Source organism: Equus caballus, chromosome 4, assembly GCF_041296265.1.
Source record: "Equus caballus isolate H_3958 breed thoroughbred chromosome 4, TB-T2T, whole genome shotgun sequence".
In the NCBI taxonomy this organism is placed as follows: Eukaryota; Metazoa; Chordata; class Mammalia; order Perissodactyla; family Equidae; genus Equus; species Equus caballus.
Window position 1 is genome coordinate 925,731 of NC_091687.1, and position 72,089 is coordinate 997,819.

At 40.7% G+C, this 72,089-nt stretch overlaps 1 long non-coding RNA gene across 1 annotated transcript; it reads left to right on the top strand.

Moving 5' to 3' along the window:
- The first annotated feature begins 349 nt into the window (after positions 1-349).
- LOC138923866 (uncharacterized) lies at positions 350-30,768 on the top strand. The gene is made up of 3 exons (XR_011438071.1): positions 350-592; positions 26,040-26,339; positions 27,770-30,768. It is a non-coding gene; the product is annotated as an uncharacterized lncRNA (long non-coding RNA).
- The last annotated feature ends 41,321 nt before the right edge of the window (positions 30,769-72,089 follow it).

The following is a 72,089-nucleotide window of genomic DNA, read 5'->3' on the forward strand; positions in this document are numbered from 1 at the left end:
CAAATCCATACGAATTAGCTACAAATTTTTAAACTGACCAACTTTCTGTATGCAATTGTTTGGCATAAATAAATGGATAGAATATTGGAAATTGTCTAAGAGAATAATTTAAGAATAACTAATATTAAGCCCTTCTCATTGATGCTTTGATGATAATTAGGCCACGCAGCCAACTGTCAGTTGAGACTCTCCAAGTTAAATTATTAACAGCAACTTTCCTATTCACAGTAGCCAGGGAATATTTGCCGAATTATTCTAAAAGTAGAGTCATATCACTCACATCCTTTTTACAGGAAAATTAAAACAATTTTCACATTGTCCAGGACCATCCCTGCCAACCCTGGTTCTTACTGGATTTTTAGAAGTGGATCACACATCCCTGGTAACTGGGAGATGCTGGCATGAGCATCTGCACAGACACAGGCCAATGGAAAATCCGAGCTGCCTTATCCTTGACTCACAGGGCAGCAGAGCAGTGGAACGGCTGTGTCAGAAGCCTACTTTTTCTTCATGTGAAACATTGGCGGAAGAGATTCCGATTTAAGGCTTGTTAAAAACAAAGAAGGCAACAAGATTTGAAAGAATAAAACCAGTAAGTCTTTGCTTTTGTAGTTTTCCTTGCCGATTTTCTTGTTGTTCTCCCTAAAATTTTAATGACATGTTTTATAACATTTAGTTATAATTTAATTTATGCTTATTTAATTACTCTCTAAGTATCGTGTAGAAGAGAATGGGTATTGTCCGGGACTACGATTTAGCCGAGAAGTGGTACCTCCAGGACCTGGCGTGTGGTGGCAGCAGCAGTGACCGTGAGAGACGTTGAAGGGACGGTGACACTGAACGAAGATGTCAGACCAGGTCACTTTTCTGGAGATTCTCAGTGTTGCGCTAAAACCTGGGAAATTCTGTGTTTTGCTTTGTTTCAACAAAAAACCGAGTCATTCTTTAGGCAATAGTTCTTCTAAGAAGGGAGAAAAACTACCAGAAAGCTTCAGCAGAGAAGTTAAAAATAAAGGCAATAGGGAAGGAAACAGAATGCTCTGGCTGGCTTGAGTTTTCGAAAGGTCACCCTGGAGGCAGTGTGAAGAATTGGAGAAGAGCGAGAATTGAAGGGCAGAGACTATGTGACTAAGTTGACTCTTGCACTAAATCAGTGATGGTGGGAGTGGAAAGGACAGGCTGGAGGGGTGTGAAGGAGGTTTCAGCCATTGCTAAACCAAATATATTTGGGGTAGAAAAGAGTTTCCTAAGCGTCTAGCTTGGGACAACGAATAGATGGTGGTGCGATTGACCAAGAGAAAAATACTGGAGAAGCAGGAGAAGGGGATTTTGGTGAGGTGATCAATTTGTGTTAAAGCCAAGTTTGAACTGCGTGTAGCACATCCTGGTGGCAATATTCAACGGTCAGTTTCATATGTGGTCAATTAGTAGATAGAGAGAGAGAAATAGAGCTATTTAGATCCAGATATTTATATAGCTATAGATCTCTGTGTGTGTGTGTGTGTGTATGTGTGTATCTGTGAGGGAGATCTGGGTTGGAAACAGGTTTGAGGAGGAAAAGAATGAAATATGAGGTAGTATCCAAGAAAAGATAGGAAGGGAGGGCATTCGAACTCTGAAGAATACAGGAGGAAAGAGCTCTTTCAGTGAGTTAGAGCTAAAAAAAGACAAGGGTAGAAAACCAAGGATGTCAGGAAATTTATTTGGAGATGCAGAGAGAGAGAGAAAGTTTCAAGTATTACAAAGGTCATCATTCTTTTTAAATAAAATTCTAATTTGAATTATTAAAATAATACACATTCATAGTAAGAATTTTGTAAAATATTAAGCATTTTTAAATATTAATATGGCATTCTTATGAACATAGGTAAAACTGTCCTTTCTCTTTCTCTCCTACTGCAAGTAGGCCCATGCTAGTCCATTCCATCATCCTTCCTGCAGAGATGTTCACAAATATTAACTATGCCTTAGGTTTCACCTCAGTCATTTCTTCATTCTTTTCATCCTGAGCTGTTTCTTCTAACTCTCCAACGTTTTTCAAATAGTCATCATCTGCATCACTGATTTTTTACATTTTCCAAACACCTCCCCAAAATATTTTATTTCTTTCATTAGACTTAAGTTCCTTAAAGGCAAGAGCCCCATTCCTGTCATCTTTAGAATTCCACAGCAAAATTCAGAGCTTTAAACAATGTAGATCAGCAGAGTCTGACAGAACCTTCTGTGATGGTGGAAATACTCCTTTGTGCTAATTCAGTAGCTACTTGCTAATGTGGCTATCAAGCAACTGAAAGGTGAAACTAAAGACCTGGACTCTTAATTTTAACTAAAATTAACACGTGGGTAGTGGCTACTGTGTGGAACAGCGCAGCTATAGACCATTAGCATAGCGATTAAATGAATTATCTTTTAGTTAGCTTTTGTTTCATTGATTATTTTTTATTCTTTTCTTTTTAAATTTGTTTTCCAAGGCTCAGAGTAGATTAGAGGCAGCAAATTGAAGAAGGAGAGATGACAGACGAATGAGAAAAAGTTAAATCAGACAAAGGAACTCAAAAATGTCCTAGTCTTAATTAGTATATGGTCAAGTAATCCTAACCTCGCAACTGATGTCCACAGTAATGATGCTGAATCATCTAACGAGTGGATGGGTGCCAGGAACCTTGTATAAACTCAAGCAATTTTTAGAACAACTCCAGGAGATATAACATTATTCCTATATCTCAATTAAAAAATTCGTAAATTTAAGCAACTTTCTAACAAAAGCTGCTAAATGGTAAAAGTAGAATTCTAACACCAGTCAGCACCAAAGCCCATCATCTTTGCTCTCAATATGATGCCTAATACATAAATTATATTCATCTGTACTCTAAGAAAACATACACACAATAATTTCAAACAATTTCTCCATAAAATGGTTAAAACTTGAAGCAAGTCATTGTGGTATGTAAAGGGATAAATCTTCAGCTAATTAAAAAATATTCATTCTCCAAATGACTCATGCTAGACAAGATAATACCATATTCATTTTAGTAAGTAAGTACAGATGTAGTAAAACATTCAAACCCTAAAAATTCTTTCTGGCATACATTAAATTCCTCTAGAATATATCATTTTCTCAAATTTTCTACATTTTGGGAGAAAATAATCTCAGTAGATTGCAGAGATAATAATTTTCCATTACTTCTAAGGAATAAAATTATAAAACTCACTCTTACCTTTTTGTTTGTTGTAAATGTGTGGTATATTCCTGTTGTCCTGCACGACAGACTTCTCCACAATTTCTCCAGTTGTTTAGGTCCTAAATGATATATTAAAAAAATATATGTTTCATATTTTCAAAGCTTTGTAAGTATTTAAGAAATACATTAAACCTCTATTTTCAACAGCTTCTAAGACTCACAGAAATGTGATGCTTCTAAGACGTGGTGCCCATGGTCAAAAGGGTACACTTACTGCCCCAACATCTATAAATAAGCTATGGTTTCTTAAAAGGCCCATGAAATAAAACGTCATTTGTTGTTATTAGTTATCTAATTTCTTAATTAAAGGTTATCTGTGTTAGGAATGGATTCTATTTAATGATTTGTTTTTTTCAAATATTATCTTATGATAATGTATTTTTATACTAGAATTCTTATTTGCCTTCAATAGCCTCTGTCATTCTTTTTACTTTCATTCCATATTTTCTTTCTGGATTATAATCATGTATTCTATTCCGGATGAAATACCCATTTTCCTCTGAAATGCGGCTGGTAAACAAAAGCCTGTAAGACTGTACACGAGGAGGAAGCTGGATTCCTTTCATCTGTGACTTTTCTTCTAAAGTTAGCCTTGGCTTTGTGAAGCTGTGGGTTGTTGGGTCTGTTATTGTCTCAGCTAAACATAGACCCGAATTTAGATAATCATAGGATAAAACCCAAAGTGACGTGCTGTTTCAAATAAAACACTGATACCCCCTCATATAGACAAGGGCGGCAGAGACACGTGCATTTAAGCTTCAACCAGGCGTAACACTGTCGGACTCTGTTATTTCAGTTGTCAGTGTAAACCTAACCAGAGAGAGCAAATCAGGAGGAAAACAGCAAAAACTTCTGCTTTGTGTGCTTCCCCAAGCTAAAAGGCCTTATTAGGGAAATAAATCCTTTTAACAAATGCGTCAGTGTAATCAAGAATGTGTGACGTGTTTTATCTAAGAGATTCATTTTGTAGAATTTAGCATTCTTTATTCCGACCCAGCAGGTTTGATTCAATTCACGTTTATTGAATGTTTTCTTCAGATAAAATGTTTGTGTAAATGATTATAAGGAAACGTGCTCTCGACTCGGCCTCCTTCTTGCTTCAATGACAAACAACATAAAACAGCAAAAGAATCTAAAATATCATGGGGTTTTTCAGGTGGAAAAACCCCTAGATGATTGAGAACACTACCTGAAACGCCATCCCTCCAAACCACACGACAATTAGGAGTAAACAAGTAAAAAAATATGGTTTGCGTAGGTTTTATAATTGCAATTATATATGCAGAATATTTATCATAGGTTTGCACTAAAGAATTAGAAAGTTAGGCGTTAAATGTAATTCCAAATAAGACATTGACCAATGAGGCAAAAACTAACCTTTATCTTTCTACAAAATAACTTTCCCGGTTCAGTAGTTGTCTGAGTCTCTAGGTGATCTTGCACTGAGTCATTCGCAATCACTACATGCTCATAATGGCCCTGGAGAATACACGAATGGGAATTCAAGGAACTCAGCTGATGGCATTCAGCACAGCATTGTGGACTGCGCATCTTCTGAAATACACGGGTGCAGGGGGTGGGGTGGGTGCCCTGTCCAGAGCCCCCTTGCCTGCTGGTACACCCACCTCCCAGCTGCTTTGAGAACTGGCTCACGGCTTGCCGTTTCCTCAGAAAACTGCCCTCCAACAAAGATTGATTAGCACAGGGGTATAAAATACTGCCCCTCTGCTTCAAGGATGGGCCAACTATGGTGCCACTGTCCTCCAGAGGGTCCCCTGCAATCACGGTGAAGGAAGATGCCCGTTGGGACTTGATCCCTGCCCAGCCTTTCTCCGTTCCCCTTTCTTGCTTTTCTCTCTCCTGTGGACTTGAGATCACTTTCCCCAAATCCCCATCTCTCGTTCTGCTTCCGAGGAACTCTCACCTAAGACTCGGAGGCATCATTGAACTGTAAACTGGCTATATAAAAAAAATGGTAAACTGAAGAGATGGTATGAAGGGAGAATGGGGAAAGAAACTTTTATTAGCAAGATTTTTGAATGAACATAATCCACAATTACAATTCAACCCTTATTTTCTATGTATTTCAGAACCCGTTTCTTTATCTTTAAAATGGAAATTATATTTCAAAATCCAACATATAGTTGCCATGTTTTATTTAGATAGAAGAGTTGAAAAAAAAATGTTATTTCCCCTGCCCTCTCTAACTCTGAATTTTCTAAAAGAAAACTTTGTAAACAGGTCTACCAATTTGTCGCTAATTTTTCCCTTTCCTTTTCTTTTTTTCCTTCCCAGCATTGAAATGTAGGAAGAATTTGTGGAGTTTTGTTTTTTTTTTTTCACGTAAATGAATTTCAAAATTATAATTGCCAGCATTTTAAATCAATATTTTACTCAAAACACTTTTCTTATTAGGACATTCCATGACTGTTTGTGTTTAGGTTGAACATTCCAAAGGCAGGTCGTCCCCAGGGACTGGCACATAGTCAGCGTGTAATAAATGTCTGTTGGTTCTTTGGAGAGCCCCGTCTAAACATCAGAACCATTTGGGGTGGCGCTGTTCAAAATGGTTAAGCTTGTGGGCTCTGAAGTCTGACAAAAGCTTCGGTCTTACCTCCATCTCCTAGTAGCTATGCAAATTTTTCACTTTCTTTCTTGAAGTCTCATTTTTCTAATCTTTAAAAATGCGTGATAGTGTGCATCCCATAGGTTCTGTGGGAATCTAATGAGACAATGTATTTAGCATGGCAAGTGCTAGAGAAATATTAGCTAGTTAGCAGGAAGAGAGGTATTATAGTCTGAAATTTAGACTCCGTATATAAATTGATTGACAACAGTTTCTAATAATGAAGTCATGGTCAGTCAAATAATACATTTGCAACAGCATATGTATTATTGCTGTTGCTATTATCATTATCATAATAATAGTTTTCAAAGTTATAAAGATAGGGAAAATTTTTATAAGAATTGCCAGAAAAAAATCCCTGGTAAATTGATGGTCAGTGAAAGGAAAGCGCATGGCCAGCATTACTATCATCTTCTCTGCTTATCAAAGAGACATAACGAGATTCAATATAAGAAGAGAACTAGTTCCTAAGCCAAGGACTTGATCAAAGGACAGACTGTAAACTTGGCCGATATGGAAATAAATATGTCAGTTTTAGCCATTATTCTCTGTATAGCTATTTAACCATATTAGCAACCATATTAGCTAACCATATTAGCAACATGTTCTTTTCAATGAAAATTATACCTCATGTCCTTCAGGCAAATGAGAAACTGTCATTATTCCAAGGCCTCATGTTTTTAAAAATGACAATTCCTCAAATATATCTAAAGAGAACTTACACGGGAGGGTTGAGTTTAGCACTTGGATATAAAAAACTGACCATTCATGTTTTAAAGTACAAAGCATATAGTTGAGGTTGAAACAGCAATGGCAACAAGAGGATAACAAAAACTGTAGTGAACTAATGACGTGAAATAATCAGGAAAAAGAAAAACAAAACAAACAAACAAACCCACACGTAAAACACCAGGACCTGAAAAGCTGTACCAGACCACTGAAAATAGAAGCTGTTATTGCCATTGCAAAAGAATCAGGTATAATTCTGGTCATTCTTCATAAACTTTCTTGGCCATTTTTAAGCAGACATTACACAGCAACCCCTTTGGATTTTCTGTTCCATTTTTGTATAAACTTAACCCAAAAGCTACATTCATACTCATCTGCTTAACTCCCTGAATAAAGGTCTTCATTTAGACATATTTTAATGTCATAGTTTATTAAAGTTAAAATTTTAAGAAATGAAGAAATGTTCTGTATCTTATGTAAAATCATTGTTAAGTATCTTCTTAATGATGCTCAACATTCTTCATAAAAAAGTTTCCTTCTAGATGTTATTATCCACAAAATATCTTACTCGCCTGATGAATATGTTCTCTTTTATTAAAGAATATACTACATAATCCATCATACCAAAAAAGTACTATGATAAAAAGAAACATATTGACTTTATAATGAGCTGGACTCATGTCCCTGTTTACATAGCAATGTGACATCTCTGAATCTCAGTTCCCTCAAAATTTAACTGGGAAAACTCCACTAGGTTTCAAGATCTGTGAATAATCCTCCGTGGCTTATAGACCCTCTGGGCCTGAGGTTCTGAATAGGATGGAGAGAAAATTAATACAAAATGAAAGAAAAGTTGTTGGATTCCCCAAATTCTAAGGTAGAAAACAGGTTGATAAAGATACTCAGCTGCAAACACGTTTCAAAGTATAAAGTGTGTATAGGTGAGGTTGACACATAGCAATGGCAAAAAAAAAAAAGATACTACAGTAGACAATACTCAGCAAGAAACAGTAATACACATGACATCGGTGAATCTCTAAAGCATTAAGTCAAGTGAAAGAAGCCATTCATAAGGGAATATACCCTCTATGAATCCATTTTATGAAGTCTAGAAAAGGCAAACCTGTTATGATCGACAGAGAAATCAGTACTTGCCAGGGGTCAGGAGCTGGAGTAAGGGGACTGAAGGCAAAGGGAGCCAATGAACTTTTAGGAGTGATAGAAAATTTCTATATCATGATTGTGATGGTGATTATATGACTGTATACATTGATGTAACTCATGAAATCGTAATCCTTAAAATTGGTGAATTTTGTTGTATATAAATCATACTTCAATGATTGAAATACTCAAATTAACATAAAAAAATTTAGTGTAATAATCTGGATTGTAACACACTCACCAGCTTGAATTCTGATTCTCTTTTTCGAGAAAGGGAAAGGAATGAATTGCAGCTAGAATGTTCATAATTGCCCTTCAAAATCTGGATATGTCCATGGTAGCATCTTCTTCACCTGAGTTTTATCCGTTTAGTGTCTCCTCTATGAAAAGTGAGGTTTGCAGCAGAGAGGAAGATAAGTCACAGAGTTATGGTAACAGCCCAAATGAGAGATTATGAGGGTCTTACACAGGCCAGTAGTTGGACTGGAAAGACATATTTTGAGTAAAAAAATATTAATGAGGTAAAATTGGCAGATATTTTAGTATTCTTGGTTGGAAGTGTGGTATGGTAAGAAGTTTGATACATGCCAAATTTCTGCCTTCATTCAATTGGTATATGGTGACGATGTTCACCACGTTAGAGGGGGAAAAAGAATGTGCTTATCTGAAGAGTTAGATGAGTTTGATTTTCGTCTGTCTTTCAGAAATTAAGAGGTATCTACTTGGAAGTTTCCAGTAACAACTTTCTTGTACCCACGGCAAAGGTCAAGGATAAGGACAGAAATTTCAGATTATATGAGTAAAGATTTGACCTTGAGAGTTATGTAGCCACTCAAAAAATATGTAGAGTGAAAAGAACCAGGTGCTGAAGATGGATCTCTGGGTAAGACCAATGTGTAAGAGGCAGAAAGAGAAAGTGGGCTCCATAAAAGAACAGAGAAAAAGGAAATGGTTGGCGAGGTAAGAACAGACAAGGAGAGGTTGATATCCAGGGAGTAGAGATTTTAAGAGTGTCTTAGGAAGGTTAACTCCTATAACAAACACACATTCCCTAATCCCAGTGGCTTAACTGTATCCAGATCACAGTCAGTTTTGGGGCATGGAAGGGCATGGGAAGAGCCTGGTGGTCTGTAAGTCATTCAAGGATCAAGGCTTCTTCCATCTTATGGTTCTATGTTCCTCTTGGAAACTCAGAAGATGGCACAGAAGCAAGACTATGAAAAATTTCATACCTGTTTTAACAACCTTTCTTGGGAAGTGACGCATATACCTTCTACCCCATTTATGGGGGTGAGCTAGTCAATGTAGCCTCATCGAGAAGTAAGGGAGCTGGGAAACACAGTCTAGCCATATTCCAGATAAGGGTGAGCACTAAGGTTTCTGCCTAAAGAAAACACAGTCCAACAATGTCAGTGTAGCAGACATACCCAGCAAGGAGAAGAGCCGACAGAGAAATTATAGGAGAGAGACAGAGAGGCATCATTTATAGAGCATCACATGAAGACACAGGTGGAAGTGAGATCCAGTGTAAAAATGGAGAAAGCGCCACTGAGACAAGTCTACCAAAGTAATAAAAACATCCTTTTTTTTTTTTTTTAGAAGATTGGCCCTGAGCTAACATCTGTGGCCAATCTTCCTCTTTTTTTTTCTCCCCAAAGCCTCAGTACATAGTTGTATATCCTAGTTGCAGGCCATTCGAATTCTTCCATGTGGGTGCCAATCTTTAAAAACAAAAAAATAATATTTTTATATCACTCCCAGTGGACGACTGATGGGGGGATAGGTTTTCTGCTTTTATCATTCTGGTTTCTTTTTCCAAGAATGTTGGGAAAATTAATCATCCCGCCTCATGATTTGGGAAAATAAACAGTTTCTATGACAGGGCCCAGTGGAAACCACAGATCCATTCCCTATAGACTTTTGACATTTTCCTCTCAAAAACATGTTCTCTTCTACCCAGTTGTAGGATTTATGAGATTAGGCACAAGACAGTTATGCTCAAAATGCAAAAGAAGAAATTTGTATTTAACTGTTGCTGTCCTGTCCCACCGGAAGTTATTTATATCGATTATTTATATAAGCTGATAAAAACAGCAGGGTTAACAAGCTATTAGAAAGAGGCAAATCTCTTTGCAGATTTCCTGTAGCATTTCCAAAGATGAGAAAATTTACTGAAGCCTTATGAACCCCATTAAAGTGTTGTTTTGTAGGTAAAAATGGTCAAATGTCAGTCCTTTTATATGATACAAAAGAAGAACCACAAGGAAGAAGCTGTTTGGTACGTGAAGCTCTGATAAAACTGGATGGACCCTGGATGGGAGTGGGGGGCACGTACATCTCCCCAAGACGTTCCTGTGCTGGTTTATGCTACGCCTCAAGCTAAACCAAGGTCGAATGGACCACTAGACCTCAACCAAACAACAAGAGAAGCACCTAATGGATGGGCTTCATCTTTATCTCCCAAGACACCTTGGGGTGAGCTACACTGAGATCAAACTCCTTTCTATTCCCAGGGAAAGTATTTTTGTACAAGCATCAAGTTTGTTATAATTAAAATTTTCTTCTTTTTAAAAGTATCCCCTTAGTCAATCTAAACCAACTTTAACATAATTAAAATTTTGAGGATATGGTATTAATATTTTTAAAATGTTTAATATATTACATATTTTCTCTGCCAGAATCCCTTTCACGATTATTTACTTGCCTTCCTATGCAGGCAAGTCTATTCGCCCTTGGCATATATCCTGCAAAGTCATTCTTTCCTAAATCATGTGGCCCAGATGACGTATTTTAAGACATTTATAACAGTTATATTAAATTTTAAAATGCTCTTTTGAGTCCGAGTGACACAAGCAGCCAAATATTACCCACGGTTGGTGAAATCTAACAGATTTTTGTCACCTTGCCCTGTATTGTTCTATTTCTGTTCCCTTCACTTTGTTTAAAAATAATTAAAAATATATTTCTTTAGAGTAACAGAACCTACATTTCAGGTCAAAATGACATATAATCAGCTCCCAACGTTCCATTCTCCTCCCCAGAGCAGGTAATAATGATCTGAAGAAGGAAATCAGAATGAAGGGAGCAACTTTAGAGGAGTTCTGGTAGAAGGTGTCCAGAAAAGATCCAAGCAATTGAATTGAAGAATTTTTAAAAATGGCCTCTTTCCTGTCATCACAGGGTAGCTTTATGGTTTTCCAAAGCCTACCAAGATTTACTCTATTCCAATTCAAATAACGTTCGTTCTTTACCTAAGAAAAGCAAAGAGTAACACAAAATGCTGAGTAAATTTGCGTGCAATCTGTTTGGTGCTCTGAAAGAAACGTAAATATTTGCAGCGTTAGGAAGCACGCTACAGAATCCTGCTGAAAGAAGAGACTCTGAATGGCATCTTTTTCCAGCTGCATAAACAGCTGGCACTGGGATGGGAGTTTGGCTGAAGCATTTTACCTCCCTGGACGCCATGTTTACCTTGAATGATTCAAGGAATGTACACAGTGGGAGGTGACAACATCTGTGACCAAGGTGTGTGGAGCCATCCACTCCAATTTCTCTTCCAATAAGGGAAACGGGCACTTTTCAAGAACAGTAGAAAAACGTTATTTTGAAAAATTGCATGATGTAATGATATCCTGCATAAGATTAGCTGAAGGCTAGTGAACTAATTGCTGACTTATTGTGGTTGCCGGTTGGAAAGCTAAGAGTTAGTGATTTAGTTAAAAGAGTTTTTGAATATCAGGAATTAAGCAGGAAATACTTTAAGTCAAAATTAATAATTTTTTGTCTTATTAACAATTTTTTTTTAAAGATTGGCACCTGACTTAACAACTGTTGCAATCTTTTTTTTTTTCTACTTTTTCTCCCCAAATCTCCCCAGTACATAGTTGTATATTTTTAGTTGTGGGTCCTTCTAGTTGTGGCATGTGGGAGGCCACCTCAGCATGGCCTGACGAGTGGTGCCATATCTGCGCCCAGGATCCAAACCAGTGAAACCCTGGGCCACCGTGGTAGAGTGCAGGAACCCAACCACTAGGCCATAAGTGGTTATTAACATATATTAAAGCTAACACTATAAAATGTTTATTCTAGTGAGCCAGAATGAATGCAATTTGGGTCTTTGGGCTTCTTCAAGTCCTACATAGAGATTTGATGAGATTTGAGCTCAAATTGTAGTTACTTCACAAAGCATTTCTCTTTTTCCAGCATCTGTCTCTCTTTTTAGGCCGCATGCCTCAAGTTTTCGTGTTCTGTACTTGCTCCCTAGAACTAGAACAGCACTGCTGGGGGTTCTGATCCAGCCAACAATTTCTGAATGTGTTCAGATCCTTCACACATGGCTGTTAGCTTTCCACTCAACAACTGTATCTGACCAAGAAATTCATATGCCTTAGTCAAGTCAGGGATTGGATGAGGAGAGGTAAGTTAACTAGAAGAGCATGGCCGGAGTAGAGGACACAAGGGTTCATCAAGGTAATAACAGTGAGAAAGGGCTGGGGGGGTGAAGGGTAAGATGAAGGAGATTATGGAGAAATTGAACAGGATACCATAAAGTGTTTGAAGCAGGGGGATATCACAATCCGACCTTCAAGTTAGAAAGATCGTTTTGGTAGCTATGGGGAAAATTGGTGTGGATTGAAACAAAACTGAAAGGAAGGAAAAGAAGATTTCATAGCAGTGATTCATGTGAGAAACGCTAGGACCTAAAAAAATGGTATCGACAATGGTGATGAATAAAACTAGAAGGATTAAGAGACATTTATGAGACAACAGTTCATGTCATTAATTTATAAATAATGATGTTAAAATTGTAGATGTGGACAAAATTCTCTGTATGCAAGAAAATTGAATGAGATTATTTCCTTCACCTAAATAATTTCCAAAGGGTTAGGAAACTGATTTCTTAAAAGTTGAGAAAGATTTCCTTAACTTTGTTTGTATGGGGATCCAAATTTGAATATTTTTCTAATTATAAAAAATTCTTAAAGAAAATGTATTTCCTTACAAAGAAATTTAAGCTCAGAGATAGGACTTTTGGTCATCTTCCAGTTTACTTATTTTCTCTTCACTTGCGTCAAATATGCTGTTAAACCCTTCCTCTGATTTCTTCATTTCAGCCACTGTATTTTTTAATTCTTGAATTTCCATTTGGTTCTTTTTTAACAGAATCAAAGAAATATAGCAACTTAATTTTATCTTATTACATTTGGTCACCATTTTAGGCATTTACACAGGTCAGGTTTTTACTGTGATTTGTATAGGTTCATGGGGAATCCACTAAGACCTCTGGAACTCAGGGCCAGTGGCAATGTAGGGTGAGTCAGGACCAAGAGGAGACTCCCTTTCAGGTGAAAAGTCTTCATCAGGTGTAGTTTGGGATCAAAGAGACTGCAAGTTTAATCAAAAAGTCCAAGTCTAAATGTAGACTGCCTACCACTATGAAAAATTGGAAGGCATTTGTAGGCAGAAGTTACAGAGGCTGAAAAGTTGACCTTGGCAAGGGCAACTAGAAAGTTCAGGTCCAAATATCTTCATAAATTGCCCCATGGAGTTAAATACAGCGAGTAAGGAGCAGAATCCAGGATTCCAAGATGCTATTGTTTCATAAGTGAATTACAATTCGGGTCATTCATTACACTCTAACTGAGACACCAATACTTCTCTCCTTGACTGTGGCAATTGCCTTTTAGGTAACTGTTCTCTTGTCCTGCTACAGCTTATCGTCCATAAAGAAGGAAGATCCTTTAGAACGTTGGTAAGATCATGTCATATCTTGGCTCAAAACCATTCAATAGCTTCCCATCGCAATTATGTTACAATCTGAACTCTTCATCACAGCCCTTCAGGATCCGCCATAGTATGACCTCACTGCTTCCACCATTCCGCATCTCATTCAGTCTGCTGTGGCCACACTGGCCTTCTCTCTTTTCCGTGAGCATTTATTTCTGTCTTAGAGCCTTGGTCGTGCTGGTCCCTCAGCCTGGAAAGCTCTTTTGCCAGATGGAGTTGTGATTCCATCCCTGGGACAGGCCTTCCCTGACCATGTCATTTAGAATAACTTCCATCCATATCCCTGCTCCCCCAATCACTCTCTAACCTTTACCCTTATTTTTCTCCATAGCACTTATCTCCACCAGAACTTAGGTTACATCTGTTTTATTTCTTTCTCCCCCACTAAGATCTAAATGAGCAGGAAATTTGTTGAATCTATCACTGTCTCCAGGGGCATAAAAGATTGCCTAGAAAACAGGAAGTGCTCAGTATGTGTTGGTTGAAGTAGTAAATGAATGCGAAAATGAGAGAGACGTGAGTTTGATCCATGTCGGGGAAGGAGAGATGCAGGACCCGGCCAGAGACTTCCAGTTCCAACTCTGTTTCAGCCAAGCACAGAGACCCAGAGGGAACAAGAGCGAAAGCGAGTCCACAGCCTCACTGAGCCCTAGAATCTTGACTTCATTCCAACACCTAGCAAGGTGTTGGGGCCCAGGCTGTAGACGCTCTTCCTTTATGTCCTAGCTCCTCAGTTCTCGGGGCGGCTGGGCCTCCAGGCTGCCAGGGTGAGCTGGGGGTCAGCATAGGGGGAAATATTAATACATTTCTCTGTGAGGAGTTGCTGGCGTCAGAAACAGATGAGCAAGGAGAAGCCCAAAGGTTGTGAAAGAAGCAGATTCCTGCTGATTTCCCCAGTTTTATCCCTTCTCATCAGTATTCCAGAAGTTTCTAGAACTTCTTTAATGACAAAGAAGCCCTTCCAATAGCCCCCTCACTCCTGGAAAATAACAGCACGTCCGAGGGAGAATAGACTATTGTGTTCTGGAAACACTCGAGCAGCAGAGTGAATCGGCGAAACCACAGGCTGGGGCTGCGCCGTGGACCCAATTAGCTGAAGAGAAGTCCAGTTCTTTATTCACATTAATAGGGGAAATGGTTGAAAACTGTTGTCACTACTGAAAACATACACATAATTAATATTTCAGCCTAAATTTACCTCCAGTTTGGGGGGTTTGTTTTTTTTCTTCTAGTCTCAAGAGATGAGAATAATTACTTATTATATAAGGGTATGATTTCCATCTTCATGAAATAATCCCAGTTGTGAGACTATTGGGAATGATCCAAGTCAGGAGACGCTGTCATATGCAAAACCAGTTTCACAAAAAAGGGTTGGAACCTGCCTGCAAATCACATCTAACGGAAAGCTATGCCATAAAACTAGTCAAGCCTGACTTGCCCGAGTGCGTGTCCATTAATGAAGGTGATGGAGCTTGAGAGTTTTTTTCCCTCTTGTCAAAATCATGATTTATAATCTGACTCTGTTCACAATGTTGACAAGAAAAATGTGTTTTATACGCAGTGCTCTAGATATTATTTCTATAGAGGTGAAGATACAAGAAATATAGGGTCTCATGGTAACAAGCAAGTTGCCCTCCATAAAAAACAGAAAATTAAAACACAGATGCAGGCAGCTTGTTAAAAATTGGAGAGATAAGGGGCCAGCCCAGTGGTGTAGCAGTTAGGTTTGCGTGCTCCACTTTGGTGTCGGGGTTCATGGGTTCAGATCCTGGGTGGGGACCCACACACAGATCATCAAGCCATGCTGTGGTGGTGTGTCATATACAAAATAGAGGAAGATGGTCACAGATGTTAGCTCAGGGACAATCTTACTCACCAAAAAAAGGGGGGGGGGCGGTGAGAAATGGAAGGTGGAAAATAGGTTTAATATATGGGCCAAATAAATAAATACTGTGGACTCAACTGTATTTCTATGAACATTTTTCAGAAGTGACAAATTACTGGGGATTTCTCATAGTTTAGAAACGCAGGTGAGGAAGAAAGGTGAGAAGTGGGAAACGCAGAACTAGAAAGAGCAGGGGACCCACTGAAGACCATGCAGCCCAGAGACCCAGCTTTCCTGTCCCACAGCTTCCCCAAGGTTGTCTCGGAGACGTTTTCAGAGACTAGTTTTGGGTTTTGTCTCACTTCTCTATTTCTGGCTGCTTCTCTATATTTTCTTCATCTCTTTATTTTTATTATATAATTTTTATTGTTATTTTTTATATCATTTCCTTCTTTCTTACTTCTATATTCTATTGAACTTTTTCCAGCTTCTTATATTGACTTCTTGGTTTCTTATTAATAGTAAAAACGTATTTAAAACCAAGAAGTTCCCTCTGAGTACTACTTTAGCTTGTCTCTCAAACTTTCGTAAGTGGTGGCTTAGGTATTATAAATAAGTTAAACTGGATAATTTTCTAATAACTCAAGCTTTTAATTGGACAGATTCCCAGCATCTCCACTTACATTTTTGTCTATTTTGTCACTTTCAGAGGAGCATATGTTGACAGCTTCAGTCTTAATTATTGATTTGTATATATCTCTTGGCAGTTATGTCAGCTGCTTTTCTATAACCAAGTGCAAATATGTTCACATTGATTATATATGCTTGTCCATTTTTTTCCTCTCTTTAGCATTGTATAACACCTTTTTTTGGAAAATTAATATAGAATATTAAATAAAAGCACAAACTTTAAAACTAGACACCATGAGTTCAAATCCTGCTTCTATAACCATCTTTTCAACTAGTACACTTTTTTAAGAGTGATTTGTTTTTTCTGTCCATAGTTATTCTTACTTAATTTTTCATATATAAGTTGTTATGTGATCTTGGCAACTTGTTTAACTTCTGAGTTTCTGTTTCCTTTATCTGTAACATGGAATACCAATGTCGCAAAAGTTAAATGAGGTATCATAGATAGGTTTATCATGGTGGTTATTAACTACCACTGTTTGCTCACCTAATCCATTTACCTGAGACACCTGACCCATTGTGACTTATTATTCATTTTCCAAACTCATTTTCAGGGAAACTCCTTTTTCCCAGGACAACTCACCACTCTTGGCTTTGAAATCTATACCTGAACAAGCTTTTGTAATAATTCCGTGTCTATATTTATGCATCATTTCTTCCTTCTCCATAGTTTTGTCTCTTAAACCCTAACAAAACGCTTATCCAATTCTTTTGGGGTGAACATTTTTTTAGAATTAATGAATAAATGATACGATTGATCTGGAATAACATTATCCAAGAACTCTCTGCAATAGTGGAAATGTTCTGTGTCTATGCTGCGCAGTATGATGGTCAACAGCCAGTTGTGGCTGTTCAGCACTTGAAAGGTGATTACTAAAGAATTAAATGTACATTATATTTTTAATTAATTTCCATTTAAATCACCACACATGGCTAGAGGCTGCTGTTACTGGACAGCTCACGTCTTCAGGAGTTATGTTGTAAACTGTAGGTTAGTAAACTCTGTGACAGCATGTCATCTCACTCTGAGTAAAAGCCGGAGTCCTTACAGTAACCTACGAGGACTACACAACAGGGCTCCCCACCCACATGCCTCTCACCTCCTCTCCCTGCTTCCTCCACTGCGGCCACATTATCGAGCCATGCTGTGGCAGGCATCCCACATATAGAGGAAGATGGGCACAGATCTTAGCTCAGGGCCAATCTTCCTCAGCAAAAAAAGAGGAGGATTGGCAGCAGATGTTAGCTCAGGGCTAATCTTCCTCAAAAAATAAAAATAAATAAATAAAACAGAAAAGTCACTGAGTGCCTTCTCCACCTTGAAGCCATTACTTTATTGTCAGGAATGCAGGGAGCAGAGCTGGAAGAGGACAGAGCAGGCGTCCTCTCTGAAACCTCCAAGTACTGAATGCCATGCAGCATTACAGAGAAAGAAGGTCTCAGGCGCCAGGACTCCAAGTTCCTGTCCTGTCTCTGCCTCTGTGAACTGCCCCCATTTAGGTAAATTTGTTTACACCCTTCTAGTTCTCAGCTGCGCCTTCTTGAAAAGAAAGGAATTCAAAATCTCTATACTTTTGAATGCTGAATACATTTACACAGCATAAAAAAAACTCAGATACTCCAACAGGATAGCAATGGAAATATTAGAACTGGTTGATTAATAAAATACATGAAGAGAAAAAAGGATTCGTAATGCTGTTGATGGTATTTTTATTTTATTTATCACAGCACAACAGCATACAGTTGCATTACACACGTGTGTGTGCACTGAAGATATGCCGTCGCAAAATAGGCCACTTCGGCATATCGATTATTTTGAGCCAATACAGGGAGAGGCTTTCTCTGAACTCCTCTCATCTGCCTAAAGACAGATCCTCGAAAAGGAGCTCAATTCTCACAGATCCCCTCCCTGGGAGGTTCATCACCAGGGAAGATTAATTCTTAGCATGGGAGAGGAGACTGAAAGTCAACACCACACCCAGACGGTCTTCGTCACAAACTCCCATACTTCCCATCTGTTCTTCCAAGGGCCCACTCATCTTTGCTAAAATTCATTTACTCTCCCCTAAGAGGCCAACATCTCCCCCCACCTTCCCCTCTTGCGATGGTATTAAGAAGCCTGAGTTATAAGCCACCTCTGGGAGTTACTCATTTTTCCCTGGGTATCACGGGAGTTACTGTGTGCAGGTATGAAAGCTGGACACTGAAGGCTGACAGGGAAAAATGGATGCATTTGAAATATGGATTCCATTCAAGAAGAGCTCAAGGGATATGCCGGGATGCCAGAAAGACAAACGAGCGGGCCCTGGAGCAAATAACCCTGAACCATCGTTGGAGGGAAAAATGCTAGAACGGAGGCTGTCCTACTTTGGGCACATCATGGGAAGGCAGGATTCAGGATTCTTGGGAAAAGACGATGATGCTGGGAAAAGAAGAAGGCAGCTGATAAAGAGGAAGACCAAATAGGAGATGGAAAGACTCCATCAAGTAAGCCATAAGCCTGAGTCCACAGGAGCCGAGGACGGCTGCTGAGGACAGGACATTGTGGACATCGCTCATTCAGGATCGCCAGGACTCGGGGTTGACTTGACAGCACGTAACAACAAATTATCCAAGTGTACATGAGGTCTGCATGTTGATAAACTTCTGTTTGTTTTTCTCTTGCTAATCTTTAATTACGGGGGTGTCAGTGAAAAACTCATAAAGGAGAGGAGAAATGATTTTTCCTCCCCTATGGTACACACACACACACACACCATATATATAGGTTTCCAGGAATGGCTTTTTCTTCAATGCCCACATCTCTAGGTAAACCTGTTGGGCTCCTTTTCAATACCTGTTCCCTCTTAGAAGGTACTGTGGCCCTAAGTTACAAACACCTGTGCTCGGTGAACTTTAAAACCACTTCTGATCTACTGGGTCTGCCCATCATTGACAAGGAATAACCCCTAGCTGCTCCGTTTCTCCACTTTTCAAAGTGAGCGGGCACATATTAATTTCTACCTCTGCTGGATCAAATTACCACAAACGTGGTGGCTTAATCAATGCTAATTTATTATCGGCTCTGAGGGCAGAAGTCCGACACAAATCTCACTGGGCTGGAGTCAGTGTGTCTGCAGGACTAGGTTCCTTTCTTGAAGTTCCAGGACGGAATCCATTTCCTTACCTTTTCCAGCTTCTAGAGGCCCACGTGCCTTGGCGCTTGACTCTTTCTCCATCTTCAAAGCCAGCAACGTTGGGCTGCGTCCCTCTCACGCCGCCATCCCTCTGGTTCTCTCTACTCTCTCTCCTCCCCTTTTAAGTGAATGGCTGGTGGTTATGGTAAGGCTGTGGCATGGAGTGGGGCGGGGCAGGGGAGCTGGGCTTGTCCAAAGAGGAAGAAAAAGCATAGAAACTACTAGGAGAGAGAGTCAGAGAAGTAGAGAAAACAAAGACAAGGAGGAAATACTGTTCGCCTGGAGAAGGGAAAGACAAGAGAAATCTCTATTGGAAAAACTCAACCGAAACAGGAGGCTTTAAAGCAAATTCAACTAGTGACCCAGGACTGGATTTATGGGGTTCCAATGAATTCCTAATAATGACAAGTGATTTCAACCTTTTTTTTCTTTTTTACATCTTCTTCCTTTACTCTGTCCATAAGAAATAGTTGTATTCTAACATTTTATGACATAAACGGGAAGAGAAGTTTCAGCTGGGCTGAGCTGTTCACAGGTTCTTCTCCCATGACCACAACCAAATTGCTTCCTATGGTGGTTCCTCCCAGTGGCTGGTTTCGTGAGGGCAGGGGCTGTGTTTCATCAACCACCAGACACCAGCAGCTGACGTGGTTCCTGGAAACATTGTCAACACCTCAAAATATTAATAAATAAAATGAATAAAGTAATCAGCTACCTTCCTCAAATTTTCTGGCCTCTCACCTAAGCTTCCCAACCCATCAATAAAACTAAACACGAGCACAACTCCATTCAGATCGAAAACACAAAGGAGGAGAGGAGAGATGAAGACAATGGAAGGCACGATACCTACCATTTTCCACCAGATTTAAGATGGTTTTTTATATTAACTCACAATTTACTACAGGAAAACTGGACGTTTTCTTTTTTGTTTCCAAATAGTTCAGCCTGGAAATGTGATTTTAGCTATATATTTATTTTAACAAATCACACTGCAGCAAAACGGAGTGGGTAGTCTATGCAGCTTGTAACAAGAGGATTTTGGGTGTCAGTGGCAAATAGACGCATGGCTCAGAACCCCGCTCCCTTCTGTTTCAACAGAATGATAGCATTTGGAGGAAATGTCCTTTTTCCAGGTCTGATGCTCTTCACGTCCTGCATCCTGCTTGAGGAAGTCTTCCTGGCAAGACTAATCTAAAGCAGAGGGAGGAGAAAAAGAGAATAAGCCTCCTCCACTTCTCCCCTCTCATTCATCTCTTTGCTCTCAGCCTCCCTGGGCCTCATGCTGTCCCAGAGGGACCACACCCCACGCTACTGCCTCTCCTGATGGACATTCCCCACCTCGCCTCCCCACACGAACACATGCTCGCACACGCAGAGGCACACACACACCTTCAGGTATGAGATCTGAGGGTGATCTTAACGTCTAACTTTTTACCAGAGTTAATTTACACCATTATTTTTAACCAAGGCATATATGCAGATGGTTAAAAATCAAGTATTTTAGAAGAACTTAGAATGAAAATCATCAGTCTGCTATTTGAATTCCTCTTTTGTAAAACAAAAAAAAAAATGTTCCTGTTTTTAGAAGCAGACGTTTAAATTTTTCTGGCTTTTAGCTGCTTATATTGTGATTTCTTTTTATTTTTTAGATTATTTCTATGCATTATCAATTTATGTCATCCTTTAATCTCTAAGAATTCACCTTGTACTACTTCTCACCGCTTTCCTTTCTCTTTCCCCTACAGTTGTGCCACATTTCTAGTTACTCTATAATTTAAATTACACACGTTATGAAAGGTGAAGGCTCAAAATACTCTACAGCTGTGATGATTGAAAACCATATTTCGCAGACGAGGCATGGGAAAAGAGTCGCCACTTAAAATACACATTTTTAAATATGACGTGATTCAAATTCTATAAAATATATAGATTCTATATAATAAAATTGTGGAAAGAAAATATACAATAGAGTTAATGTGTATCACAGAGGAACAGGATTATAGATGATTTTTATTCTTTCTATTTTACTGAAATTTCTATAATACATATTTTATAATAAAAAAATATTCAGAGGGGAAAATATCCCGTTGTTAAGTGGAAGGAATGAGTATCTAATAGTGGAATCCTAGGCCAGTCGTACAGCTAATTTCAGGTCGTGCCCTTCCAATTGTATGAGCTTTGGGATGCTTGTCCCACCCAAGCCCTCCTTTTCTACTTAAAATATGCAAACTGGGGGCAGTCCAGAGATCCAAATCATTCTAAAAATGCAGGACATCACCAGAACTTTTTTTAATGAAAATTTAACAATTTCAATTAAGTGCATAATACATATGTATGAATGCATTGTCTTTTGTGATAGAAAACACAGCTGCTTGCCATGGGTTTGAAATTCCATTTAAAAATTTTAATCCTATGCTAATGATCTAAGGAGAAAAGTAGCAGGCGGTAACATTTACTTTAGATTAAATGTTCTCAATGCTGGTGGCGTCCTCACTATTTCAGTATTAATTAAAAACATTTTCTCTTATGGGAGCATCTCTAATTGCAGTAATGTCTCCCGTCTTAAAAAGTGTAACAAATTACTTTGAATGAAGAACTCCGTACTTTGCTGGATTTAAGAAATTCTGTCTGCTCAGTACTGGGGATTATACAATCTACTGAACACAGTTGGGGATATTTTGCACAACGTAGAGAGAGAGTGTGACCAGCCCCCAGGACGTAACAGCTGAACCGGCCGCACCCTTTTCTGCCCACAAGTGCCTCCTCCTGGATCTGGGCACAGACGGCTTAGACAGCGTTTCTCAGATCTACTTCCAGCGGCCCACGTCTTTCCGTTTAGCTTCTGGCAGTCTGGACGGCTGCCCCAAGGTCGGCCGGTTCCTTCCTCTCACAGCCAGCTGACCCAGGGTAAAACGCCCACCTGTGTCTGCTGGAGACCCTGAGTGCGTGGCTGCACGAGCCTGCCTAGGGGTTGACACCTGCTTCCCCGGATGAGGAATTGGTGACTTGCTCTTTATTTTGCCAGCGTGTCCCCCTGTTTCTCTGCTCCCCTTGCCTGTCAGTCAGAGAAGACAGGAGGAATGCCGGCTGGCTCTCCTTGTCTCTCTACCCTGTCAGCTTTAGGTCACTGCGAGCCCTTGAGATGCTCTCCTCCCTCGGCCCTAACAAGAGATCTCTGCTCTCAGGGTTTCTGCTGCCTCGCTCCCTCGTTCCTCCACGGAAGCCAGGTGCACATCACTATCCACTAATCTCCTGTTACAACACAAACCAGCATCTCTCCCGCCTGGTTCCAATCAAGTTTTGACTCCTCCTTTTTAGCTTCATGGCTTTGATCAAGGCACTTAACATTTCGGTGCCTCAGTTTCCTTGTGTGTAAAACAAATAACAGTACCTAAGTCATGGTTATAGTAAGAACTAAATTAGATCATATATATAAGATGCTACAAACGATGCCTGTACGTTATCAGTGCTCTATAAATGTAGCTGTTATTATTACTATAGAAGGCACAGAAAAATTTGGCACACATACAGATATGCTTTTAAAACTTCTGGTCTGGGGGCCGACCCTGTGGCCAAGTGGTTAAGTTCATGCGCTCGCTTCGGCCGCCCAGGGTTTTGCCAGCTCAGATCCTGGATGCGGACATGGCACCGCTCATTTAACCCATGTTGAGCTGGGTCCCACGTGCCACAACTAGAAGGACCTACAACTAGAATACACAACTATGTACTGGGGGGATTTGGGGAGAGGAAGAAAAAAAAGAAAAGATTGGCAACAGATTTTAGCTCAGGTGCCAATCTTAAAAAAAAACAACTCCTGGCCCAATTCAGACAGGAAATGGGAAGATTTGTTTAGTGGGAAAGCAAGCCTGAGCAAGAGGGAACTGCTCCTCAGTGAGCTGTCTCCAAGCCACGGCAGATCTTAGTGACAAGCAACTTGTTACCAGATAAGAGCAACAATATGAAGACGCATTTCTCAGCTCATCCCGAGTCAAAAGGAACTTAAGACTGACGACGCTTAGGCTGGCTTGGACCTAGACACTCTTGGCTGGGAAGTCAAGTCAGCACCCAGGAGAAGAGGGAGAGATTCCTTAGGACCTGTCCTCACATGCGAGGACACGCAGGATCAAAGTCCAGGACGGACTCAGAACACACTCTTTGTGCAGCGGTTGGTTTGTTTGGCAGAACGCCTGTTATCTCCAGGACTCCAGGGCAGCCCACAGGCAAGGGTCTGGCTCCAACAGGGCTCATTTCAAAAGGGATAGCCAGATGAAGCATTTTAGTTGGAGACCTGATGATTCATGAGGCTTCGCCCATCCCTCTGACGCAGTTCTGATGGCGTGTACTGGAAGGTGGCGATGCAAATACTGGAAATGGCTGGGCTCTTGGCTATGTTCCGGTAGCACAACTATAATTTCATGCCTACAGCAAACCTTTCTCCAATTACACCCACACTACTCTCAGCTGCAGAGGCCTTTTGTGACTATTTATAAAGGGTACCCTTTTATTCACCCTTATAATTTAGCTGGTGGCATTTGCTGACAGTTTTAACAGCTACACAGTACAAAGCCACTTCTATTAAGTGTATGGTCTCCTTTCTAAGTGCAGAGGACACCACACAGCCATGAAATGGTGATCCATACAGCTGCCACCAAATTCTGATGTGAGGGTGTAACATTCCTCACTTTGGGACCACTGCAAACGTTATAAAGTGCCATAGAGAGAGTCTGGATTGTGTCGGTCTGTGCCTGCCTCCAACACAAAAAGCTTAAAGAAATTGGCAGCCTTCAAGGTATCCTCAGAGATGCCTCATGGACCAGTCCAACTTCTCATCAGAGGGTGCATGAGGTTCATCAAAGATGCTCTAGAGCAACTCTCATGTGCATGCTGGGGACCTGGAGATCTTGTTAAAATGCAGCTTTGGAGTAAGCAGGACTGAAACGGGCTGCAGTTTCTGCCTTCCAAGGAGCTCTCAGGTCATGCCAGAGCAAACTATGCTTTGAGTAGTAACAGAGCTGGTGGCAGGGGTAGGAAGACATGGAGAGAACTGTGGGTCTAATTGACACGTGTGAAGATTGTGTCATTGAATCTTTTGGGTGATTATGAGATCCTAATCTATTGAAAGCAGAAAACCTGATCCTTATATTGTCAGTCTTTACCGGCTTCTCATTATTTTTACTGTCATCATCATCATGGTTGTCACAAATAGAGAAATAATAACCATAAATAGATTCTTAAAAATAGATTCATGACTAGGGAGAGGGTTTGAAGTTGCACAGATGACATAAATGGGCATATTTTTGGAGCTCATGACTATATTAAGAACCAGAAAACTACTCCTCACTCAGATTTAAAATAAAGGAAATCAGCCATTGGTCTTTGAGAAAGTCAATCTTTTATGCCTAAGTTTCTCATTAATAAAGTAAAAGAATTTGATTAAGTGATCTGTAAGTTTCTTTCTAGGTCTAAATATTATGATTCAATAAATCTGATTTTTTAAATCCATGTGTGATATCTGTCACATTTGAAACTGAGTAATACATGTTGTAATGCATGCAAAATAGTCCCTTTTAGCATTCAAAAAAATTGCAACAAATAATGACAGAAACATCTTCTCATCACCCTTACTGATATGTTATTCAATCATAATAACAACATTATGAAGTGAGCAATCTCAAGTGTTTAAAGAGGAAAAATGCTTGGAATCAAAAACAAATTACTTGTCTGCTAATAGATCTATTGATTTATTTTGAATAGTTATTTAGAATTTTTCACATGGAAGCTCTATTTTCAAAATAGATTTATTGCATATAAACAATATCATGTGACTGAAAGGATCATTGACCTTTTTTTATAACGCAAAACCATTTTCATGAAAGTTTCACTAACTTTCAGCAGAAGTAATTCAGTATATTTATGGTAAAACATCAATTTAGTGAGCATAACACCCAAAATTCATAGCACCTACCAAACAAATATCCTTTTCAGACTGCCTATGAATAAAACTATGTTCTAATAGTTTTTTTTATTTGCTAAGAAAGCTTCTGGCTTGGGGGCTTCTAGTTGATACAGAGAAGACAAATTGATCATCGTAAAAGACTCTGTGTAACCAACTTTCGGTTATTTCATGCAATCTCATTTACATATTTTCAAGGACTCTGACTTCACTCATTTTGCCTGTCTGAGTTAATGGCATATTTCTTTCCAAGGCTGGAAAAGACAGGAAGAAAAAAGGATGAAACTGCACCTAAATATCAACAGCTCTTTTGTCTTTATAATGTAGGAGAGCATGTTAGGAATGTTAAACGTGACCATTAAGGACTATAATATTTACTTGCACAAATTTTGCTTATTTTGTTTTTTTCCTAGTCATATTTTCACCTTGGCAAAGCAGTATATTTATCATAATAATAGTAATCTAGAATGGCTATAATAATGAGCGTTTAGAGGCCATTTTAATCTCTGAAATGTCATTATTTTATAGAAGAAAAAAGTAAATCTCCAAGTGGTTTAGTAACTTGCCCATGGTCACACAGCTAACAAGTGACAAACTTGAGATAAAAACTCTGATCTAAATATCTGACTCTAAAACCCATAGTTTTTCAATGTTTCATATGCACCCCTCAAACTTTCTGTCCAAAAGTCAGATGGCCTTTTAGAGCATCGAATAAAATGTCAAAGGTCCCACTTAGCAGAAACTAAGGGAGAGAATGCTTAAGCCTTAGGTCTATTCTGTGAGAGAAAATTACAAAACAATCCTCTTTCCCGCTTATTTAGTTATTTGTTTATGTGTTTTATTTTTAAAGAGAGAAAATATATACTTTAGAAGGGAAGAGAAAGGAAGAATGTGAAATTCCATAGATTTTCTTAAAAAAAACTACCTGATATTTCCAAGACACTCTGCAGGAGATGAAGTTCAGACGGATCTGGACAGAGTGAGGCAAGCAGATCCGTCCAATTCCAGGACCCAGCAAGGCATCCAGGAAGCAACAGAGGCTCAAGAACAATTTACTGTTGATGATGGAAGCGCCCATGCTGTTCACACACCAAAATATGGCTTCTCCCATCTCCATAGCAGGGAGAACTCCTGAGTCACCACACGCAAGGTATTTGTGTCGACTATTTCATCATCAATGCAATTCAGGAATGCCCGCAGCACTATCCGTTTGATGTCAGTACGATACCTTCAGTGCCTGCTTGTCTCGTTTTGGTCCAGAAGCTCCTTTCTTCTTCACCATGAATGTGCTTCATTGTATTTATGGACACCCAGCAGGCTGGGGAGGTACAATGTTGACCACTCAAGCACACATTACACTTTCTACAGTTTTTGCAGAGGGTCTGGTGCTCCTTTCACTGTAAGAACTTCATTCTGAGCCTTTCTGATACCACACAGATGCGACGTGTGATTTGGTCAACCAAGCTATTCTATCAATAAGCCGGTGCTGTGTACGTTGGCCACTTTGTATTACGTCACTCTGTTCCCTCAACACTTAATCCAGGGTTCAGATCTGCAGTGTCTCAGGTCACAATGCAAAGACATAGCTCAAACTAGTCAAATCAAAATTTTAACTTTACATAATTGAAGCCTTCGTAATTAACTTACATGATGCTTTCTTGAGGGCAGAAACAAAAAAAAAAATAGAAAGGTAACATTGTCAGACGCAAAAGGAACAATAAATACACTGTTTGTGTAATATAACTCCATGACGTGTCCATTTCTCCCAAATTGTATTCATCTGAAATTTTCCACCCGAAGCAGTGACCATTGATCAATAGTGGCGTGCAGAAGCAACTCTTTAGTTCATTTTTAACAATTTGCCTTAGGATCCGGTTTCAAGGAACATAGTGGATTGCAATAGGGGGAACCCTTGAGTGTTCTCCACATTACAATGGCTCTAGTTGTTTGATATATTTTTACCATCTAAGAATCCTCTTTGGAGTTTTGATGGAGGAAGGTTTTCAGCAAATTTCACATCACTCACACACACACACACACAAACACACACACACACACACTGGAGCTACAGTCATACAGCGTTCCAAAAATTGGTATCAGTACCCTGAGACTGTGAGAGCAGCACCAGACACACCCACCTGGGAGTCAATAATTTTGCTCTTACCTACCGTGATATGTTTACAGGAAACCATTAACTGGTCATCTTTTTGGCATCAGAAGTGATAAATAATGTTCCTGGAAGAGCACAACATTGGGAAAATTGGTTTCAGATGCGTCCCCGACAATGGCAGAAGCCACTCTCATCTAGTTGACCTGAAATCAAATGTAAAAGGATATATGAAAATAGAGAGAATATGGAGACTATTATCTCCATTAAGCTATAACCTACATTTTATATAGATTACTCATTTATGTACAAATTAATTAGCCTTATTGATGTAAATAGCTGTTGCAAGGAACGATGCATTCCAGTTGAACCAATGATTCATTGAGGCGGGGGTATCCACACCACCTTTACTACACACTGAGCCAGAAAATGTTTTCGTTTTCTAATCATAAATATGTTGTTTTTTCTTTCAGAATGCTTACAAAAAATCTGCTGCTGGAGCTGAATTGCAGTTGAAAACTATGACTGCATGCATCTCTGATTCGTTTCTCACTCTCATGATATATTTGGAAATTGTTCCTTTAGGATTTCCAGAACCTTGTCAACCACTCTGCTCTTCAACTTGCCATTTCTACAAAGTAGTTCTTAGTGGAGTTTTGAAGTGGTGTGTTTTCTCACCACTGTGTTCCTTAAAGAGAGCTGAAACTGACATTTTGAAAGCAAAATGAAACACACAGTTATATTTTAAAATTTGACAAAGAGCATCTTTTTACTCATATGATTAATTGAGTTAGGTTTTAAATGCGTAGTCATTTATGCACCTGTAATGAAACTTTCTTGTACGTGACAATTCTCCTTTCATTTCAAGATGACGTAGAGGGATCGGAGGTGACAATGGTAGCTCAAAACTCTGTGTTTCTAAGCAACAAACAGAGTTTAACAGCCAAGAGAACAATTCAACTGCAAAAGCCAGCATTCTCCAATATTTGGCTAAAGCTACTTTGAGATGAAGAATCTCCCAGATTTTCCTCACAGATGCTAAATAATGGCAAGAGAAGTTTGATATTCCGGGAAGAATGCTTGCCATTCTTGACTCCTTCCATTCTTTCACCTTCGTAAGCATTCAGTCACCAAATGCTTCTAAATAGCTTGTGAATCTACTCGCTTCTCTCCATCTCTACAACCACCATCTTGGTCCAAGCCACCAAAACATCTGAACTGAAATATTTTAACAACTGGTCTCCTTGCATGACATCAGGTCCACCTCCAAACCATTCTCCACACCACAGCACAGCATCCCTTTGAAATGCATGTCAGAAAAAAGTCCAGCAACTCCCTATTGGCCTCAGTGTGAGATGCAAGCACCCAGCAATGAGACCCAGGTCTAAAGTCTCATTATCGCCACTCACTACCACATACTCACTCTCAAAAAACAAAATTCAGCTTGAAGGGCCTGCGTGCACCATCATGTCTAGTCTCCAAGTCTTTCCTTATCCTATTGCTCGTGTCTAGAATGCACTGTGGGTGTGCATGCACACACACACTTTTCTTCAGGACACAATGTAGACGTCACCAATACCAGGAATCTATCTTTGATTTCTTAGCCCGTTCAGTTTTGGTTGCACATTAGAATCCCCAGGGATTTTTTAAAGACCTCACTGCCTGGGCCACATCCTGGATCAATTAAGTCAGCGTAGGATCCACGTATCAGTATTTCTTAAAGCTCCCCAGATGATTCTCCGTACATCCTGGGTTGAAAACCACTGCAGCAAGGGTTTTAGCTAACTATTTTTCCGAACGACAATCCATCTCCTGAGTCCATCCCTCATACACCACTGCCACATCACTCCGAACCACCGTTTGGTCTCACTCAAGGCATATTTTTCCACGTTGGCTGTAGAGTACAATTAGGGGCATTGTCAGGTGCTTTGTTGAAATCCAGAGGCTCAATTATTTGGTCATTATTTTATTAATCTGCTAAATTCTTTCAAAATAACACCTGCTAATCCTAAATTATATGAGATTTTTCTGCAGTCAGCAAAACATTCATGGAAATTAAATCTTTTTTTCAATGCAAACTATGTGGATATCTTCTAAATGTTAAATATAGACGTATCATAGCCCATCCCAGCCCTTAAACAGGAATGAGCCCTTAAAGTCAAGTTGTTTTATGGTAAAATTTGTTCGTTCATGCATATGTAAATATGTGCTCATAAATTTTCTACTACTTATCATTGCATCCAAATTTCTCAGAAAAATGTCATTTACCATGCAAAGTCCCAAACTATATCCACATCACTTTCTAAATGATTCAGTTCACTTACATACTCAGTATTTCCAAAATAGTTTTGTTCTCTTATTGACTTTTCTTTTTTGATAATGATGAACACACCACACAATGGTAAAGCATTTTTCTAAATCCCCCAGCGCTCAGGGAGATGGCTGCACAAAGTCAGGAGCCCTGAATGTCAGCCTCGTGCAACATCGTCCGTGACCTTGGGCAGTGCGGTGGGTCTCCAAGGCCTCAGTTTCTTAAACACTGTGTAAAATGAGAAGCAGAACACAGGCTAGAATTCCAAGAACACTGTAAGAATCAGCGGGATAGATGTGTATACTTCTTGCAGGAGATAGACGCACAGTCAAGGGGTAAGTGAAGAGAATTTAATAAAGGGTCTATTTACAAAGGTGCCTCCACCAAAAAGAAACCAACAAGGGATGGCAAAACACCCAAGGACTAATTAAAACAGGAAGGAGTTACTACCCACAGCCCTGAGGGCACAGGACTGAGCTTTTTCTAGGACCAGGTGAGAGCTCTACCCACGGAAGAGGGGCCCCAGTTGTAGCCTTGGGTAGAGGAACACAGCCATGCCAAAGCAGAACTTGACGAGGAGGAAGCAGGGAGTTAACAGCCTGACCTCTCTCTCCCCCTCCTCTGGTTATCTGCTGACAACGTCTCCTGACCAAACTCCACCCAAATCCAGAAGGGCATCTCAGCTGATGCATTCTGTAGAGGTCACCATCAGGGCCATCGAGCAGGATGGAGAAGTGAATGATCTGGAGGAGCGATTGGAGAATAACGGGCACAAAGTGAAAGCTGTTTCAACCTGACACGTTTTCAGTACATTGCTTTTAAAATATCAAATGAAAACACAATATGGCAGTGAAGCTATCGTTCTGTATGACACGATAATAGTGGATACAGATCATTATACGTCTGTCAAACTCCATAGATTATATATCAAAGACAGTGAACAGTAATGTAAACTATGGACTTTTGTTAATAATCATGTATCAATATGGGCTCACTGGTTGTAACAAACGTGCCACACTAATGCAAGACGTTAAAAATAAGGGAAACTGGTGGGGGGCTTAAGGGGTAGAAGGGAACTCTCTGTACTTTTGCTCAAGATTTTTGTAAACCAAAGACTGCTTCCCCAAAAAATAATAAAGTCAAGTGATTTTTTTTAAGGAAGATTACCCTGAGCCAACATCCGCCACCAATCCTCCTCTTTTTGCTGAGGAAGACTGGCCCTGAGCTAACATCCATGCCCAACTTCCTCTACTTTATATGTGGGATGCCTACCACAGCATGGCTTGCTAAGCAGTGCCGTGTCTGCACCCAGGATCTGAACCGGCGAACTCCAGGTCACCGAAGCACAACCTGCAAACTCAACTGCTGCGCCACCGGGCCGGCCCCAAATGTTAACTGATCTTTTTAAATGCCTTTAAACTTTTAACTGATCTTTTCAAACACCCGTTAAAAGTATCCAGTCATCCCACAAATTCCACCATGCTGCAGCACCCATGAAAATGAGGTGACAATGACGTAACCACCCCTTGGAGTGACAAGAGGTTAACTCCCAAGAGTGGAGAAGCAGAAATTCATCTGGGAACACTCCAGCTGCAAAGAGTTGATGGAGCGTTCCTTTTCTAAAGTCTCCATCTGCCTTCTCCTTGTTTTTTGTCAAAAAAGCAAAATTCCCTTTTGCTTCTCAGCGAAAGCTCTTGATGCATTCCATATGATCATTGCTCTCAAAATGATTGATTTTTCACTTAAAGCCAAGGCAACTTTGCTTTCATAATATTTTAAATTTGAAAGTTCTTTGCCCTTCAAAGAGATTGAAGACATAATTTGGAAATGTTTTCAAGGTGTAATAATAACCACATATATCTCTTGCTGACCATTCTTCACCAAGGTGAAAGAGGAAATAAAATACGTTTGGGGTCAAAAAAAGGTACACACACTGAACTATATTCAACTTCAAATCTTACATCATATTTTTTTTGCCTAGTTTATCTGAACACGATTTACCATATTTTCATAGCAGGTGCTCTGAACATACCAAAATAACAAAATTCTACACATTATACGATGAGTATAAAGGTGTTAGTGTTTTATATTTTTTTGATGTATGACACATAGGACCATAGGAATTTGTGAAATCCTGTTAGTTTTCTCTTAATAAAAGAGAATTTACATTTTAAGTACAAATTGTAGTTGCTATTTCACATCAGATTAGAAAAGACATCAAACAGCAAACTATGTTAAAAAAAAATTTAGGGGCTGGCCCAGTGGCGCAGCAGTTAAGTGCACACATTGCGCTTCAGCTGCCCAGGGTGCAAGGGTTTGGATCCTGGGTGCAGACATGGCACTGCTTGTCAAGCCACGCTGTGGTAGGCGTCCCACATATAAAGTAGAGGAAGATGGGCACAGATGTTAGCTCAGGGCCAGTCTTCCTCAGCAAAAAGAGGAGGATTGGCAGCAGATGTTAGCTCAGGGCTAATCTTCCTCAAAGAAAAGAAAAAAACAAAAACTAGACTTAATGTCCAAAAGTGGATCCCAGATAAATGACCATAGAATTTAGAGATGGTTCCAGTGCCACTAGCTATAGGAATGAGCGTGGTTGTTAAGAATGTGTGGCCAGCTGTCTCTTCTCCAGAGTGTGGGGTACGTGTGTCCTTTCCCTCCTTCTCCCACCCTCTTCACAATAGTCCCCCGGCTTAGATGCCAACACGCTGATCTCTGCCTCCCAGGAGAGCTCGAATAAGGGTGTTCTCCAGCAGGCGTGGCTTTTGTCCTGGAGGGTTACACGCACGAGGGAGCACAGAACCCCGCTCTTCAAGGTGCTCTTGTCTGCCAACGACAGCTGAGCTGCTGGGGTGCCTCTGAGAGATTCAGCCTAAACGAGGGCAGTTCACACAGTTTATGGCTCATGGCTTTGATGATTAGGCTGAGGTCTTGGTCACAGAGCAGTGTTTCAATGCCTCCTTTTTGTTCACTCATGTGCATAAATGCACACATTGTGAGGACGTCAAGGCCTCTCTCTCTGGTCTTATCTGCACAGTTTGTGTGCACATCTTGGCTGAGGAGTGATTACCTCACAGAGACTCAGAGGACTTTCTGGGTTGCAGCTGCTGCTATTTGCAGGGCCCGTTGCCTTTCACAAGCTTTTTTCTCATCCATATCTATCTGGTGACTTTCCTTGAAAAATCTTGCCCCAAGTACTGAGCTAGTTTATCTAGCCCCATGACTTTCCAGAAACCCATAGCGATTAAATCTTCTACAGGGTTTTCACACAGAAGCAGTGACTCTACTATTGAAAAAAAAAAAAAAATATATATATATATATATATGGACCCTCTTCTCTTCCTGATACAATTAATAATTCTAAAACATATTTCAAAAACTCAGCCCAGGATTGACCTCTTTGGCCAAAGGGAGGCTGTAATTACAGCTGACCCTTCTAAGAATTACTTAGAGTCCCTTATCGCCTAAGGAAGTACATTTTTGGCCAGGGACTTGTATTTTGTCAAATTAAGATAAACATCAACATCATAGTGGGTAATGGGTTCAACACCATGTCACAATCTGTTCTTGGCATGATCACCGAGCCTTCTGGGCTCTGTCACACCCTGGGAAAACATTTAAGGGAAAAATGCAGGATGCAGCAGGAAAACACATCACAGCTCCCTCAGGCGAAGAGAGGACGGTCTCTCCCCCTGGAGCCGATGTTTGTACCTGCTCCTGTAGATCTTGAGAAACAATGAGCCAGCAATAACTTTATTTTCCCCTGGTAAAGGAAGAGAAAAGGGAGGAGGAAAAATTAATTTATATGTAAAAATATCTACATAAGACAATAAGGAAAAAATATGCATACCTACTGTATAATCCCTCTTTTATATCTTACAACTAAATTATGAGGGTAACTATGAGCAACAACGCACATTGTATAAAATAGTAAAGTATGGGGAGAGGGAAAAAATAAATTAGTTAATATATGCAGACATGTGTGCACATATGTGTATACACAGAGCTTATGCTCAAAATCTCCATCAGGTTTTAAGTTTTGATAACTTCAGAAGCATAAATCCTACAAATTTGAAAAACAACATTGTTTCAAGGCTTACTTATTTAAGTTTCTTTGACACATTTAGTTTTGTTAATGCTGACTAATATATTTCTAACTTTCTGATTTGGTCAGCATTTGCCAACATCTATTTATGTAAACAAAGAAAGATGAACATACGCATGGCAACAAGTCATGAGGGTACAGCCAAGTGTGACAACTGCCTTCTTCCAGGATCCTGTTCTTGCTCCTTGTCCCTCAGCCAGCATTTCTTGGCTGGTTGGTATTCTTTATCTGGTTGGGTGACCTGAATGTTATTTCTGAGTTTTTGCTAGTAGGAATGGCAGCAGCAGCAACAGCAGTAAGAGAAGGAAAGCCCCCAAAATATACCACAGCAGCCTCATCTCTCCTTGATTATCAGGATCAGTCATCCAGACATTAACTTCCTGCTTTGCCGTCTAGGTCAGTGGTATGAGGAGCTCAAAATGGTTCAGTGGAATTCTCAACTTCCAGGTGAAAGGAACCATTTTTGTGAGAACTAAACTCATTAATCCAGCAGAGATCAAAGTCACAGGAATGAGAAACAAAATTTTGGGTGAATGTATCATGGAATTAACAGGGAAAGTGGGCACCCTACTCTGACCCCCTTAGACCCATGTGTCCTGGCTTTTGTAGAAACAGAATCATGTGTTAGTTTCAGTTGCCGCCAGAATATATACTGCATCTTGTCAAATAGCACCTCAGACCTGTAAGAGTTTATTTGTATATTTGGGCTCGGTGGTCCTCCCAGCAGGCCATGGACTGTTTCTTTGGTGGTCCCCTGCACCACTCCATCAGGACGGCAGCTTCTGGGTGATGTGGTACAGGATGAGAACAGTGAGTCTCATGGATACGAGTCATTGGTTTTGCTACAAAATGAGCTCTTTGGCCAGAAGCCATGTTACGTGGGATACCAACACAGAGAATAAGGTATTCGATAATACACAGGTGTCGATGCTGGCAGAAGCATTGTGGGGGAGGACATACAATTCATAGCCAAAGTAAGTATATTTTCCAAAGAAAAACATTTCTCCCCTTCCAGGATGGCACGAGTCCAATCTAATCATTCTGCCACTGGGCGGCTCACTAGTCCCACTAAGAAATGATGCTCCAGTAGGGCCCATATTTGGTCTGTGCTGTTGGTTGGTTAAGCATTCAGTTGTGGTATTTGCCATATGAGCTTCGTGTGGAAATAATCTTGTGTTGTTAAGACTCCAACACAAGTTGAGTTATTCTAGAGATTCTGTTCACGGTTGCGATGACCAAGCGCGGGAATGACTAAGAAGAGAGGCAAGCTGATTTCCACAGAATGGGCTACATTCAAACCTTCTTGAGGGTCTTCTCTGGAATGCTTTTGTGAGCGTTCACACACACTTCGCCCAGACTTCCTTACCGCCAAGTCTCCTATCGTATTCCACGCAAGTCTGTAATCATCCAGCTCATCCCTCAGTCTTTGCTCGTGAACTGCTGTCATCTGGACCTCTGGCCTTGGTCCTTGGTGACAGTTAAAAACACAGTGCCCTTATTAACGTCTTGTCCACTGAGAGGGCATTTTCCCTCCCTGTCTTTCTGTGACACTCCTAAATGGGCTGTAATAAAGTCGTGGTTCTCTTCAAACTGGTGGCAGCCTATTATCCTGAACTGTGTCTAAACCCAACTGAAATTATCTCTACTTCAGGTGACTGGTCATTGGAACTGTTGCCCTTGAGTCCACACGTTCGAGTCGAAGGAAAACTGACAATGAAGCAGGAGTAGGTGCTGGGAGCCTGAGCCACCTGCTCGTGCAGCTTACTTGCGTTTTCATGGCCTGTTTGAACGTGATCTCATATGTTTCACTTCTACTCGATAACAGTGAGGCTGGGCATGCTTGTCTTTATGGCTGGGATCAGATAACATCCAGTTTATGATGGAAAACTTACACAGCATGGTCAATCTATATCCTATAGTGAGTCATTCTATCACTCTCAGGGCTGAAAAGCAAGCCAGGCACTATTTCTTAAAAGGAAAGCAGCTGAATGTGAAGGGTAGTACGTTGGAAAAAAAAAACCGTAGGGGTGTATGCTATCACATACCTGTCAGGGCTTGCCAGAGCAAGCCTGCCTTCCACAGATGTCCTGAGCACTCGTTGAGTTTGCTGGTTCATAAATTCCAAGTGGCAAAGCAGCATGCATACTTCAGTCCAAACCAATGGCAGCACTTTTTCTTATTCTGGGCTCCATTCAAAACTGGCAGCTTTAGGTGTTACTGGGTAAGTAGATCAGAGCATCCTGAAATGTTGTGTCTAGAATCAAGAGTTCCCACCAAGAACTATGACGCTTTCTTATGATAGCAGTATAAGGAGGGGTAACATAGTTTTCGTTCTGGGTGGGGTATCTTGACATGCCCAGTACATCCTGTTGGACGCCTAGAAAATCCACCAAGGTCCCTGAATTTCCATAAGAATTTTTCTGCACCCTCTCGTACCTGTGTCTTAACGAGGTGTGATGTCATCAATATAGTGGACAAGTGTAACATCCTGTGTGATGATGCCCTGTAGAACCTATTATGACAGAGAGCAAAAGAACTGATGCAGCCCTGAGGTAAGATTTTGAAGATGTACCGAAAAATAGCTGCATCCTGGGTGCTAGGCACTGAGTCGATTTACTCTAATAAAGATACTCGGTCTGGAACAGCAACTGAAACTAGTCACCACCAACAACCAACTGATATTCTGCAAGACAGCTTCTGCACAAAACAAGTAGGTGAGTTAAAGGAGAATGTGATTTAAAAATTTCACCCTGTGTCTTTCAAGTATTTGATGGTGGCAATAACCCCCACAATTGCCTGTGATTTGGCTTAGTTTTCATCTACGGTTTTGGTAGAGAGAAGCATTTCCTCTGCTTCTGCTTTTCCCCTCCCGCTATAGTGGTCCTCCCCTACGGATCAGAAAGCCATGAGGGCCTCTAAAATTCTTTTAGAAATCTGGGCCATTCCTGTTACCTCTGCATGGTCATGTGGTAAATGGACTCAGGTCGCTTTATGAAGGCCTGAAAGGATTTTGTCGGGAGCTTCCTCAAGGGAACCTAACTTTTCTTTATGCAAAAAGTTCTGGATCTGTGAAATGGATCAAATCAGGGATTTCAGTGAGTTATAAGTCTTAATTGTAGAGACTCAATTTGGGTCCCTGAATCCTAAACCTAGAGTTTTTATCAAGCATCCAGATCAAGTATGGAACATAAAAATCAAGTAAAATTTTAGTAGGCTGCTCAACTCTCAAGACCCAAACTCACAGTCGAGCCACTCTGCTCCACCTTCCACCCTTTATAGGAATGGCACCTCCTTGTCTCTGGCGGTTTAATGCTACCGCCTGGCTTCTGCCATTTTGAGATGCCTTCGCCCTTTAAAACCCGGGAGTCCATTTCAATGGCACCATCTCTCACGGTCTTCCCAGCCTGCTAAGAACAGCTCCCACCACACTTTCCAAAGACGTTGGTGTTGCCTTCATGAGCATCGCTCAAAGCGTTAGTGAGGGAGTATTGTCCAAACGGCCGTCAAGGGCACAGTGAGGGCAGATATGCGAGAGTTTCCCGTGGCTAATACTCTCCAACATGCTTATTTCCTTAAGCTTTGAGATTCGTTAGTCTACATTATACTGAGGAAGTCCTGGCACCTCACACGTATTTAATTTAGGTAACTGACATGTTCAGATTTAAGTCAACAGACTGAGTAAACTGTTGGAGTCACTCCCAGCTGCTTGTGGTAACACAGTCGCTCCAGAATGTCTAGTAAGGGTGCCCATTCAGTAATCTAGCTTTCCGTAATTTTTTTTAACTGCTATTGTTTCTATTTTGTTTTGCCCTGCTGTAAAACCCTTAGAATCATTTTTACCAATGTAACATAATTTGGAAAATATTGTGTTTGTTTCAGTGTGTGCCATCTCCTCTTGGATCAGACTTAGTAATTGTCCCCAACATCCTGTGCTCAGCCCCTAATTAGGGGTCTGGAAGCCATGAGAGATGGTGGGGATGGGTCTTGAACAGAATTGGCGTTGCCTTACAAGGGAATGATTCTGGAGGTAATTGAGACCAGGCAAAGCGAGGCTAACGCCCCCAGACAGGGGAAGGTAAGAATCAGTGGAACTAGGCGTTTAAACTGCTCAGATTCCTCGGGATCCACTGGGAAGTCCTATTCCAATTCCGACAGTTCTGCTCCTTCCTCACCAACACCCCAACTTTTACATCAGAGGCAAAGCCTTGCTAGGAATTCCATTTTCCTGTCAACCTGCAACTCGCAAGATCAAATCGTATTTCTGGTTCTGTTTTTAGTAGCTCTGTATCTAAAAGTTACTAAAAAATATGTTTTTAAGAGCAGGCATAAAAGGATTTTGCTTCCCTGATTGCGCCATGAGTTTGCCTTCAATAGGACTTGATTTCCTAATTTCCATTGTTTTCTTTGGACTGCCAGTATTTTCCACTGGTGATGAAGTCACATGGTCTTCCAAACACCAACCCAATGACAAATCCCACACTCCCACCTGTGACAGTTTGTTTCCTGAATCCGTGTTCATATATCACATATTGTACCAGATAGGGTTTGGTCAGAAAATTGAAAACACACTAAGTATCATAAGCAGGAAGGGATTTAACAGAGAGAATTAGAAACTTACAAAACAATTTGAAAATCTGGGTTGGAGGAAATAGCAAAGACCTGCCAGATTCAAGAAATCACGAAGCGAGGAATTGCAAGAAATGACTGCTGATTTACTCAGCTGCCTTCAGCGTCAAAGTGGGCAAATCAACAGGAGAACACTTCCAAAATGCTGGAGAAACCTCCAGCTGTTCTTTTATAATCCTACAAAGCTATTTACTGCCGTTCACTCAGTCACGGTGCCTCCCGGGAGACGATTCTCCACGGGCCTCTCACGTTTCTCTACATCGTGAAATAAAGGCACTGACTGACTATATTCCAGGCTGTGTTTTCCAGGATGTTCATGTAGCAAATGGCCTTGGAAGACAGAGATAGTGTCTCCCTCCAGGGCAGAGGCCAGATAGGATTACTGATCCTTGTGAAAGATTCGGGTGCCCTAAACTGAGCTCCTCTCCTATAACCAACCCCACTGTGTGTGCAGGTGTCACCCTGTCCTCTCTGCCTGGTCCTGTGAGGTTCGTGTCTCGTAGAACTCAAACCAATGCAGATTTTCTGGCTTCTACTGTTGCTCTGGATAATAAAGTCCCTCATCTCTGACCCAGGAGTTTCGTGTCTTCTACCAGCTTCCACGAAACCATGACAGACTAATCTATTAACTTGCAAGTAGGGTAAAATTTCAGACCCTTCCAGTTCTTGACACTAAGTTTCATATGTTATAGGAGGATCTTTGTTTTCTACAATGCAGAAAAATGGCACAGAAACAAGCAAAGATAAGCAAATGTTGGCTGCCCAACCTCCACTCAAAATTGCTACAACTTTTCAAAAATATTAATGCAAAAAATTATTCTTTGGTTCATTTTTATATCTCTAATTTCATCTTGAATGTTTATAAAATCTTCACTTGTATGTTCTCATTCACAATGCCTCATTTATATATATATATAAGTCTCTACTAGACTTCGAATTTAAAATTATGAGCAAAAACATACATTGTTTCTATTCCATTGGAATTTTCTTTTATTGTTTTTTCCTAAGTCAAATTGAATATTTCACATATTTTAAAACTAACTATGGCTTTAGTTACATTTCATATTTTTTACTTGAAGTATCCTTATTTTCATAAATTGCTGTTATTCATCTTCCATAATTTGATCTCTTCTAAGCATCAGTTTTCACAAAACTGCTTTTGTGATTCCCCTCTTTAATTCTCAAATGTGAAATGTATTTGCACAAAGTGCTTGTTATGCCAAATGGAGAAGATCTGAGAGCAGTTTCTCTGAAATAACTGAAAACTTTTGTGTGTTTGAGTAAAAAAGAATTGGCTCAAAGCATGGTACACGTCAAATACATGGTGGTTTGAGGACAGATGTTTTTTAGACCTTTTTCCTTGCCCTAGATCTATAAAATATGTATTTCCTTTCTTCCAGCATTCTTTGGAATTTAACTTGGTACAAAGTTTCTAGCAGGCAACCTAGTAGCATAAACAACAAAAGGTTAAACATTTCATATCATAGAAGAAATTCTACTTCTAATACTATAACATAAGGAAATACTTGCACATGTTGGCAAATATATACATTCAGGAGAATGGTCATTATAGAGTTATTTTATTAGTGAAAAGTTAGGAATAATCCTAATACCCATTAATAGATAAGTAAAAACTGATAAATCTGCATATCAAAATTCTATGTATCACTGAGAATAAAGACAAATCTATATTAAAAAGGAATGGTATAGTGTTCATTATAGAAGGTTGAGTTATGTGAAAGTAGATTTTATTCCAATTCAAATGTGTATATATTTTGTGGTTATGTCTGCATGAGAAATAAGAAGACTTTACACCAAAATGGCATTCGTTTTTTCTGAATGTTTTGATTATAGGTAATTTTTCTTCTTTTGGTTTCTTCTCTTTTCCTTCCTAAAGGATATATATCATTTGTGCAATACAGGTAATATTAACAGCAGAAGTTCCTCTCTCTTTTGCTGTGTTTTCATTGTGTAAGAAGTTTCCAGCTGCTACAGATGGAGACAGAGGCAGTTAAAAGAGATGGAGTATATGGATCAGAAATGCTGATAAAAACCTGCAGAGGCCTCGCTAGATAAAGACTTTGTTCAAAAAAACAAAACAAAACAAAACTCTGTCCAAGCCACCCACAAGATCACAACCGAGATTTTCCATGACGTATCATCTGTATTAAGAAATCCAAACTTTCTCCAGGGCGCTAAAGCAATCGTATTAAAGAATGCTTCACTTTTAATGTAATTAGTGCCTGATTTTAATGACGGAGGGGAAGTGGCGTCACGGCACTTCTCAGTACCAAGCTCAGGGGAAGAGATTTGCACAATATGGGAAATAGAATCTGAGTCTTCTCTGCTTTGGTTTATATGAGTTGATAAAAGAACAATCTGAAGAGGGTTGCATTGCTAAATGGATGTTCCTAACCTAGGATACACAGTGCAAAAATGGCATGGCTGTTGCTGTCCTTGAAGGGTGGATTTCCTGTTTTCAGAAAATTTGGGCGTGTTCTGAAGTCTCCGTTATAAACAAGAGTCCTCATTGTCTGGGACTTTTCCCTTTGCCGGTTCATCTTCCTAAAGCGTAGTTTTCCTGATTCCTAGTCTTGATTCCTGTTAGGTCAAATTCTACTGGCATCCATCCATGTATCTGAGACATTATAAACTTTCACACAAATCCAACATTCTCTACATACTTTCTTAATTGGATCATTGTCATTCTCTGCATAGACTTTGGATACTGGCAAACACCCATTGAATTTCTTTGTAATTCCACGTCCCTCTGCCGCTCATCTGTAAACCAGCTTCTGTGTTGTAGTTAAATTAATCAAAGAACTCTATCATCAAGTTCTCCCTCAATATCATTACCATCTCATGATCTTTTATGGCGTAAGACTATTCCTGGCTGTCTCAAAAAAAACTTAATCTCTTTACATCCTGTTTCTCCTTCACAGAAAGAATAATTGAATTAATTTTAAAATATCATCTCAGAAATAAAAAATGTTACATGATGCATCTCATTTCCAGCTGAAATCAATCAGTAACTAAAGTTATCAACCAAATACAAGACAGTAGAATATCTAACAGTAATTATATTTCCAAAAGTCAGAAACTCTTTTCTGAAATAGGAACCAGAAGTTTCCCACACTCTCTCCCACTTAACTTTTCAAGAATAAAAAGATTTTTTCAGAAGAGTCCAGTGGAATCTCTCTCCTCAGCATTTCTGTACAGATGGTTCCCTTTTCAAAGAAAAAACAGAGTCTGAGAGTTGTTAAAGGGGTAAAAACAGATTTTACTCAGAACTATGGCAAGAGGAGAAGAAAGACCTCCGCACAGAACTGGGCTCAATTCTGAATACACAAGGAATAGTGGGAATTTACAGCCAAGGAGTAGGTTCAGCGATCAGTGGATGGAAAATTACCAAAAGAAAACAAGAGGGGTAGAGGGATTCTGGGTAACAGGATTCTTGCTGAGGGCAGACATCAGCTGGGAAGTGGTGGAGGGTGAGGAATTTGGTCAGATACCAAGGGTGATACCAAGTACCAAGGGTGGGGCATTCTGGGCTATAATGACTTACCAGGATTCTTGCTAAAATTGGGCTCTTGGAGGACATGCCCAAGGATGGAACCTAGTCTGGCTCAGAAGAACCCAACTGAAGTTTGGTGAAGGAGAGATCGTGTCAGTCTCTCCTCTTGTTCGAGGAAAGAAGAGACAGTCTTCTTTTTCGTTGTCCTCTCCTTTGAGCAATATAAGTTCATCCCTCATTTGGTTGCCTTCTGTTCATTAAGGACCAACTAAGCATCACTTGGAACTTGGTAATCGAGGACGTTTGCTGGATGTGATAACAGACAGTTAATGAAGTGAGTTTCTATGAATATAAAAGAAAAAACAAAGATTAATAGTTGGAACCCCAGTTTCCGAGTCCAGAGGGCAGCCAGTTGAGGAGATTTCTAGATGCTGAGCTGGAGGCTGGCAGGGCACTCCAATGGATTTCCTGGTTTGCAGTTTGAATGTCTTTGGCGATGGCGTTGGGTGTTCCTGTGAACTGTCTGAGTTGCCCACATGGCAGCAGGCATGCAGGTTGCCCATATAGGATCAGTTGTGATGATTTCTTTGAGATTTATATCAAGTGCTCCAGCCTGAGCTTCCAGGGCTTCAGGAAAAGGGCAGTTTTTGTTCTCATTGATGCCAAGTCATGACTATGGGAGAAGAATTAGAAATGTTAGTTTGGAGAGTTGTAGCCAGATATCAGAGGAAACTAGAAGAACTGAGAACTCACAAGGGCACGCTATAGTTTTCCACCAAAACAAAATTTCTCTTACGGTCACCCCCACTTTTATTCTTGTTTACAAAATAAGTCTAGTCCCACTAGATTTGTCCTAATTATTTACATAAGTGCAGTAAGAAGGGTAATTGACCACACAGGCCTTTTTGAGTTTGCTTTGCTATAACTTTTCACAAGGAATCTCAGATTAGACTTTTAGAAGCCACTCTCTCAAGGCTAGGAAGCCAAACCAAGAACTCTGACTTACCTGAGAACATCCCCAAATAGCCAACAGTTGTTCACTGTAAAGCTTGGCAGACAAATAAATTTGAGGACAAAATCTTCAGTTAGGAGGGGTTATGCCCTCCCCAATTTCTGAAAGAGTGGAAGGGACCAACAGTAAGAGAAATTGAAAATGGCGCTGGAGCAGTCTACCTCACCAACTCTCAAAGCTGCCTTCAGCGTTTCCTTCCTGAACAGGATTCTACGCAAAGAGAAACTGCTGGAGATAGGAATAACATTTGATCAGGCCTGAGACAGAAGAGATGAAGGAAAGAGATGGTCTCAAAGCTTGAGTGGACAGCCATAGAAAAGGTGAAATCCAGCCATTTGCGGCAACGTGGATGGACTTTGAGGGTATTGAGCAAAGTGAAATAAGTCAGAGGGAGAAAGTCAAATACCGTATGATCGCACCCATAAGTAGAAGATAAAAATGACAAATAATCACATAGAGATAGAGATTGGGTTGTTGGTTACCAGAGGGAAGAGGGAAGGGAGCTGGGTGAAAGGGGTGATTAGGCACATGTGTGGTGATGGATGGTAATTAGTCTTTGGGTGGTGAGCATGATGTAGTCTACACAGAAATTAAAATATAATGATGTACGCCTGAAATTCATATAAGGTTATAAACCAATGTTACAGAAACATCAAATAAATAAATAAAAGCTTGAGTGGAAACACCGACGTGTGTGTAGGTTTTTTGAACTTCACAGCATGACTGGGTGGATGACCCACAAGGGTTAACATCTTTAGTCCCTCCCTCTTGAGCTGGTCAGATTTCCCAGAATGTGCTCTTCCTGTCTGGTCGGTAGAGGTCTGGCTGTAAGAGCTCTGGGAGTGCAGTGGAGAGAGAAGGCTGGGGGTTTCAGCCCAGCCCACAATGTGCAAGTGGTCCCTGCGTCCCCCACTTGCTGTGTGATACCAACGTTGTAATTTCTGCCAGATGATGCTCATTCCGAAGACCGTCAGCCTGACCTTTTCCAGGAAGTAGATCTCTCGTCTTCTGTCCCCCACGTTAGTGGGGAAGAGGAGTTAGAGCTCCAACTGCTTTGCAACTGGTTTCCAACAGTTTTCCTCATTCCGGCTTCTCTCCCTCCACTCCTGGCTCCAGGGGCACATGATGTCGCCTGTTCCCGACTCTTGACGAACCTCTGCTTGACGTCAGGGGGCTTCTCAGAGCTCCCAGATCCCGGCTGCCTCACACGTCCTCTTTCTCAGGGCTGCCCAGCGAGTTACCACAGGGCCATCTGCTTCCCAGCTTGTAAAATGCGTTGTTGTTGACTTTGCAAATGTCACGAATTGCCAAGGCTATAAATCTCAGTTCCTCTACCCCAGTTACACTGCCGACGGTCTGCACATTCCCCGGAGATCCTCTATCAGCCGTTTGAGACTATACTCCTGGGAGTGATCCCTGGGCTGCCCAATTTGTGTGCAGCACTCCACGGATTGCCATAAAAAGGGTCGTAGGTGTGCCGCGAGACACAGATCACTCGAGTCCTCAGGGTGACTAGGGAAGGCCAGGAACGGCCTCCAGAGAGCCAGGCCTCTCTTCCTGAGTTCTCCAGACAAGGCCCCGGGCAGAGCAAGCCCAAGAGTGTGCCCAAGGTCCCCACAAGCAGTGACTATGTGAAACACCCACCTCTTACTGCTCTACAGTAAGGAAGGAGATCTTCTACCCCTGGACATCTGTATCGGCAGCCCCTGAAGATGTGGGCTCCACTGGGCTGCTGTATGTCGTGTGTCCCAGGTGCCCGAAGAACATGATATGCAGACCAAGTTCCAGGGTAGGATGTAAAACTGTCCTCACGTACAGCTGAGAGTTCTGCTCCATTTGAAATCCAGGTGCATTTTTAGAGGCATCTAAGCTAGCACCCAGGCAATGTATGTATTCTGCAAATGAGAGATTCACCAGTATTTTGAAATTCTTATTTATTTATTATTATTATGGTTATTTTATTGAGATCACATTGGTTTATAACACTGTGAAATCCTTTTTTTTTTTTTTTTTTGGCGACGAAGATTGGCCCTTAGCTAACACCTGATGCCAATCTTCCTCTTTTTGCTTGAGGAATATTGGCCCTGAGGTAACATATGTTGCCAATCTTTTTTCAAAATTTTTCTTCTTCTCCCTAAAGCTCCCCCAGTACATAGTTGTATATTCTAGTTACAGGTCCTTCTAGGTCTGCTGTGTGGGACGCCGCCTCAGCATGGCCTGACGAGCAGTGCTTGGTCTGTGCCCAGGATCCAAACCAGTGAACCCCCGGCCACTGAAGTGGAGCATACCAACTTAATCAGTATGCCACCAGGCGGGCCCCAACATTATGAAATTCTTGATTTAAAAAAGTTTGAATGAATATGAAATCTATTACTATTATCACAAGAATTTTTATCATTAGATTACTAACAAAAGAAAGAATATCTGTAAGATCTTTTAAACATAATTTCAAAAGTTCCAAATTTTTGAAAAGTTTTAAAATATGTTTAAGTGACTTTTCATTTATCTGCATGAACAAAGATTTCCTTTCGTGGTGACTCTCAAGAATTTGAAAAGATCATCTTTAAAAGGTCTAAATAAGGAGCTGTTTGTAGCTCTTTCAAGCATGACTCTAATTTTTTTTTTTTTAAAGATAGGCACCTGAGCTAACATCTGTTGCCAATCAGGTTTTTTTCGTTGTTCTTTTTCTCTCCAAAGCTCCCCGGTACATAGTTGTATATTTTAGTTGTGGGTTCTTCTAGTTGTGGCATGTGGGACGCTGCCTCAGCATGGCCTGATGGGCGGTGCCATGTCCACACCCAGGATCCGAAGCAGCGAAACCCTGGGCCGCAGAAACCGAGCCTTGACCTTAACCACTCGGCCATGGGTCCAGCCCCTAAAGTATTCTTTTAAAAGACGTAAGCTCAAGTTTCTCATTAAAAATTCTCAATGGATGTTATTTTCAAGTTTCGTATGCATTCAACATTGAAATTTTCCCTCAAACTTTGCACATTTTTTCCTTGCATATAAGAAGCATACTGAATTTTTCACCAAGCCCCACACGGAAGTCCTCGCCTCCCTCCGGCTTATCTTGTCTTAAACTGGATCTCCTGCGAGCAGACTCGAGGGGAGAATTCCAGGCAGCAGGTTTATCAAGAAACGCCTTCGGGAGACACACCCGTGAGGAAGGCAGGGCTGAGACAAGACCAGACAGAAGACCCACATCGCAGTTACAGCCGAGGCCTCGGGTGATCCCGCGGGGGTCTGGAGCAGTGATGACCTTTCAGAGTTGTCCCAAAGGGATGCAAGGGGCCTGTATATCCCCACATGGGCCATTCATTCCCCTCCTGGGAGGGCGCTGACCGTGGCTGAGACACCAAGACAGGTGGGAAGCTGGTTTCCCCACCTGCCTGGAGGTGGGTGACTCAGCCTGGGGCAGAGCACTAGAGAATTCCCCTGCTGAGTTACCCCAGAAACTGGCTTTGTTTCTTTAACTTCCTTTGGCTCCTACCGAGAAGCATCCACTGGGCTGATCTGCACTGGGCCATCTTTCTCTGGAATACTCGTACCGCCCGAGTTTTCATCAGCATCATGGTGACGGCACTGTCTATCTATCACAGCACGTATTACCATCTAATATTATAAATTAATTTATATGTTGTCACATCTTTGTTGCTACCCCTGCAATGGAACAATCTGAGGGGAGGTTGACAGCTTCATCCGTTTTTTTTTTTTTATCGCCAACACCTGGAACACTGAATGGAACATCAGGTCCTCAACAAATATTCACTCAATGAGTGATAAATAAATGACTGAATGAGTGTACCTCCTCTCTTGTTGCTTTTTATTCTTTTTTTACTCTCCACTCTGTTTCCCAGTATCTTATTCTGCTATGAAATGTATCTGGATTGCGGTCCCACAAAGCCAATCCTGGTAACCCCATTGGGCATCGGAGTTCATAGATTCTTGAAAGATGACCTGATGTGTAGTCCTGTCCAAGAATTTACTGTGTACATTCTAAGGAGCGTCATTTCCTTAATTTCAACCTATAATTGCCTTAGAGTTTTTAAAGTGCTTTTTTTGTCTTATCATTCATATTTAAGAACAGAATTATCATTTCCATAGAAATGAAGTTCCCCATATTCGTACATTTTCCAACTGTGTAATTGCTACCTTCTCTTGAGTATATTTAGAACTGAGGGACACAGGCTCAATGATATTTTCCATCTCTTATCTCTTTCAGGATGTGTCTTACTCTGATAATTCTCTAACTCTCTCGGTAGAATTATAAATTTCCTTTCCGGGTGTTGATAACTTATCTGAAAATGCGGTAGTACAATTTGTACCTTCTGAGTGGACTTTTTGCTGTTAATCTGCTCAGAAGTTATTTCTTCTACTTCTGCTGTATCACTGGAGATAAATGGTCAGAGCAGCGTTTTGTTTTGTTTTGTTTTTCCGGTTTTTTATCAGACCATCAGAGCTAGCTCCTCTCTTTGGTTTTAAAATATGTTTCAATTTTTCCATTTTGCTCCCCTAACCATCTGACTAGTTATTGACTGGGGACCTCTCTGTTTCCTTTACAGCCCAGAAGACATACTGAGTCATTGCAAATTTTATGGGACTTGTGACTCATTTTGGGGGCATCTTTTTAATAATATAGCTCTTAGACATCCCCAATACGGAAAACACATTTCTTCAGATAGACTGGAGATATTTCTGTTGGCAAATGAATTACTTTGTTTTCTGAATTTTTCTTTATTTCTTAGTCTTCTTGGTTGTAGGTTCAAAATTATCACTTCCCTACAATTTTCATGGTCTCTCTTCCACACGGTTGATGACCTTCGATACATACTCCTTCTTGTTGCTGTTATTTTCAGGGCCCTTGTTTCAAACAAAGGTAATGTGACATTTCCAGTTTCAAACAGTTTAATTCAATCGAAGCTCCAGATAGTCAAGTACCATTTACAACAGTTACTCACTTTCCTTTATGGGACTCAATGTTTTAACGCTGATCTTTCTGTAAAGATATTAACAAAATCCTTAGAAAGAATCAGCTAGATTTGTCTCTGTCCTGATTCTGTTTAGAGCTTCCCTTTTCTCATCTTTGAGCTTTTCTGTTTGTGTTTACGTCCCAGGGCAGTAGTTGGCTTACTTCCTGGTATTATAGAGAGTTTCCACTCTCTTAAAAATTGCTCATTAATTGCAATACATAATAATTACTAACATTTATTACTATTATGTGTCGTGTCATTTCCAGTTTGTAAATCATTCCATTATTTCCCTTAATCTTTTTTATACTCTTTACAAAATCTTATTATGATCTGTTTTATGAATGGGAAAACTGAGATAAGATTGGTTTAAACAAAATTCTATAAACTCTGATCTCAAGATCCAACATTTTTGGTAAAACAATGACTTCTTCCAAGTTTGAGATGAACATTGAAAATAAGACAGAAGAAATGAATCAAACTGAATGAAACAAAAGAAAAAGCATTGGAAATTTTGATTGGAGGTAAGGACTTTATTAGGTTTATCTGGCAAAATTAAACAAATGGGAATTGTGAATCATGTTAAGAAGTGAATTATGCTACCAGATATTAAAATCTGTTTTAAAGTTATAATAGTTAACACAGGGGTGGTGGCTCAAGCATTGAGGTGGAGAGAACAGTGTAGCTCCACAACCAGTGTTAGAACCTCAATATAAGACTTAAAATATCACAAATCCATGGGAAAAGGATGTATTATGTTTAATATTGTGTTGCGAAAATTAACTACTTTGAACAAAAAGGCCAATTCTCGGTTGGCATTACATCCAAAATATATTGAAACTTGATGGAAAGTTTAAAGGTAACAACTGAAACTACAAAACACACACAAATATTTAGGATATGAAAGATGATAACTGTCGAAGAATAAAATCGTTCTAATGCATGTGAAGTTGATGATGGGTCTGCCTACTGTATAAAATTTAAATCTTTAATATAGTAACGCATCAATATTCTCTATACTATTAAAAAGTTTATTTCCCTTTATATATAAATAATTAATGTAAATCAGTAAGCAAAATGGCCAAATTTATCAATAAATATTTTACAGAAGTCATATAATTAAATAATAGGCATATGAAAATCCAGCTTTGGGGGCTGGGCCCTAAGCCATAGTGGTTAAGTTTGGCATGCTCTGCTTTGACTGCCCAGGTTGGCGGGTTCAGCTCCCAGGTGTGGACCTACAGCACTCAGCAGCCACCCTATGGCGACATCCCACATGTAAATTGGAGGAAGATTGGCACAGATGTTAGCTTAGGGCTAATCTTCCTCAGCAAAATAAAAAAAAAAATAGCAACTCATTATAAGTCAGAGAAATGCAAATAAAAAAAAATGCCAGTGTGCCATAATAGCCTATAAATTGACAGCAAGAAAAGTATAGAGCTGCCTTTACCACTTCAACCACAGTTGGCATCACAAGGTGGCAAAAAATGAGGTTAAATGTGTTTGCCAAAGAACGGGGAATATAGGAGAAAGCAGATACTTCTGGTCCACATCATTTGTGGATTGACATCTCCGTTATTTCTCAGGGTAAAACAAGGGCGATTTCAAGACAGTTGGGTCCTGCTTGGGACTGAGAGGCCCTGTGCTGGAAACACCAAGTATCAGGCTTTGGAGTGTAGGCGGTGTCCTCCTCTGCTGGGGCTGCTGTAACAGAACCCGGAGCCTGAGTGGCTCAGAAACGACTGAAATCTATTTCTCACGGTTCTGGAGGCTGATTAGTCTGAGATCACGGTGCCGGCAGACTCCGTCCCTGTGTGGTGAGAGCCTGCTTGCCGGTCCACAGAGGCAGTCTCTTCCCATTGCCCTCAGGTGGCGGAAGGGGTGAGGGATCTCCCTGGGCCTCTTATTTAAAGGTCACTAATTGCATTCACCATTCGCAAGGGCTCCACCCTCATGACGTAATCTCCTCCCAAAGGCCCCACCTCCTAGTACCATCACTTTGGGGTCTAGGTGTCAACATATGAATTTTGGGGAACACAGGCATTCAGTCCATAGCAGGTGGTAACTATTTATAGATATTGTGTATATTTATATTCATATTGGCTATATATATTTATACTTAGTAGTATGTATAGATCTAAAAGCAATGACTGCTCTTTTTAAGATTTATTGGTGTTTGTAAGTGCTAATATTTCACAAATATTTGCAAGGTTTAAAACTTTATAGCTTTGGTCAGAGCTCAGACTTACTAAATATCTTTATATATAAAAAAACCATACTTAAATTCGTGCGTGGTTTTCCTTTACAATTGTAATGTAAACGTTATCCCAGCTCATGAATTTAATTTTTCTTCCTTAGCTTCTTTCCACATTGTAGTTGAGCCACAGAAATGCAAAATGAATACTAGGTGTATATTTTTAAATAGATTATTTTTCCAAGTTATATTTCTAACCAGAATCTTTTGTTCCAAGTCATTGAATGCATTTCATAAGCATGAGTCACTTCAAAATAAGATTTCTTGGATGATAAGCATAATGTGCATGTGCTCGGGAAAAAAATAGAAAGAGAGAAATATTTTTCAAAAAAACAGATGAGTAAGTTAGCACAGCCAAAGGGCAGCAACGTCTGATGTGGTGACAGGCTTTCATGCCTCAAGGATTAATGCAGTTTCCATGGCAGCCACCACATCACACGACGGTTCAAAATAATTTATAATTGCCAAGAATTCTTAAAGGGAAACACATCCAACTCTGATATAATTTTAAAAAATCAACTAAATGTTTCTGAAGCTAGATCCTTGATTTAAGCCCAACACTAAGACGTTACGGAAGCCACAACCTCCAAATCTTGATTTCCCTCTCCGGAAAATGGGGCTAAAACTGTATGCCCTGCCTGCCTCACAGGGTCAGTGAACGATGCCTGCAAAGGCACTGTGGGCAGTGAAACATGCTGTGCAAATGCAGGCGCGGTTAATTTGCAGAATCGTGGACTACTTCAAGGGGAAGAAATGTTAGAGATCCCTGGGTCCCAGTCCCTCGCTTCACAGTTGTAGTAAGAAGCGTGAAACTTGTCCACGGGGTCACATTAGGTGAGCAGCGGGTCGGTACCAGCGCTCAGTCGGTGGTTTGCCCCGTGGTCTTGGCCTTTTCCCCTCTCCGTCCCTGTGGTCAGCTACTGCTCGAGGAGGCTGCCTCCCTGGTCCTGCATACCGCTTACGCTGACGAAGGCAGTGGCTCCAGTCTTCAGAGGACACAGTCTGCACAGAGCTGGCCATACGGAACCTCCCGTTTATCTTTTTGGCAGCTGAGAGTCTTGCTGTTAATCCCACGTTGAGTCCTAAGCACACACTTCTTCTACGCTCTTTCAGCCACGTCAGCGTTTGAGCATGATCTCTGATATGACAAGGATTTTTAATAGACTGCTCAAGAGTCTGGAAGTGTCTGGGCGTTACGTAAATCGAAAAGGGGGGACAATCTGTCTCCTGGAAGATTTATTATCTGTTATCCTCTTAATTGGAATGGTGTCGCGTTAACAGCAGGTTTTAACTGTGTACGGTATATTTTAGTCTGGGGACAGTTTCATATACAGATCAAATTTAATCCTCAAATAAAGCTCCCTTTGAGGGAGGTTACTCCCATTTCGGTGATGAAGGAAACTGACTTTCAGAGATATTAGTTAACCTTTCCATTGTGAAAATAATATTGGATCCAGGATTTCAACTTTGTTTTTTTTGTTTTGCTTTGTTTTCAATTAGCCACTTTTTCCATTACTCAATGGCGTCCACACAATCAGTAAGTGCCTTTGATCAGTCCTGCCCACGGCTCGGTGCTGTGTGTCTGCGTGGCCCAGAGTGGAAGAAGCCTGACCCAGAGACCAAATCCTTACGTAGACTCCTGATTTCCTAACGCATTTGAACCGGGCTTCTCCGTCCATCCCCTACGACTTCAGCAGCTCACCTCAGCTGCTGTCTTCGTTTCGGCTTCTCCACTTGATTCACAGTCTGTCAACGCTCGGCTATAACACAGATTACTGGCGACGACCATCTTGGTTTGATCCCAGTGCCCCCATGAGCAGACCCCACCCAGCCCGCCCAGCCCTGGTAGATGAGTCCTGCCACTAACAGTTTCCTCTTGATCCAGCACCAGCTAATCACAGTGAACAAAGTCACAAACGGTACAGGGCACACTAGAGTTTCTCCCATCTTTTCCTAGAGCCACCGAGACTGGTTGAGGGAGAGACACTCCTCAGTCCTCTTTTTCCAGGGTTCTGTACTCAGAAGACGATGAAACCAAAGGATGAGTCCAGAAATGTGTCTGGGTCCCCAGGAGCAGGTGCGTCACTGACTTTGAAGGGTCCTGGGGGAGGATTGAGAGGGAAACAGAAACCCAAAAGGGGAGAGCTGAAGAGAGAGGCTGGTTGATTGACATGCTCATATCTATGATTTAAACAACCCCCATTTGCTTATTTGTCCTTGTCCTCCCCCTGACTAGGGTAAGCTCCAGAACAGAGTAGCCTTATTTGCTGTTCACTGGTGCGTGTCTCCTATCTGGCACTTGGGAGCTGTTGAATGATTTGCATTCTGAATAAAAATGAACAAATCTTTTGCAAGAAAATATACGATAGATAACTCAAAGTAGACGTCCTTCTTTTTTTTTTTTTTTTTTTTTTTTGCTGAGGAAGACTCACCCTGAGCTAACAGCTGCTGCCAATCTTCCTGTTTTGGGATGTAAGCCATCTCCACAGCATGGCCACAGACAGACGAGTGGTGTAGGTCGACACCTGGAACTGAACCCTGGCCGCCGAAGCAGAGCACGCCACACTTAACCCTAGGCCACCGGGCTGGCCCCAGACTTCCTTCTTTAGAAATATAACTTTAGTTAATTATACTCAGTTCAGCTTATTTATATGATGTTACTGTTCTCCTGTTATCCCTGCTCTGGAATTAATTCTAAGTATTTGTTGGGGCTGCTGACTGAGGGGAGGCAGTCGGTTATGGATGAGGTACAGGTGAAATGATGACACCAGACTTCTCAATTTATTGGCTTTTTCAGTGCAGAAAATTAGCAAGTGAGTCTATTTGCAGAGTAATAGTTTTGATTTATGAAGAACATTTGAAAACCAACAAACACCTAAAGCCCTTGGCTGTAATAGGGCTTTGCATGGCAATTACTGACAAATATTTTTTAAAAATCAGTAATTGAAAGAGATTATTTCAATATTTTTCTATTCTTTAGGTAAACTGATTAAACTGAAATTAATCTGGGTGCATCAAAGTTTAAAACTCTAATAAAGTTTCAGATGAAGTTAAGCAGCAGCAAGGGGCCCTCTGAAAATATTCTCTTGCCTCCTGATGAGATTGTTGCCAAGTCAGACTTGGAGAGGCCGTCCCTCCGCTGAGAAATCTTTGGATGGGAGGGGCCACAGACTTTCTAGGTTATTAGTGTCGATGTCTAAAGACTGTCTAGACGATTATAGATAGGTTGGTAGATAGATGATAGACAGATAGATGACAGATAGATAGATGGTGTCTAGACGATTATAGATAGGTTGGTAGATAGATGATAGACAGATAGATGACAGATAGATAGATGGATAGATAGATAAATGAAAGATAGGGGGCCGGCTCCGTGGCTGAGTGGTTAAGTTCGCGCGCTCCGCTGCAGCGGCCCAGGGTTCGGATCCTGGGCACGGACATGGCACCGCTCATCAGGCCACATTGAGATGGCGTCCCACATCCCACAACTAGAAGGACATGCAACTAAGATAGACAACTGTGTACAGGGGGGGTTTGGGGAGATAAAGCAGAAAAAAAAGAAAAAGAAAGGTAGATGATAGATAGATAGATGACTGACAGATAGATAGATGGATGATAGATGATTGATAGATGGATGATAGATGACAGACAGATAGATAGATGATAGATAGATAGATAGATAGATATTAATTCCCACTGCAAAATGAGAATATTTGCCTTATTTTATTTTTAAAAGTGAGCTGGTCACCGTTCTATGCTACTGCTCACGTACTAGCGCTTGACGCATGGTCCAAGTCAATAAATAAGTAATGCTTTATCCTCACCAGTATTTTAATTCCTTGCAATTTATACAATTTCTAGTAAAAGATAACACCCTGGCATGTGTAGAACACAGAACAGTTCTTGGAGCCCCTAATCTACCATACATTCTAGTGAGCTTGTTTACTTTGTAAATCACTTTTCCTTACTCGTCTGAGTCCACAAACTGCCACCAGCTCCCCGCTCAGTCGTCCCATAGCCCCTCCCTTCACCACCACTACCAACCATTATCTGTCAGGAAGACCTTATAATAATATTCCTCTTACAAAAAGTACCTAAATTTTTGAAATGGGAGAATCTTCTAGAGATCCTCAACCCCCACCCCACCCTTTTACACATTAGGAATCTGATCCCAGAAAATGTACGGTCACCCAGCTGGTTGGGGTAAAGTCCCTGACAATCAGTTATCAATCCATCTTCTTTCTACTCTAATTTTTTTCTCATTTTTATTTATAAGAAGATATCAGTTTTGGGGCCAGCCCCATGGCCTAGTGGTTAAGTTTTGTGCGCAGTGCTTTGGCACCGTCGGTTTGGTTCTCGAGCGCCGACCTACACTGCTTGTCCGCTGCTGTGCTGTGGTGGTGACCCACATACAAAATAGAGGAAGATGGGCACAGGTGTTAGCTCAGGGCCAATCTTCCTCAAAAAAAGAGAAAATATCAGTCTTAAATTTATCCATTCTATTGTTAGCTTTTCCCTCTTCTACAAAGAATTCATCAAGAATGCCATGTTAAAGCAAGTTCACAAATAAATTGTACCCCATCTAATTATCCTGGTGCCGTCTTCTTGCCCAAGGGTGCCATCATTGAGAGAAATCACGTCAACTCTGTCAATCCACGAGATGGGAATAGTTATTCAAATAAGCTTGGCATGTCTGGGAAAATCACTCAAACATTAATAATAAGTCCAAGAATGCTGTGGCAAAGAACTCAAGATTTAAATCTGCAGCCATTCAGAGTACGTGGCAAAGGACCAATCGTCCAATATTCAAATTCCTTGGAGTTTAAATGGTCCTAATTATTGCTGCCGCCTGGAATCATTCTTCATGCTATGAAACAAACTACACTCCTTAGGGGCTAACACATCCTGAGGGGAGATGCCCTGCCTCTTCGGTAAGTGTTGATGACTCCCTGATCCACTGAACTTGAAGATGGCGGCGAAGGGTGTGGCCCTGGACCTCGCTGCCTGAGTCCCATCTCCATCTTACCAGCTTTGTGACCTGAACCAGTTCCTTATTATCTGATCCCTGGTTTCCTTGTCTTTTAAATGGAGTTAATACCTCAGAGGATTATTACAAGAGGTAAATGAGCTGTTTCTGGCAAAGTACTTAGAAATTACCTGGCCCAGAGGGAGCGCTCCTCAAATGTCAGCCATGTGATTAACTCATTGAAAATTTCTTTTTTCATAGATATGAAGCAAGTGTCAGATTCTGCTCTTTTTCGGAAAAAAAGAGTTCATTCATTTTCAGGAAAAAAATGACAGTTTTTACAAGCACAGCCTAGGTCTGAGTTCCAGCCGCTGCCCCAGGTGTGCAATCTTGGCCGAGTAAGTTAACCTTCCTACTTCCGATTCCTCATATTAAAAACAAGTATCATAGGGTCCAGCCCAGGGGCTAGTGGTTAAGTCCACACACTCTGCTTGGTGATTAAGTTCGCACACTCTGCTTTGGCGTTCTCAGGTTTAGATCCCAGGCGTGGACCTACACGCCGTTCATCACACCATGCTGCTGGTGGCATCCCACATACAAAATGAAGGAAGATGGGCACAGATATTAGCCTGGGGCCAATCTTCCTCACCAAAAAAAATAAAATAAGTATCATAGTACTTGCTACTTTGTAGCATGTTATGATGAGTAGATGAGTCACTGTATATAAAGGACTAAATCACCAAATGGCCTGTAGTTCGCACATTGTAAACATTTGCTATTATTCTGGATCTTCCATATAAGGAAGGATGGAGTTAGCAAGACTCCAATCCACAGACTTGCTTGAATGTGAAACGAAAAGTTTTGCCAGCAATTTCCGTTATTCTTTGAATCAAAATATTTTATATCCTCACAGTAGTCAATAGTTATTACTCTTTATGACAGGAAATGGCGTGAGAGGAGAGTGCCTACAAATCACACTTTTTTTTTTTTCCAAAGTCTGCTGTTGAATTACTGTTCTGGCCTTTCCAGGAGTGCATTAGATCATCTGAATAACACGCCACCCACACCCCCACCCAATTCCACCCAAGTTCTCTGTGGATTTGTGAGTTTGTAAGTCTAAGAGAGTTAATTGGATTGCAGAAGAGTACAGATGTCAGAATTTTTATTGTGCAAGCAACGGTTCTGCTGGGTGGAATGTGTCAGCATCTCAGTTAAGAAATCCTTACAACAAAGGTTGCAACCCTCTGGACCACGGCACAGAATGGGAGCTGTGGCTGTGACGCAGACTAGAAGGGAACGAGGCATGAAACACGGCACCACCCAGAAGCCCGGTTTTCACCCTTCCCTGAACGTTTTCTGCCAGAATACCTTGATTTCTGGTGTTTTAGGCTGTCTCAGAGATAATCTGTGCGTGTGTGTACAAAGAACAAATAATTATACAAATATCTTAAAGAAAAGTTCAAAAGAAAAAAATATAGCCCCGATGCACAAGACGCTTTTCTCTTCTTGCCTTTCATTTGCTTATGTATACTTTGTTATTAACATTATCACGGTTTTTACTCTTCAAACATCATATTTCCACATGATATAGTTTGACAAATACCAGGCATGCTGTCCCCTACCTTTGTGTCAAGTGTGGTCCTTTCCAATTATTTTATGGATTTTCTGATGTAACTCGTCCGAAGAGGAGGAGAGCTATTCTTTTGGGGATACTGAGTCTCTCACACCATAGAGATGATCCATACCCTTTCCTCCAGGAGTGACAGGATATCTGGGGCCTTGTGCTCACACTGTGTTACAGGTAGTCCAGGGAGAAAAAAAATATTAAAAGGAAACAAAGTAGACCAGCCATTGGGCAGTAGGAATTGTAAGCATTTCCCACGTCCACTGCTGCCCAGCCTACGTCCTACTCAAGATATTTCCCTGCTAATCCAAACGTTATTTTCTCCCCATGAAGTGAAGACAAAATACTCCCACAGCTGGGAGTAACTAACCGTAAATTACACATAATCTACGCCCATCCTAGTCTACTGACTACACATTTGTCTGTCACACGGAGACCTAAACACATCATCAGGGTCATCTCTTTTCATAACATCTCTTTTTATCTACAGCGTTGTAGCAAAAGAATCATTGCCCTATGACCAGTTAAGAAACCGTCTATATATAGCATTTCCAGAAGCTGTTCTTCCACGAAGAGAGCATCTGGTACGAGACGGTAATGAGTCCGCTGTGTCTGGGAACACTGTGTTGCCTGTGGATGGTGCAGAATTAGTGCGAGTGGGAATGAGGCCATGAGTCGAATTCTCACGAGGATTCTCGTTGTTCCGCAGTTGTCCTAGTCTTGCCTAGATTGTTAGAGGGCAGAAAGAACGTCCTCGTCAGCCTTGCAGAAATGCTCCTCTGCCTCCACTGTAAGTGGAGAGTTGCTAGACCTGGACTTTCGAGGGTGTCAGGACGGGCAGGATTCTGACCGTCTTCGTGGGATCCCCAATGACACACACACGTGCCTTGACAGATGGACCTTAAGAGACGAGATCTGCCCAGCCCTGGGACCAAGGAAAGCTTCCCAAAGGAAACTTCATCTCGGCTGCCATCTGAACGAGACCCTGCAGGTCAGCTTCTCACTGGAGCTGGAGCTTAACCACCTTCAGGCGCCCACAGGTCTGCCGTTTCCTCCTCTCCCAGGGAGGTCACAGGAGAATTTGCACAGGCTCTGCAGAGAATCAGCCTCTGCGTGCTTCTCAGAGGCAAAGGGACCACAGCGTGTTGATCTTCTCCAAAGACCTCTCAAGGCTCGTTTCTCTTCCTCTGTCTTGGCACCAGTTTCAGAAGTTTCTGGAGGATACAGCTGCTCCTTTCTCCCTGCGAGGTGAGACATGAGGACTCTTTCCAGCAGGAAGGAGAGATCAGAGGCTCCGCTGGAGCGAGAGCGCCTGTGTAGAGACCCTCTGAGGATGGCCAGGTAGTCACCTCCTCCTGTGGATGGCCTTTCATCTCCGGCAGCCTGGAGTATTTGACTCATCTTCCAGGAACCACGAGAGCACAGGAAGCACAAAAACCCTCTTCCGTCCTCGCTGTAGAGCTCTAAGTCCACATGGAGCCCATATTGACTGCAGCGTGGTGTGAAATTCCCCTCTTCTCTCCTGGGAGATGGGAGGACACAAGACCCATTTACCTTTCACTGGATGGAGGATTTAAAACTGAGAGGAAAAGTAAAAATAGAAATGAGGTCATATACTAACCTTAATGAATAATATCAAAGGGTTATTGTTGATAGCCAGCCATATATTCTGTGGGAGATTTTCCACTCTGGAAAAATAACCGTACCCAGATTCCTTTCTGAGTGAAGAGAGTCGTGAGGCAAACTGAGGAGAGCCTCAAAAAATGCAAAACCACAGCAAGAGATTGTCACGTAATTGTCACTGGACGTTTCATACCACGTAATCCAGATACTGCCAAATATTCCAGTGTCGCTGTGTGTACTTACACGTGTGCTCAAGAAAGCGGTGAAACACACACACACCCTGATCAGCCCTTTGGGACGATCTGTGCTAGAGCCTTGCCCCAGATACTGAGTTGAGGCACCAGGCACCTCACTCGCTCTTGCTGCGTGTGTTTCCAGGGGGGTCTCCGGGCCACCGTCGCTCTGGTGCTGTTACTGTGGTTCTGTCTCTTATAGACAGAGAGCATGTGATGTGTTAACTGGGAAAATGCGCCCATCGACTCCAAATTACCCTTGTTAAACTCCATTTATTGTAATTAAAACAGTTTGGAGAAAGCAGAACCGTTCCAGCTCCCAGCCCTCCATCCCCAAATTCTCTGCCGCCTCGGATGAAAGGGAGAATGGCCCCGTGATGAAAGAGAAGATCAGGCCGTGAGAGCTTTACAACACCCACCCAGTCAATCCATCTCTACCATCACAAATCATAGGGAGTGTGCTATGGAAAAGTCCCCAAACCAGGACATGGGAACAAAATCGCTTAGAAATAAGTTAAAACTTTAACTAAGTGGTTGAAATAAAGTAGCCTCGAGTAGAGGATGCAGTGGGTAGACGTGTGTTGGGAACTAACCAAAATTTTATTTCTGCAGGGAAAAGTTGAATTGATAAATAAGAAATTAAAAGTTAAAAATAATAAAAAGACAAGTAGATTTTTAAAATTCCGTCTTATATCACACTTCTTTAAATTTTCAGAGCTGAAAATGACAATTCCAACCCCTCCAGATAATTTAAGCAAACCAAATCCCAAAGGAGTGAAATAATCTGTCCAAGCGAACACTGTGGGTATAGGTAAGTCTTAAACTGGTCTTCTAGCCCAGTGATGTTCCATTGCTCTCTACCGACAACGGGGAACAACATTGATCATGACTTTTGCAAAGAGTCTTATGAAGTCTCTGGTGCGGTAAACCCACTATATATAGATCCACGTTGGTCTGTCTTGGAGCCTGGAACCATGACCAACCAGTGTGGGCTTTGCAAGGGCCCCAAAAAGTCCCTTCAGAAGATGATACACTTCTGAAGATGATATCGTCACCAGACAATGACAGAGACATAAGGAGCTTTTCCTCGCCAGAATTTTGCAACAGCTGTGACCGTGACAAATCTAAACGTGCAGAAAACCCTCCAGCAGAAAACGGTTACACATAATTTGCTGGTGAATGTTCCTTGGCTGGGGAAGTATGAGAAATTAAAAAGAGAATTAGGGTAGGTGTTTAAGAGACAGGGCTTGATATAAATATTGGATTTACGTCTTTGAGGGGTCCTGTTTTCGTATTTCTATATGACATGATTGATAATAGGAAAGGAACATCATCATGCCTCATGAAAGCAGAGCCTGAGAAAACCCTCGTTTTGTTCAGACTGCATTGGTACCAGTCATAGATGTAATTTGTTCTACCTCCTGGTGTGGGGGTGGGGCCGGAGCTGTGCTACCAGGGCTTGGTCCTATTATTAAGCTAGAAAATTTTCACATAACTTAAGATGAGTGATTTTTATTTCTCATTAAATAATTCAATATGACAGTTATCCTTAAAATATATATTTTTAAATATACGTTTTGTATTTTTTAGAATAGATTTACCACATTTCCACTACAGATTTCCTACATTTTTACCCCCGCCCCCTTTCATTAAACTCCCTTCTTTGGTCTCCCACTACCAGGTGCAGTGTTTCCCAGACTTCCTCTTAGCAACTTCCGGAAATTTGCCACATCTTCTAGTGTATTCTAGAGATGGAAAAGGTGCTCTCACAGCTTGTGTCTGAAGACGTCTGCTCTATGAGTAGTTGGGGCTAGTTATTTTAGACTCTGAATCTGTGGGTTAATCTGCAAAGTGGGGCCAATAATGCCTATTCTTCATGGTCGTTTTGAAGATTAATGAGATAATGCACACACCCGTGATACAGGGCTTGGCACAGAGTGAGTGCTCAATATGTGGTGGCTGCTGCTAACAACTACTACTGTTACGCTTTATTCTGGGGCTGAGCGTGTCACGATTCTAGACCATTCTATATTATAATGCTGGCTTACTCTCTGGGGTTGCTGGTAGGGGTGGCAAGGACATGGGCATAAGGCAGAGATTTTGCTCCCCGGGAATAAGAGGAATCATCAGAAATGTGGGTTCATGGCTGCTCACCATCTCTACGGTTTTGAAGGGGCACAGAAAGTGGTTTTGGGTTATCCAGGGAACTTTAAAAATAGTCTGTGTCTGAAAAAGAGCATGCCCAAGCTTTCAAAATTTACTAAGTTGCCATCTTCTTTCGTGTCTGCTACATTCTCTATCAAGAAAGGACAGCACTTGACATGAGATTCAGGAAATATTTACAAAAGGCGTAGACATTCTCAAAGAGACTAAGTTTTTCTTATTTACAGGCAAAACTACACCACTGCGGTGAGCTGCTCTCTCCCGTGCCTCTTCTGACGGTGCGCTGGTCTCTGTGACCTCGCTGCCTTTTAAAATTATCCTTATCCTGTTTTGTCCTTCCTATTCTGAAGGAGGAAGTACAGCTTGATGTTCAAGATGTTTAAAGTCTGGTCCCAAAACATAGCACCTCTGCTTCTTAGTTGTGTCTGGACAACAAAACCGTTATCAGGAGGACGCATACTTTCCAGACCTAACCTATGTTCTCAGTGTGTCTTTATTATTATGGAAATAATAATAATATTGTTATTATTATTATTACAGCTGAAGAGCAGAGATATGAATTTTGTTAGCTTACCATCACTTCCACTTGAGGAATTCTCTCGTTGGTTAGTAAGTCATACATTCAGATGTTTCTCAACAATCGTTTGAAATCTTGTACAATCCACCATGTCCTTTGACCGTGATCACATTTACATTATTTGTAGTAATTTGTCTGACCATGCCAAGTAGGAAGGTATCTTGGAAAAGTTCCGTATCTTTATGATCAGAACTTCGTTTAATGCAATCACTTACCATAAATGTCATATTTTCTTTCTTTTTTTTAAAGAGTTTAGAACATGATTTTTATTGAAATCATCAAAAGTGGGGAAGACCAATTTAAAATCAACCATGATTTGAAACAGGGGCTGAAAACTGTGGCTTAAGATCCCAAGTTTGTGAAAAATTTGAGCCAAAGAAAGTATTCTTTATGAAGACAAATAATTTTATTTAAAAGGAAAATTTAAGTGTCACATTAACAACTGGACAGTGACTCCCATTAGGTTGTATATTGCCTTTCAAAAGAAGCAGTGAAAACCTTTTTTTTTAATTGAGACAACATTGGTTTATAACATTATAAAAACTCCAGGTGTGCATCATTATATTTCCATTTCTGTACAGATTACATCATGTTCACCATCCCAAGACTGATTACAATCCTCACCACACACATGAGCCTAATCACCCCTTTCACACTCCTCCCTTCCCCCTTCCCCTCTGGTAACCACCAGTCCAACCTGTGTCTCTATGTGGTTGTTTCTTGTTGTTTTTATCTTCTACTTAGGAGTGAGATCATATGGCATTTGACTTTCTCCCACTGACTTATTTCACTCAGCATGATGCCCTCAGGGTCCATCCATGTTGTCACAAATGGCCGGATTTCATCATTTCTTGTGGCTGAGTAGTGTTCCATTGTGTATAAATACCACATCTTCTTTATCCATTGGTCCCTTGATGGGCACCTAGGTTGCTTCCAAGTCTTGGCTATTGTGTATAATGCTTCTTCCTTTCCAGTTTGGATCCCTTTTATTTCTTTTTCTTGCCTCATTGCTCTGACTAGGTCTTCCAATACTATGTTAAATAAGAGTGGTGACAGTGGGCATCCTTGTCTGGTTCCTGTTCTTAGAGGGATGGCTTTCAGTTTTACTCCATTGAGAATGATATTAGCTGTGGGTTTGTCATATATGGCCTTTATTATGTTGAGGTATTTTCCTTCCATATTATACAAAGTTTTTATCATAAATGGATGCTGTATCTTGTCAAATGTTTTCTGTGCATCTATTGAGATGATCAATGATTTTTATTCTTCATTTTGTTAATGTGGTGTATCATGTTGATTGATTTGTGGATGTTGAACCATCCCTGCACCCCTGGAATGAAACCCACTTATCATGCTGTATGATCTTTTTAATATATTGTTGTATTTGATTTGCTAGTATTTTGTCAAGGATTTTTGCATCAATGTTCATTAGTGATATTGGCCTGTAATTTCCTTATTTTATGTTGTCCTTGTCTGGTTTTCGTATCAGGGTAGTGTTGGCTTCATAGAATGAGTTAGGAAGCTTCCCTTCCTCTTCAATTTTTTGGAATAGTTTGAGAAGGATAGGTATTAACTCTTCTTTGAATGTTTGGTAGAATTCACCAGGGAAGCTGTCTGGTCCTGGACTTTCATTTTTTGGGAGGTTTTTGATTACTGTTTCCATCTCCTTACTGGTGATCGGTCTATTCAAATTCTCTATTTCTTCTTGATTCAGTTTTGGAAGGCTGTATGATTCCAGGAATTTATCCATTTTTTTCTAGGTTATCCAATTTGTTGGCATATAGTTTTCCATACTATTCTCTTATAATCTTTTGTATTTCTGAGGTGTCCATTGTAGTTTCTCCTCTTTCATTTCTTATTTTATTCATTTGAGATGTCTCTTTTTTTTTCTTGGTCAGTCTAGCTAAGGGTTTGTAAGTTTTGTTGATCTTTTCAAAGAATCAGCTCTTGGTTTCACTGATTTTTTTCTATTGTTTTTGTAGTCTCTATTTCATTTATTTCTGCTCTGATTTTTATTATTTCCTTCTTTCTACTGATTTTGGACTTTGTTTATTCTTCTTTTTCCAGTTCCTTTAGATGTACTGTTAGATTCTTTTTTGGGATTTTTCTTCTTTGTTGAGGTAGGCCTGAATTGCTGTAAACTTCCCTCTTAGAACCACTTTTGCTGTCTCCCATAAACTTTGCCATGTCATATTTTCGTTTTCATCTGTCTCCAGTTGTTTTTTTGATTTCTCCTTTGATTTCTTCATTGACCTAATCATTGTTCAGTGGCATTTTGTTTAATTTCCACATTTTGTGGCTTTTCTGATTTTCTTCCTTTAGTTGATTTCTAGTTTCATACCATTATGATCAGAAAAGATGCTTAGTATTATTTCAATCTTCTTAAATTATTGAGACTTGTTTTGTGGCCTAATATGTGATCAATCCTGGAGAATGTTCCATGGTCATTTGAAAAGAATGTGTATTCTGCAGTTTTTGGACAGAATGTTCTATATATATCTACTAAGTCCATCAGATCTAATGTGTCCTTTAAGGCCCGTGTTTCCTTATTGATCTTCTGTTTGGCTGATCTATCCATTGGTGTAAGTGGAGTGTTAAAGTCCCCTACTATTATTGTGTTACTGTCTATTTCTCGTTTTATGTCTGTTAATAATTGCTTTGTATATTTAGAGGCACCTATGTTGGCTGCACAGATATTTACAAGTGTTATATCTTCTTGTTGGATTATTCCCTTCATCATTTTGTAGTGCCCTTCTGTGTCTCTTGTTACAGTTTTTGTTTTAAAATCTATTTTGTCTGAGTATTGCTGCCCCAGCTTTCTTTTCTTTGCCATTTGCATGCAGTATCTTTTTCCATCCTTTCACTTTCAGTTTGTGAGTTTCTTTAGGTCTGAAGTGTGTCTCCTGTATGCAGCATATATTTGGGTCTTGTTTTCTTATCCATTTGGCCACCCTACGCCTTTTTATTGGAACATTTAGTCCGTTGAAATCTAAAGTAGCTCTTGATAAGTATGTACTTATTGCCATTTTGTTATTTTTTCTCTGGGGGTTTTAGTAGTTCTTCTGTATTTCTTTCTTCTCTTACTCTCTTCCCTTGTGGTTTGATGACTTTCTTTAATATTATGTTTGGGTTCCTTTCTTCTAATTTTTTGTGTATTTATTACAGGTTTCCAGTTTGTGATTACCATGAGGTTCACATATAATGATCTAGGTATATAGAAATCTCTATTAAGTTGATAGTTTCTTTAGTCTGACCTCTTTCTAAAAGCTCTACTCCTTTACTCCCCTCCTCCCACATTTTATGTTTTTGATATCATAACTAACCTCTTTGTGTGTGTGTGTTTACCCATTACCCTCTTATCATGGAAGTAGTTCATTTTAGTACCTTTGTCTTTTGACCTCCGTCTTATCTTCATAGGTGGTTGATCTCCCACCTTTACTGTATTTTTGCCTTTACCCATGATTTTATGCCCTTTGTAAAACAATTTTCTTATTCCTATTTATGGCTGTCTCTTTGCAGTTAAATAAGTCCCTTCAGCATTTCTTGTGAAACTTGGTTTTTGGCAATAAATCCCTTTAGTTTTAGCTTGTCTGGGAAACTTTCTATCTCTCCTTCCATTCTGAATGATAACCTTGCTGGCCAGAATATTCTTGGCTGTAGGTTTTTTCCCTTAGGCACTTTATAAGTATATCATGCCACTCCCTTCTATCCTATAAGGTTTCTGCTGAGAAGTCAGCTGATAGCCTTTTGGGGTTTCTTTGTATGTCACTTGTTGCCTTTCTTTTGGGGCTTTTGGGCTTCTCTCTTTGTCTTTAGTTCTTGACATTTTAATTTTAATGTCTTGGTGTGGGCCTCTTTGGGTTTATCTTGCTTGATGCTCCCTGTGCTTCCTGTACCTGCGTGTCTGTTTCCTTTCTTAGGTTAGGAAAGTTTTCAGCTATCATTTCTTCAAGTAGATTCTCTGCCCCTTTGTCTCTCTCTTCTCCTTCTGGGACACATATAATATGAATGTCAGTGCACTTGATGTTGCCCCAGAGTTCCCTTACACTGTTCTCATTCTTTTCAGTTCTTTTTTCTTTTATCTGTTCAGCTTGGGTGATTTCCTCTAGTCTCTCATCCAGCTCTCTGATCTCTTCATTTCTATCCTCTACTCTGCTATTGAGTTCCTCTGGCAAATTTTTCATTTTCAGTATTATATTCTTCATTTCTGGTTGGACTTTTTTAATATTTTCCAATTCTTTGTTGACATTCTCACTGAGTTCATCCATTTTTCTCCCAAGATCAGTGAGCATCTTTGTGACTTTTTGGTTGAACTCTTTGTCAGGTGGATTGCTTATTTCTGTTTCGCTTAGTTCTTTTTCTGGGATTTTGTCCTGTTTCCTTACTTGGAACATATTCCTTTGTCTCCTCATTTTGCCTCTTTCTATGAGCTTATATCTACGTATTAGGTGTTTCAGCTATGTCTCTTGATCTTCAAGAGGTGGCCTTATGTAGGAAACACCATTTGAGACCCAGCAGTGTGCTTGGCTCTCATCATCAGTTCCAAATGTTCCAGGAGTGACCCCTGTGTGGGTTACATGTGCCCTCCTGTTTGGGCAGAGTTGCTTTTGCTGCAGGTGCCCAAGGAGGCTAGGCTGTCCCCCTGTCTGGCTGGTTGTAATGCTCAGCTGTGTGCAGCTGCTTATGGATGCTTAAGTCACTTCACTGGGCATGGGGAGCCCCTGCACAGTTGGCTGCAAGGTCTAGCAGACATTCCTGTTGCAGTTTTTCTAAGTGAGTAGTCTCCCGCTGTAGCTGTTTGCTCGGCTCAGGGTCTTACAAATTGCTGTGGGCCTCCAGCCTGCAAGGCTGTTGTCAGCTCTCTCAGGATTGCAGCTGAGTGGGGCTGGCCTCAAGCACTGGAAGCACCCAATTGTCTCAGGCTTTGGAAGGTGAGGCTGCTCCTCTATGTGGCTATTTGAGAAGCACAGGTCCTCTGTAGCTGACAAGCCCCACCACCCACAGGGCCACACACAGCATCAAAACAGTCCTGCCCCATGCATGCACCCTGACCCTCTGAAGCAGACCTAGTTGCCCCACTGCAGAGGCCACATACACTCCACCAATGCCCCACAGACTCCACCCACTCCTCGTGCATTCCCTGCCCCCCAGAGGTGGACCCACTTACCAAGCTGCAGAGGATCCAGGCACCCAGCCTGTGCAGGTCCACAAGTTGCCCGAGGGCTTGCTGTTGGGTGGGGCGAGTCTCTAGGGTGGGCCTCCTGCCCTGGCTGAGCTGGATTAAATTGGTGCTCCAGTGGGTGGGGCAGACCCCTGGGCTAACAGGCAAAGGAAGAACTCCAGTAGCATCTGCCAGCATCTGGGTCACCATGCCTGTATAGGTCACAGTAATGGCTGTTGCCAATATCTCCGTCTCTGGAGAGGCCTCATCTCTCACCGAGATGCACCCAGGACCCACCAGGTGAATCTCTTTCCACCAAAGAACTGTGCACCTTTCTTTCCAGTGATTTTAGTTTCCTTTCTGAAACAAGTATATTTGTGCAAGGGCCCTTTAAGAGCAGGGTCTTTTCCCCTTATGTCCGACAGCTTTTCTGGGGTATTCCCCATTGTAGTTAGTAGCCAGCAAAGCCAGATGTTATGAGACTCGTCTCAGTTGTGCTGAGTCTGAAGGATGCTTATAGCAGTCCTGCTCCCCCGTTCAGGTCCCCCACTCCTCCAGGGAAGGCTGCATACCTTAGGATTGCTCCCACTGGCTATGATCCTCATCAGCTCACAGAGGTGGCTTTTTTTCTCTCCAGACAGGAATTTCTGCCTCTTCTCCCTCAGTCAGGACTGTCCTTTGTTGTAGAAGTTCTTTTCATCCAGTTTTCAGTTCTCTCTCAGGGGCAATTGTTCCAAGAGTAGCTGTAAATTGGTTGCGTCCATATTTTCTTTCTTAAGCCTTTGATCAAAATCTGTACACTCTTACATGGTCTGACTTACTTCACTTCTCAGTTCCTGCTTAAAGGAGTATATTTAAGAAATCATGACATTTCATTTTTTTATTGTTGATGTGTACCAACCAAAGTGATTTATTTGTTCTATTTTCCCTGCGATGCTTGAATATCACTAGAGTTTGAATGTTTTGCCACCACCGCATTAAGAAAATTGGCAAGGCTTTGGGGTTTTCATGTAATTTGTAGTCATGGTTACAGCTATGGAATGCCCCACCTCTCTATAAATAAAAGCTTGGTTGGCCTCCAGTTTATCTGAAGAGTTGCATAATGTACTAGTAAAATCATGTCCCAAACACCAGTATATGTCTATATAAAGAGCGAAAGATTCTAGCCTGACATTAATTTTCTAAAGTCAAATTTATGTCAAAGGTAAATAAATAGAAAATGTGACCAACACTCTAACAAGAAGCAAATAAGGTGCCCTCATTTCTAATCAGACACAGAAAGACAAATAGTGGATGATCTCACTCATATGTGGAATATAAAAAAGTTGAACTCATAGTAACAGAGAGTAGGATGGTGGCTACCAGGGGTTAAGGAGTGGGGAAAATGGGGAGATGTTGATCAAAAGGTACAAGCTTTCAGTTATAGAGGAGTAAGTTATGGAGACAATGTACAGCATGGTGACTATGCTGATAATGCTGTATACTTGATATTTGCTAATATAATAGATCTCAAGTGTTTTCATCACACACACAAAACTGGTAACTATGTGAGGTGATGGATATGTTAAGTAGCTTGATTATGGTGAGCATTTCACATTGTTTACAAATATCAAAACATCACCACGTACACTTCAAATAACACAAATTTTATTTGTCAATCATACATTAATAAATCTGGAAAAAAGATATATTTATTTCTGCAAACAAAAGTATCATATTTTGTTCTTCAGAATACCCAAATAACAAAGAATAAACAAAATAAGTCTATAAAGTAAATTTTCTGTTGACAAAGAACATTTATATAAATTTTTACAAAACAATAACGCTATCTTATATGTCAGTGATTGTGGTGTCCTATATGTAAAAATATTGGTTTTAAGATAGTAAATGAAATGATTGATCCATTATATTTAAATACCCATCCGACAAGTACCTCTGAGACATCTCGACAGCTCAGGAACAAACTCACCAGTGTCAGCCGCAATCTTGGTGGGGATGCATCTGCTGGGCAACTTAGGAGGATCCCCACTCCCATTTACTTCAGGTGATGCCTAGTTTCCCTTCTTCTCCAAGGTAAGAACTTACTTGGTTGTGTCTGGTAAGAGCATGGAGTGAAATGACAGGGAAGGGACAGAGGAAAGGGGACACACAATCTTGAAAACTGTTCCAGAAATTTCCTTCAAGGAATCAAGAAAAGAAGGAAGACTTTCACTCGCCATGGATGAAAAGGGCATTGTTCTTCTATTTCACGTAGATGAGAGCAAGTTGAGAAAAAATGTCTGTTCATTTGTTGTTTGTCTTTTTTTGACTTTTTGATTCTTCATGTAAACCAAAGGACACAAACTCATGGGCCCCTATACCAATCTTTCAGTAAACCCTTTTTTTGTTTGACGTAAACATAGTATTGACATGCATAAAACAGGAGAACAATTATCATTTGCTCCTGAAGGGGATCCACCTGGACCTTTATGGGTGAGCCCAGCCAGCAGCAGCAAGGACCCGGGAAAAGCTCCTGAAACCCAAACTCACTGAGGGCAACTTGTGAAAGCTGAAAGCCAATTTAGTCATTTAAACTTATCAATCCGCCATTTTGAGCACCGTTCCTCATGTGAGTCACTGCTCACGGCCAGTGGAAGGTCTATATTTCTCCTCAAGAGCTGGGTTTCCCGATTGCCGGAGTTACATGCTAATCTTCCCTGTAACTCCTGTGACTTGAGTGCTCGCCTTTGATGACCACATAAATCGGTTCAACAAAGCCTGTTACAAGGTACCCTCTCTCCCTCCCTTTTAAATCAAATGTCTAATAAATAATGATTTGAGCATTGTTACAACTGAAAGTCTGATAGTTGTCTCCCTAACGTCTACCAGTAGAAAGTCATGGATCAGACATTACAGTTTAATTTTATGACTGAATATCTTTATATAGTCTTATTAATTTAATAGTTAACATGTTTTTAATGAACATCTATTATGTGTAAGGAATTATGTCTGTAAATTATTTCATCTCAGGACCAGTAAGAAAATTAAAAATTCCTATTATCCTAATATTAATCTTGATAAAGTTAATTCATATATTGGGACCTACAAAATGGAGCCCACTCCAGTGACCCCAGATGTGGCCCACGTCACAAATCTAAGCTGGAGTCTAAGCCTGCACTTAGGGGAAACACCTGTCAAGGAATCCTACCACACACGAACCACAGTCCTCCAACCCTCGTGGCTGGCTTACATCACCCCAGAAATAGGCCCTGCCAGCTTCATAAGGAAACCCCCTACCTCCTGGCCAGGTCCACCCAGTTTCCACATTACCCCTTCTAACACTTGACAGAACCCACTCCTGACCCAAACGCCTGGGAAGACTGCTCCACCGCCTGGGAGGGAGGGACTCCCTGTCAACGGACTGTTCTTTCTCAAATAAAGGTCAACAAACTCGGCACTAAATGTGCCTCAGTGCTGTCATTTGACAATCCCAAGTATCATAAATAATAAAATAAATGTATTTCCAAATAAATAATCTCCAAATCAATTTTTATTACTCTTCGCTCAAGTTTCTGCAACTATTCTTTTTGATTTTTCCCTACGGTTGCGTTGCTGGTATTACAGTCCTTTTTTCTATTCTTTTGTTTTGCTTCTGCACATATCCCATGATAGAAATTTTAATTATAAAATTCTAAACTAAGAAAATATTGGATCTTGAAACATGAAAGACTTTTGCTTTCGAACATTTCAAAAAATTAATCCTCAAATGTCTTTTTAATATTCTTTTAAGGAATACTTTAGTGTATTTTTAAAGTAATACTTGCTCATGGTAAAGCAAAAACAAAAGTGATTGACACAGAGAAAAGAAAAAGGGCCCCCTCCCCAAGTCCTTTGTCCCTAAGAATATCTACTGGTGACTGCGCCATGTGTCCCCTTCAAGAACACTTCTGTGAATTTACAAGCACATATGTATAGACATTGTAGGGGAGGTTAACATTCTCCTCAACACTCTCAGGATCCCTGGCTGGGTCTGAAAATTTAACTGACAGAAACAGATTAACAGGAGAAAGCACACAAAGTTATTTAATATGAATTTTATGTGACACGAGAACTTTCATAAAGAAATGGAGAGCCCCAAAAACCTGTTGGACCTGAGTGTTCTATACCAGGTTTGAAGGGTGCACAGTGGTAGAGGAATCCGATAGGCTGAGGAGTATGAGGCGAGTACAGTAAATGAGGAGGCTTAGCAAGGCCTGTGACTCAGGAGTCTTCTCAGCATCCTTCCGTCTTCAGAGACAAGGGTGCTCCCTTCCTCTGGGTGCCCTCTGAGGGCACCTCCCACGTGAGGGTTTTATGACCCCTAGAGAAGAAGGATGATGGAGGGGAGGTCAGAGTGACCTTCTTGCTTCTGCCATTTTCTCAAAGTCCTTCAGCTTAAGGTATTCAATATGTCAAGGTGTCATATTCGGGAGTAGCTTGTCTGGAGCCCCATCAGTATACATGTATATCCATCACAGTCCCCTATCCTTGTTAGCACATAGACAACAGTTTCATTAACTGACTTCCACGCAAACTAGTTTGACTTACCCAGTCTGCTACAAGCAAACATTCACTGGTTTCACAGTTTCACTAATACCAAAGACACTGCAATAAAGAGCCTGCTATCTCCGAACACTTGTGCAAATTCCTAGCAGTGGATTTTCTGGGCCAAATTTTATATGCATTTATAAATTTGTTAGAGGTTACTAAATTAGTGTCCAAAAAGGTGAGGATGATTTACATTTCTAGCAGGACTGCCCGAGAGGCCTGTTCACCCATACTCCCATCAACACAGGGTGTGATCAAAGTAAGTTTGGCCACCCTCATGGATTTTTTTTTAAAAGAAGGATTCTGCACTTTTTGTCATTCTTTCTTCCTTATGTGCTGCTGTATCTCTTCAGCAAAGGAAAAATAACTAGAATCAATGGTCAAGCGCTTCATAAGTAAGTTAGAACTGGTCCTGACACTTTCCTTCATTAATCGTTAAGAGAGAGGAAAAACGAAAGGAGGAGCAGAGACTCCCAGGTCAGAAAATATTCGAGGCCCGTGGAAAGTGGAAACCAGCTCTAAAAAAAAGCTTGTCTTTTGCTCCACAAATGTACTGTAATATGCGCAGGTCAAAATAAAATCTGTCTTGCAGAGCATTGAATTTCTCAGCAGCAATAATTATCTCTGTGGATCTCATTTTCTACTTTGGGAAAAGCTTTTGATGCGTGCAGAGTGTCCATCTGAGTTTCGCAGATGTGATCTAAATTACTCATATGCTGAGCCCTTTTGTCTGGCCACTGCTGGGTCAATTGCCTGACACAGGAAAGAACAGAGTGACATGAGTTTTCAAAGAGTTTGAAATTGAATTGAACTCACTGCTGGTTTTGCCTTTGAAGACTTTATTTGATGCAGTGAAGCGTGACTCAGAGTATAACGAGTATTCTTTATTACGTTTTATTCTGTGTCCCAACGAAAGAAAATAAATTACAAAAATTTCCCGACAAACATTAGGCTCAATTAATCAGAGAAATTTCCTTAGTCCCATTATTTTTTAAGAAGTGAAAGGACGCAACACAAAAAGGCGTTGGTACCTACAGAACAAGAGAATAACAACAACAGAGGAAAGTAAAAGTTCACTGACACAAAGTTATCGG